The 68,346-nt window shown below is 46.3% G+C and overlaps 2 protein-coding genes and 1 non-coding gene across 7 annotated transcripts; 2 read left to right on the top strand and 1 right to left on the bottom strand.

Annotated features, from left to right (window-relative positions):
- Window positions 1–25,246: 25,246 nt before the first annotated feature.
- TRNAG-CCC lies at window positions 25,247–25,319 on the bottom strand. The gene has a single exon. It is a non-coding gene; the product is annotated as a tRNA-Gly (tRNA).
- A 12,267-nt stretch (window positions 25,320–37,586) lies between these two features.
- AMMECR1L (AMMECR1 like) lies at window positions 37,587–58,103 on the top strand. 5 transcript variants are annotated; one of them, XM_029225491.1, is made up of 8 exons: window positions 37,587–37,843; window positions 39,358–39,467; window positions 47,453–47,897; window positions 49,939–50,049; window positions 50,351–50,465; window positions 51,122–51,212; window positions 52,725–52,821; window positions 54,510–58,103. In XM_029225491.1, the coding sequence occupies exons 3-8, from the start codon at window positions 47,491–47,493 to the stop codon at window positions 54,619–54,621; spliced, it is 933 nt and encodes a 310-aa protein (XP_029081324.1). In that variant the 5' UTR covers window positions 37,587–37,843; window positions 39,358–39,467; window positions 47,453–47,490; the 3' UTR covers window positions 54,622–58,103. The 5 variants fall into 5 exon arrangements, 4 of the variants coding, with proteins under 4 accessions (XP_029081324.1, XP_029081325.1, XP_029081327.1 ...); XR_003793971.1 differs by lacking the exons at window positions 37,587–37,843; window positions 39,358–39,467 and adding exons at window positions 53,742–54,027; window positions 54,211–54,305 and having other exon boundaries at window positions 46,962–47,897; XM_029225492.1 differs by lacking the exon at window positions 39,358–39,467.
- A 3,541-nt stretch (window positions 58,104–61,644) lies between these two features.
- POLR2D (RNA polymerase II subunit D) lies at window positions 61,645–67,754 on the top strand. The gene is made up of 4 exons (XM_029226058.1): window positions 61,645–61,761; window positions 63,810–63,990; window positions 65,887–65,982; window positions 67,325–67,754. The coding sequence occupies exons 1-4, from the start codon at window positions 61,689–61,691 to the stop codon at window positions 67,401–67,403; spliced, it is 429 nt and encodes a 142-aa protein (XP_029081891.1). The 5' UTR covers window positions 61,645–61,688; the 3' UTR covers window positions 67,404–67,754.
- The last annotated feature ends 592 nt before the right edge of the window (window positions 67,755–68,346 follow it).

The following is a 68,346-nucleotide window of genomic DNA, read 5'->3' as shown; positions in this document are numbered from 1 at the left end:
CCTTCCTTCCTTCCTTCCTTCCTTCCTTCCTTCCTTCCTTCCTTCCTCCCTCCCTTCCTCCCTCCCTCCCTCCCTCCCTCCCTTCCTTCCCTCTTTCAGTAAATATTGAACATATGTGGTGAGAGAAAACATCCTTGTCTTGTTCCTGATCTTAGGGGAAAAGCATTTAGTCTTTCACCATTAAGTATGGTGTTAAATATGAGTTTTTCATAGATGCCCTTTACGAGATTAAGTTCCCTTCTATTCCTACTTTGTTGAGTGTTTTTTAATCATGAAACAGTGTTGCATTTTGTCAAATTCTTTTTCCACATCTATTGAGATGATCATGTGGTTTTTGTCCTTTATCCTATTGATGTGTAGTCTATTATATTAATTGATTTTCAGATATTAAATCAACTTTGTGTTTCTTTGGATATATCCCATTTGGTCATGATGTATAATCCTTTTTATTAATGGACTTGATTTGCTAATTTTTTAAAGGTTTTTAGTATATATTCATTAAAGATATTCTGTGCATTTCTTTTTGTGTGTGATGTCTTTGTCTGTTTTTCATTAGAGTTATATAGGCCTCAGAATGAGATGGGAAATGTTCCCTGCTGTCCTTTCTTTTGGAAGAATTTGTGAAGGGTTTGTATTAACTCTTCCTTAACGTTTTTTAGAATTCACCAGTGAAGTCACTTGGTCCTGGGATTTTCTTTGTGGGAAGTGTTTTGATTGCTAATTCAATTTGTTTATTTCTTATAGATGTATTTGGATTTTCTGTTTCTTCATGAGTCAGTTTTCGTAGTTTGTGTCTTTCTAAGAATTTGTTCATTTCATCTGAGTTATCTAATTGGTTGGCATACAGTTGTTTCTAGTATTCCCCTATGCTTCTTTTTGTTCCTGTAATGTCAATAGTAAAGTTCCCTCTTCAATGTCTGATAGTAGTAATTTGTGACTTCTGTTTTTCCTTGGTTAGTCTAGCTAGAGTTTCGTCAATATTTGTAAAGAACCAACTTTTGGTTTTTGTTGATTTTGTCTGTTGATTTCCTGTTTTCAGTTTCATTGATTTCTGTTGTGATTTTTATAACTTCTATGCTTGTTTTAGGTTTAAATAGCCATTCCTTCTCTGGTTCCCTAAAGTGGAAGCTTAGATTTTTTATTTATTTATTTATTTATTTTTTGCGGTACACAGGCCTCTCACCGTTGTGGCCTCTCCCGTTGCGGAGCACAGGCTCTGGACGCGCAGGCTCAGCGGCCATGGTTCACGGGCCCAGCCGATCCACGGCATGTGGGATCCTCCCGGACCGGGGCACGAACCCGTGTCCCCTGCATCGGCAGGCGGACTCTCAACCACTGCGCCACCAGGGAAGCCCGAAGCTTAGATTATTGATCTTCAATCTTTCTTCATTTTTTAATTTATGTATTTAGAGCCAGAAAGTTACTTCTAAACACTGTTTTCTTAGTTGCAGCATGCAGACTCCCAGTTGCAGCATGTGGGATCTAGTTCCCCAACCAATGAAGATCCTGTGTGCTGCAGCTAAGACCTGGCGCAGCCAAAAAAATATAAATATTATATATTTTTTTTTAATGGTCCACATCAAAACAAACAAACAAAAACACTGCTTTCACTTCATCCTACAAATTTTGAAAATTTGTATTTTCAATTTCATTTAGTTCAAAAAATATTTAATTTCTCTTGAAACTCCTTTGACCCATGTGTTATTTAGAAGTATGTTATTTAATTTCCAAATATTTTTTAATTTTCCAGTTATCTTCCTGTTACTGGTTTCTAGTTTAATTTCACTGTGGTCTGAAAACATTCATTGTATGATTTCTATTCTATTAAATTTTCTAACACATGTTTTATGGCCCAAAATGTGATTTATCTTAGTAAATCAACTCTGGCATTAATGGACTCCTCTATCTTGACATTTATTGTAATCATAGTTTTGCATTTCTCTATGATTTTAATAACCAATTATGTCTGTCTAAACATTACAGTTCATCTTGCCTGTTTTCTTATTGTCTTTGATATGCCTTTTATTTATTTTTAACACCTTTATTGGAGTATAATTGCTTTACAGTGTTGCGTTAGTCTCTGCTGTATAACAAAGTGAATCAGCTATATGTACACATATATCCCCATATCCCCTCCCTCTTGTGTCTCCCTCCCACCCTCCCTATCCCACCCCTCTAGGTGGTCACAGAGTACCAAGCTGCTCTCCCCATGCGATACAGCTGCTTCCCACTAGCTATCTATTTTACATTTGGAAGTGTATATATGTCCATGCTAGTCTCTCACTTCGTCCCAGCTTACCCTTTCCCCTCCCCCGTCCTCAAGTCCATTCTCTACATCTGCATCTTTATTCCTGCCCTGCCCCTAGGTTATCAGAACCTTTTTTTTTGTTTTGTTTTAGATTCCTTATATATGTGTTAGCATATGGTATTTATTTTCTCTTTCTGACTTACTTCACTCTATGACAGACTCTAGGTCCATCCACCTCACTACAAATAACTCCATATCTTTTTATGGCTGAGTAATATTCCATTGTTGAGATGCCTTTTAAATCTTTAATCAGAGGTGGCCTTCCTGTTCTTTTTCTCTTAGGATTTGTTTGTTAAGGAACTCAATCCTTTCCCCACAGTCTGACTTTTGCCGATTGTACTTAATAGTATAGTTAAACGTGATTCTCTGTCCTCTGGATCCAGAGTCTTGATCTGTTCATTTTTGATTTTTTATTTTGGTAGGACTGTGTGTGATGTTGTATTTTTCCAACAGGAGTTGCTTACTGCCTAATTATCTCTTTACAATGTTAGCAGCCAGTAGGAGCATCTCCAGGTTGACTCCTGATTCTTTTTGTTACGATCTTGCTCTCTGGTGTGGCAAGATGTTCTAAACACATCTTGTATATTTCCTGCTTCACAAATTGGTCATTTCTCTAAGAATCTCTGGTTTCAATTACTAGGAAGTGGTGTTTAAACATCACAGTCTAGGCAGCGGGGCATGATTATTGCTATTGGGTATGTAATTGTTTCTAGGACTTTTTTTGTGTTTTTTGTTTGTTTGTTTGTTTGTTTGTTTTTGTGTGTGTGTGTGCTTTTTGTTTTTGCGGTACGCAGGCCTCTCACTGTTGTGGCCGCTCCCGTTGCGGAGCACAGGCTCCGGACGCGCAGGCTCAGCGGCCATGGCTCACGGGCCTAGCCGCTCCGCAGCATGTGGGATCTTCCCGGACCGGGGCACGAACCCGAGCCCCCTGCATCGGCAGGCGGACCCCCAACCGCTGCGCCACCAGGGAAGCCCTCTAGGACTTTTTGATATACAAATGCATATTTAAGTGTAGTGATTAATTGTAAAGTTACCCCCCACCTCCTTTCCATAAACTACTCTTTGGAAGCAAGTCACTAAGTATAGCCCACGTTCAAGTGATGAAAAATTAAGCTCCACCTCCTTGAAGGCTCTCCCCTCATTATTTTCTTTTCTTTTATTTATTTATTTATTTTTGGCTGCATTGAGTCTTCATTGCTGAGCGCGGGGTTTCTCTAGTTGTGGCGAGAGGGGGCTACTCTTCATTGCCATACGCAGGCTTCTCACTGCCGTGGCTTCTCTTGTTGTGGAGCACGGGCTTGAGGCACGCAGGCTTCAGAAGTTGTGGCATGCGGGCTTCAGTAGTTGTGGCTCACGGGCTCGAGAGCACAGGCTCAAGAGCTGTGGCACACGGGCTTAGTTGCTCCGCGGCGTGGGGGATCTTCCTGGGCCAGGGCTCCAACCCGTGTCCCCTGCATTGGCAGGTGGATTCTTAACCACTGTGCCACCAGGGAAGCCCTCCCCTTATTTTTTTTTTTTTTTTCTTTTTTTGCGGTACGCAGGCCTCTCACTGTTGCAGCCTCTCCCGTTGCGGAGCACAGGCTCTGGACACACAGGCTCAGCGGCCATGGCTCACGGGCCCAGCCGCTCCGCGGCATGTGGGATCTTCCCGGACCGGGGCACGAACCCGTGTCCCCTGCAACAGCAGGCGGACTCTCAACCACTGCACCACCAGGGAAGCCCTATTTTTTATTTTTAAAATTTATTTTTTTGGCCATGTGGCATGTGGGATCTTAGTTCCCCAACCAGGGATCAAACCCGCACCCCCTGCGTTGGAAGCGCAGAGTCTTAACCACTGGACCATCAGGGAAGTCCCTCCCTCATTTTTTTAAATAGTTATACTATACCTGCAGTATCAGAGCACGTCGACAGTAGGGAGCATACTACTCTCCCTTGTAATCTTCAATTAGTATTAGTTCTAGAAATAACTATATATTTAGTGCTTACCACCAGTCCTTATGTCAAAGTCTCCATTTTGTTGTTTGAAACTTGTTCTCCAGTGAGTTCCTCAAGAAGGCCTCAGAGGTACAATATTCCTTCAGTTCTGGTGTATCAGTAATTGTTTGTCAACACCTTTTATAATTGAATGTCAGTTTGACTGACTTTAATAAAATTCTCTTAATAAAATTCTTGATTCACATATAGTTTGCCTTTTTGTTTTACAAAGAGGAAGTGGAAACTTAACAAAGAAAGTGTGTATAATCATTTCATTCAAACTAGCATACCAGTGTTTTAAAATGCTCACTTATGGGCTTCCCTGGTGGCACAGTGGTTGAGAGTCCGCCTGCCAATGCAGGGGACGCGGGTTCGTGCCCCGGTCCGGGAAGATCCCACATGCCGCGGAGCGGCTGGGCCCGTGAGCCATGGCCGCTGAGCCTGTGCGTCTGGAGCCTGTGCTTCACAACGGGAGAGGCCACAACAGTGAGAGGCCCGCGTACCACAAAAAAAAAATAAAATAAAGTGCTCAGTTATAAGTTAACTTCTACCATTTTAATAGCATGTGATTGGTGTTTTTATTTTATTTTGCTTTATTTACTTTTTTTTTTTTTTTTTTTTTTTTTTTTGGCCTTGAAGCTTGCGGGATCTTAGCTCCCCGACCAGGGTCTGAACCTGCATGCTCAGCAGTGAAAGTGCAGAGTCCTAACCACTGCACCGCCAGAGAATACCCATGATTGGTCTATTTAAAGCACTCTCAGGGATTTGTGGCTATCAGGTTGCTACAATTATTGCATTCAGGGTGTGAATCATCCCTGCTTTTTCTTCTCATTACATTTATCCATATTCTCATAGTTTTCCATGCTGTGTAATAAGTTACCACAAATACAAAACAACAATATTTATTACTTCAGTGTCCATGCTTCAGGAACCCAGCAAAGCATAGCTGCAGCCCTGGGCAGGGTTTCACAAGGCTGCAATCATGGTATCCCCCAGGGCTGGGATATCATCTGAGTCCTCTTCCAGTCTCACATGGTTTTTCAGCATAATTTCCTATTGAACACATGATGGCTTGCCTCTTCAAGGCCCAAAGGAGTGTTTTTCTGGCTTCATAGCACCAGAGGCCAGGCAGGCATAGTTACCGCAGTGGACAGCAGAGTCAAAGCAGCAATCTGAATATTTTGACTCGCCATAGGACTCAGACCTATGGTGTTGGCTAGTTAATCATGGGGTTACTAGACAAGAAATAGATAGGAAGCCTACTAGATTCTTCATCTGTATAAGCAGAAAAGTTCTTGGTCAAGTGAACAAAAGTCTAGCTCAAATTATAAAACTATAGAGAGTCACACCCCCTCAATTCCCAAACTTGAGCCAGTTGACAGATCCAGAACCTTTTGAATGAAGGGGAGTCTGGGTCCCCTTGAGGAAGGACCCCAGTACACTACCAAAACTGTATACTGTTAATCTTTCTCCCAGCCTTCCCCAAAGGGACCTACAGCCCTTTACCACTTTTACCAGAATATCTATGCACTGGGGAACAGGGAATAACCAGACCTTTCAGGGACACTGGCTGTGACTAGGCATTGATTTCAAGAGACCCAAAAATGTCAGGTGCCCTCCAGTCAGAGTAGGAGCTTATGGGGTTCTGGTCATCAATGGAGTTTTAGCTCAGGTCCATCTCACAGTGGGCCCAGTAGGTCCCCAAGCCCATCCAGTGGTTATTTCCCCAGTTCCAGAATGCAGAATTGGAATAGACATACTTAGCAGCTGGCAGAATCCCCACATTGGTTCCCTGACCTTCAGAGTGAGGGCTATTGTAGTGGGAAAGGCCAATGGAAGTCATTAAAACTACCTCTTCCTAGGAAAATATTAAGTCAAAGCAATACCCCATTCCTGCAGGGATTGCAGAGATTAGCAGCACTACCTACAAGGACTTGAAAGTTGAAGGGGCTGTGATTCCCATCACATCCCCATTCAACTCTCCTATGTGGCCTGTGCAGAAGACTGATGGATCTTGGAGAATGAGAATGGATTAACATGAACAACGAAGTGGTGACTCCAACTGAAGCTGCTGTAGTGGATATGGTTGCATGGCTTGAGCAAATTTACACATCCCCTGGTCCCTGGTATACAGCTATTGACTTGGCCTTTTCCTCCTCACCTGTCCATAAAGCTCCCCAGAGCAGCTTGCTTTCAGCCTTCACTGCCCTACCGGAGGGGTATATCAACTCTCCACGCTATGTTACAGTTTAGTCCGCAGCGATCTTGATCACCCTTCCCTTTCACAGGATGTCACATTGGTCCATCACGTTGGTGACACTATGCTGATTAGACCTTGTAAGCAGGAAGTAGGCACTACTTTAGACTTATCGGTAAGACACATGTCAGAGGATGAGAAGGAAAGCCAAGTAAAATTCAGGGGCCTCCTACCTCAGTGACATTGCACACAGGTGTGTGCAACATGTCAAGATAGGCCTTCTGTGTTGAAGGATAAGGCCTCTCCTATAACCGAGAAAGGGGCAATGCCTAGTGAGCCTCTGTATATCGGAGGCAACGTAGTCCTCATTTGAGTGAGTTACTTCAGCCCATTTGCTGCGTGACCCCAAAGCTGCTGGTTTCGATTGGGGCCCAGAACAAGAGGAGGTTCTACACCAGGTCCAGCTGCTGTGCAAGCTGCTCTGCTACTTGGGCCCTATGATCCATCACATCCAGTGGGGCTCGAGTGTCGGTGGTGGATAAGGATGCTGTCTGGAGCCTTTGGCAGGCTCCTGTGTGTGAATCGTGTCACAGGCCTTTAGGATTTTGGAGCAAGACCCTGCCATCTTCCATGGATAACTACTCTCCTTTTGAGAAACAGCTCTTGGCCTGCTACTGGGCTTTAGTAGAGACTGCATGCTTGACCGTGGGCTACCAAATTACCGTACGACCTGAGCTACGCATCGTGAACTGAGTGTTATCTGACCCACCGAGCCATAAAGTTGGGTGTGCACGGCAATGCTCCATTGTCACATGATGGTGGAATATATATGTGATTGGGTGTGGGCAGGCCCTGAGGGCACAGGTCAGTTACATGAGGAAGTGGCCCAAATGCCAATGGTCCCCATTCTTCTTACATTGCCTTCTCTCTCCCAGCCTGTACTCTTGGCCTCATGAGGAGTTCCCTACAATCAGTTGACAGAGGAAAAAAGACTCAGGTCTGGTTTACAAATGGTTCTACGTGATATGCAGGCACCACCCAAAAGTGGACAGCTGCACACTAGTCCCTTTCTGGGACATCCCTGAAGGACAGTGGTGATGGTCAATCTTCCCAGCGAGCAGAACTTCAGACAGTGCACCTGGCTGTTCACTTTCTTGGCAGGAGAAATGGCCAGATGTGATCATATACCCATTCATGGCTGTGGCCAATGATTTGGTTGGATGGTCAGGGACTTGGAAGGCATATGAATTTCTTTGGCGACAAACTTGGGGAAGATGTATGTGAATAGACCTCTCTGGATAAGACTATATTTGTGTCCTATGTGAATGTTCACCAAAAGATGACCTCAGCAGAGGAGGATTTTAATAATCAAGGGGATAGGATAACCTGTCCTATGGATACCAGTCAGCCTCTCTCCCCAGCCACCTCTATCATCTCCCAGCGAGCTCATGAACAAAGTGGCCGTGGTGGCAGGGACGGAGCTTACGCATGGGCTTCCACTCATCGAGGCCAGCCTCGCTCTGCTACCAGCAGCAGGGATCAACACTGAGCCCCCATGTGACACCATCCCCTGGGGTGATCTGCCAGCCACCTGGTGACAGGTTGATTACATTGGACTGCTTCCATCATGGGAGGGGCAACATTTTGTTCTTACTGTAATAGACACTCTGGCTATGGATTTGCCTTCCCTACATGCAGTGCTTCTGCCAAAACTACCATCCGCGGACTTACAGAATGCCTTATCCACTGTTATCGTATTCTACACAGCATTGCTTCAGACCGAGGAATGCACTTCACGGCAAAATAAGTGTGGCAATGGGCCCATGCTCACAGAAGTCACTGGTCTTACCATATCTTCCACTAGCCTGAAGCAGCGGACTTGATAGAATGGTGGAATGGCCTTTTTTTCTTTTCTTTTATTATTATTTTTTTTAATTGAAGTATAGTTGATTTATAATGTTGTGTTAATTACTGCTGTACAGCAAAATGATTCAGTTATACATATATATATACATCTATTTTTTAATATTCTTTTCCATTATGGTTTATCATAGGATATTGAATATAGTTCCCTGTGCTATACAATAGGGCCCTGTTTTTTATCCATTCTATATATAGAAGCTTACACCTGCTAACCCCAACCTCCCACTTTATTCCTCCCCCAAACCCCTCCACCTTGGCAACCACAAGTCTGTTCTCTATGTCTGTGATTCTGTTTCTGTTTCATAGATAGGTTCATTTGTGCCATATTTTAGATTCCACATATAAGTGATATCATGTGGTATTTGTCTTTCTCTGTCTGACATTTCGCTTAGTATGATAATCTCTACTTGTATCTGGAATGGCCTTTTGAAGACTCAGTTACAGCACCAGCTAGGTGGCAGTACCTTTCAGGGCTGGGTCAAGGTTCTCCAGAAGACTATATATTCTCTGAATCAGTGTGCATTATATGGTGCTGTTTCTCTGATAGCCAGGACTCACAGGTCTAGGAATCAAGGGGTAGAAATGGTAGTGGTACCACTCACTGTTACCCTTAGTGACCCCCTAACAAAATTTTTGCTTCCAGTTCCTGTGACTTTGTTCTGCTGGCTTAGAGGTCTTGCTTCCAACAGGAGGAATGCTTCCACCAGGAGACACAACAATGATTCCACTGAACTGAAAGTGAAGACTGCCACCAGGCCACTTTGCATTCCTCATGCCTCTGAATCAACAGGCAAGGGAGGGAGTTTCTCTGGTGATTGATTTAGATGACCATGGGGAAATTGGACTCCACGATGGAGGTAAAGAAGAGTGTATCTGGAATACAGAAGATACCTTAGGGCATCTCGTAGTATTTCCATGCCCTGTGATTAAGGTCAATGGAAAACCACAGCAGCTCAATCCAGGCAGGACTACTTATGGCCCAGACCCTTCGAGAATGAAGGTTTGAGTCACCCTACCAGGTAAAGAACCATGACCAGCTGAGGTGCTTGCTGAAGGCAAAGTGAATGCAGAATGGATAGTAGAAGAAGGCAGGTATAAATACCATCTACAACCACACAACCCCTTACAGAAATGAGGACTCTTAATTGTCATGAGTATATCCTCCTTATTATACCAACCTGAATTATACCACCAACTTTCTTGTTTCTCCAGTTTGCACACAGGAGATTGTGGGAAACAGCCTCCATAACCACGTGAGCAAATTGCTGTAATAAATTTCCTCTTATATATATATCTATATATCCTATTGGTTCTGTTCCTCTGGAGAACCCTGATACATATGGTTTCCATGATTCGGGAGCTCAGGACGCATAATCAGGAGCCTGATCAGGGCCTGAAAGGCAACAATTATGGTATCATCCAGGGCTGGGATCTCATCTGAGTCCTCTTCCAGGCTCACATGCTTTTTGGCAGAATTCATTCCTGTGGAACTCCTGGTGGCTTGCTACTTCAGGGCCCAAAGGAGTGTCTTAAGCCTCTCTTAAAGGGCTCCCTGATTAGGTCAGGACACCCAGGATGATCTCCCTTTTAATTAACCTAAAGTTGACTGATTAGAGACCTTAATCACATCAGCAAAATCCCTTCAGTTTTGCCATATGATGAAATCAAATTATGAACGTAAGATCCCATCATAGACACAAGTCCCACTCACACTCAAGGCAAGAAGAAGGTCGTGCACAACCAAGGGGAAGGGAACTTGGGGGCCATCCAAGACTTCTACCTAACACAAGTTGATTTTTTTTTAATTTTTTTAAGTGTGTAACAATTGCATTTTGGAAAACATGCTGCTCTCTTTTGTCTTGAGTTTCTAATGTGGACAAGGTCTAGCGTTAAGTCCGAGGACAGATAGAGCAAAGCATGTTTGTACTTTCTGGCTGTTTTATTGCAGACTGTTTACATCAAAAAGAAAAGCAGCAATAGCAGCATGTGCTAAGCGGTAAATCAGGTACACGAAATAAAAGTGCTTTCAGGGTTTAGAAAAGGAAATCATCACAGGTTAGGAGTGACAGAATGAGGTTAGCGATTGAACTAGATCTTGAAATTGAATTGAACAAATATTTATTAAGCCCTGAGTGACTCTATTGGGGCAGAAAGATGAATCAGACAGTCTCTGCCTTCCAGGAACATATAGTCTGGAGGGAGAGACAACATTGAACCAAATGAATGTGGGCAGGTTAAAAAGTTGGTAGATTAGACATAGAATACGTAGGGAAGAAATCCCATAAATCATAAAGGATAAATAGTCTTCAGAAAAAGGAAAAAGCAACAAATGGCAAAGCGGAAGGGCAGGATGCAAGGGGAAGTAATAACGAGAGAGAAAACCACAAATGTGCCAGAGCCCATGGCTCAGGGTCTTGTACGCCCCGCTACATGATTTTCACTTATCCGTAAGAGTCATGGGAATTCTGGATTTCCCTGGTGGCGCAGTGGTTAAGAATCCGCCTGGCAATGCGCGGAACACGGGTTTGATCCCCGGTCCGGGAAGATCCCACGTGCCACAAAGCAACTAAGCCCATGTGCCACAACTACTGAGCCTGCGCTGTAGAGCCCACGAGCCACAATAACTGAGCCCGCGAGCCACAACTACTGAAGCCCGTGCACCTAGAGCCCGTGCTGCGCAACAAGAGAAGCCACCGCAATGAGAAGCCCATGCACCGCAACAAAGAGTAGCCCCCGCTCGCCACAACTAGAGAAAGCCCGCACACAGCAACAGACCCAACACAGCCAAAAATAAATTAATTAATTAATTAATTATTTTTTAAAAGAGTCACGGGAATTCTTCAAGGGGCTTGGAGAGGGAAGTGGGGGGCAATAAAGGCACCAAGTAGGATTTTGTTTCCTGCATTTCTTCAATTACCCCTGGGAAAGCTAATTAACATCTCTAAGCCTCAATTGCCACATCAGTTAAACTGAGATAATAATAATTTCTATTTCCGAGGTGTTGATGAGACGATGAAATGGAATATTCTGTGCAGAGCCTTTAAGATAGTTCCGAAGGGCCAATATTCAGACAGTGATGAATATTTAGCTACTTTGGTCAGAGTTGAAGAATCTCTAGGTAAGAAATTAGTAAAGTGATGGGGGAGGGGGAATTGGGTGAAGGGGGTTAAAAGGTACAAACTTCCAGTTATAAGATAAATAAGTCATGGGGATGTAATGTACAGCATGGCGACTATAGTTAACAATACTCTTTAGTGTATCTGAAAGTTGCTAAGAGAGTAGATTTTTTAAATTCTCATCACAAGGAAAAAACATGTAACTATGTATGGTGATGCGTGTTAACTAGGCTTGTTGTGGTGACCACTTTGCACTATATACAATATATCAAATAATTATATTGTACACCTGAAACTAATACAATGTTATGTGTCAACTATATTTCAACAAAACTGGAGAAAATAAAAGAAATTAGTAAAGTGTAACGTTGCAGTGATGTTGTTGCAGGACAGGGGACCCCTTCCAGGGCCCGAGATGGGCTCTTGTCTAACACTCAGAAATGAACTGTCCGAGGAGACACACGTGCTGACAGAGCAAGAGACTTTATTGGAAAGGGTCCCCGGGCGGAGAGCAGGAGGGTAAGGGGACCCGGAAGAACTGCTCTGCCATGTGGCTCGAAGTCTCAGGTTTTATGGTGATGGGGTTAGTTTCCGGGTGGTCTCTGGCCAGTCGTCTTGCTTGGCCCACATTTGGTCTGACTCAGGGTCCTTCCTGGTGGCATGTGCATCTCTCAGCTGAGATGGATTCCAGCGAGAAGGGCTCTGGAGGCTGGTCGTCTCCTCCCTCTTGCGGCCCCTCCCGGATTCTCCCGGTTAGTTTTCAGTGGCAGCACCATGTTCGTTATCGGTACCACCTGTTGTGAGACAGCTCAGGCAAGCGGGCTTGGCCAAGGCGGGTGGTTTCAGTCAACTGTTCCCTTCCAATATTAAGGAATAAAATCACTTTGAAATGTGCCTAAAGGTATTTGAAAAACTGAAGGTGGTGACTTTTTAAAGTAATGATGACTTTAATATAAAATTATATATCCCCGTTATTTAAAAAATATTAATCTACTCAGAGAGGTACAAAGAAGAAATTAGTGAATCTCCTGAAGTTCTACCACTTAGACAAAAAAGCAGTGTTAACTTATGGTGATCATAGCTTTGGACATTACTCTGTGATGAGGGGTAGATAATTGAGATGAAGGGCAGAAATCATTTTATTGAATGTATTGTACCACACCACTTTTTAAAATATAAATAGCGTTAAATTTTATTCATTTAAAGACCAAAAATCTTACTGAATTTTAGTATGAGATGTTAATTCCTTTTTTAAATTTCCCTCTCCCAGTATACAATATAGTTTTCCCTGAAATGAACCTACATCTATTGCATATCAAAGAAACAGTCATGGGCTTCCTTGGTGGCACAGTGGTTGAGAGTCCGCCTGCCGATGCAGGGGACACGGGTTCGTGCCCCGGTCCGGGAAGATCCCACATGCTGCGGAGCGGCTGGGCCCGTGAGCCATGGCCGCTGAGCCTGTGCGTCCGGAGCCTGTGCTCCGCAACGGGAGAGGCCACAACAGTGAGAGGCCCGCGTACCGCAAAAAAAAAAAACCCACAAAGGAACAGGCATAAGGAAAAAGTGATACAGAGCAATTGCCATAAAAACCCTTCCTGGTTAAGTTTCTGAACTTTAAGGATAAATTCAGACATCCAGACATAAAGAGGAAGGCTGCACTGAAGACAATTCAATGGGGAAAGAATAGACTTGTCAACAAATGATACTAGGCCAACTGGATATCTACATGCAAGAAAATGATTTGGGATCCTCACCTCATACTATATGCAAAAATTGGATCAAAATGCTTCAGAAACCTATATGTACGAACTTAAGCTATAGAGCACGTGGCAGAGCAGTCCTCCTGGGGTCCCTTACCCTGCTGCTCTCTGCCCAGGCGCCCCTTCCCAATGAAGTCTCTTGCTTTGTCTGAGAAGAAAACATAGTACAGTTGTTAGGGGAACCACTAACCAAAACTGCCCATCCTGGCCAGGCCGGATAGTAACCACCTGCAAGAGTTCTCTTATAACAGGAGGTCCTGGTAAGGAACATGGAACTAACAATCTACCACCAACTGGAAGAATTCGGGAAATGTCAAAAGAGAGAGGAGACGCCAGTCCATACATCCTACCAACCTCCCAGAATCTTCTCACTGGAATCCACCTTGGCTGAGGGATGTGCGTGACACCAGGAAGGACCCTGAGTCAGACCAAATATGGACCAAGCAAGATGCTCAGCCAGAGACAACCCGGAAACTAACCCCACCACCATAAAACCTGAGACTGTGAGCCATGTGGCAGAGCAGCTCTCCTGGGTTCCCTTACCCTGCTGCTCTCCACCTGGGCCCTCCTTCCAAGTAAAGTCTCTTGCTTTGTCAGCACGTGTGTCTCCTCGGACAGTTCATTTCCGAGTATTAGACAAGAGCCCACTCTCAGGCCCTGGAGGGGTCCCCCTTCCTGCAACACACTGAGTTAGGCAATAACTTCTTAGAAACAATACCAAATGCACAAGTGATAAATGAAAAAAAAAATATTTGAACTTTATCAAAATTTAAAACTTTTGTGCTTCAAATAACACCATCAAGAAAGTGAAAAGGAAATCCTCAGAATGGGAGAATATGTTTGTAAATCTTGTCTCTGCTATGCGACTTGTATCTAGAGTATTTAAAGAACTCTTACAACTCAATAATAAATAATGCAAAATTTTAAATGGGCAAAGGATTTAAATAAACATTTATTCAAAGAAGATACATAAATGGCCAGTAAGCACATGAAAAAAATACCTAACATCATTAGTTTTGCAAATCAACACCAGATTAAGATACAAATGCACCCCCTTTAGGATTACTATAATAAATAAGATGACAGTAACAAGTTTTGTCCACAATGGGGAGAAATTGGAACCCTCATATATTGCAGGTTGGAATGTAAAGTGGTGCAGCCACTATGGAAAATGTTCCGGCAATTTATCAAAATGTTAAACATAGTATTATCATGTGATCCAGCAACTCCACTTCTAGGTACACACTCAAAAGAATTGAAACATATGTCCACACAAAAACTTGTATGTGAATGTTCATAACACCATTATTCATAATAGCCTAAAAGTAGAAACAACCCACATATCCATCAACAGATGAATGGATAAACAAAATGTGATATGTCCATCCATCATCCATACAGTGGAATATTATTTGACTGAAAACATTATGCTAAGTGAAAGAAGCCAGACACAAAAGACCAAATATTGCATGAGTCCATATACATATGAAATGTCCAGATTAGGCAAATCCATCACAGAGCAATGGTTGCCAGGGGCCGGAGAGAGGAGGGAATGGGTGACTGCTACGGGAGAGGAGGTTTCTCTCTGAGCAACGAGAATTTTCCAAAATTAGACTAGGGTGATTGTTGCAAAACTGTACATATACAAAAATCCATCAAATTGTACACTTTAAACAGATGAATTTTATGGTATGTATTTATATCTCAATAAAGCTGTTTTTTTTTTAAAAAAAGCAGGTTTCTTCAAGGGGTCAAACATTAGACTTCTCCATGCCAAATGCAATAACAGAAAACTATAGAGCAATGCCTACAAAATTCTAAGGGAAAGATTGACCTAAGAATTTTATACACCGTGAAGATATCTCTTTAAATACAAGAGGAGCAGATGGACTGCTGAAAAAGCTACCCAAAATGAAATCTAGCTAAATAAGAAAGATTCAAATGAAAGAATTCAACAGCAGAGGAGTCAAGGTAAAAGGACTGAAGGTGAAAATGGAATCAAGTTAAAATTAGAACCATGATTAAACAGTAGGGGAAATATAATTTGAAATAAAATGTAAATGTTACTGACCAGGGTTCTTGGCCTCCTTAATTAATCAATAGAAATTGATCAGAGGCCAGACAAGAAATTCAGGCAAGGCCTTGGGAGCGAGAACCAACAACAGGTTCCCTTGCTTGTTCACTCACTCAGCAGGGGCGAGCTTGTTCCTTATATGGGGTGAGGGTGGGGGGGGGGGGGTCCAGGGGTCGGTGGGAGGGGTAGCTTAGGTGGTTTGCCCACCCCTTTGGTGATGTTGTGTGCAGCGGGCATTTGCAGTGCCCTGCTTTTGCTCCCGACCCCCTGCTTTTGCTCCCGGATCCTCAGAAGTGGCAGTTGGGATTTCTGGTCTGTTTGTATCTTGTCCAGAATTTGCCCTAACTGCACTTGAATGCACGCGCTTACTTTTAGTCCCTTATAGTTCCTTTGTATTTTGTTGCTCCAGGAGACCTTCTGTTCAGGTGCAAGCACTGCAGCAAAGGGTCCCAGGTCCAAGCCTGTCTCATAAATATTATAAACAAAGGAGGATCATTGACTCCTGTCTTTTAGAGATGAGGAGAAAAATGTTAAACTTCCTTCTTGTTCCCTTCCTGCTGCCTTTCGACTTTGTTGTTTGTATGTATTTTTCAGGTGGTGAGCAGAGGTTAGACTGCTTTTTGTCCCCCAGGAACAAACAGCTGTGTCATCTCAGTGGCTCAGCGGTGCCGGTGTTCTGTGTCTACGTTCCACACCCAACGCTGGTTGTCCGGGGCTCCACTCCACGCTGTCACCTGGAGACCCGGATCAACATAGGGTCACTGTCCTATAGCTGCAAGGCTGGGAACACCTGGCCCTCACTGTCAACACCCCAGGGAATAACCTGCTGAGCGGGGTTCACACAGGCAATAAAATGCTTTAGCCCAGAAGTTGGGAATTCCCTGGCGGTCCAGTGATTAGGATGCTTTGCTTCCACTGCACGGGGTGCGGGTTCAATCCCTGGTCAGGGAGCTAAGATCCCCCATGCCATGCTGCACGGCCAAAAAAGAGAACAGAAAAACACAAACATGGCTTCCCTGGTGGCGCAGTGGTTGAGAGTCCGCCTGCCGATGCAGGGGACGCGGGTTCGTGCCCCGGTCCGGGAAGATCCCACGTGCCGCGGAGCGGCTGGGCCCGTGAGCCATGGCCGCTGAGCCTGCGCGTCCGGAGCCTGTGCTCTGCCACGGGAGAGGCCACAGCAGTGAGAGGCCCGCGTAACGCAAAAAAAAAAAAGAAAAGAAAAACACAAACAAACAAAAACAGAAGTGACACCTGTCACTTTGACTCCCAGCCCATTGCCCTGTCTTAACTGCAAGGGAATAGGAGAGCATAACTTCAGCTGTCCCTGGCAGAGAGGGAAAGACTGGATACGGGCAAGCTCTAGAAGTGTCATCCGTGGCCTGGAATACATCACTAAGATACAGAGGGCCAGGAGTAGCAGAGACTCCTCACCTCTAGTGGTTTTGAAAGTCTTCCCCTTTCCTGGGGCGCCAGTGCCCACAGCCCTGTCCCTGGGTGAGCTTTGGGATCTCGTACCGGTCAGCGGCAGCCTTACTGTCCTTGCAGGTCCTGTGGGAAGATAGTCTTGACTGTGGTTCTCCTTGCACGGCCTTGGAACCCAGTTGATTCTTTCCAAAAATGTCCATGTCTTTCCACAAATTCTTCGCCTTCTCAAAGCAGCCTGGGTGGATTTTTGTCATTTGAGATAGAGAACCCTTACTGGCAGGGTACTGTTATGTATATGGCAGTTAGATGGCTGGGAAAATGTCCATTTCTCATTAACTTGTTCTGTGCCGAATGAATAAGTCTCATGATAGAAAAGCCAAATTTGTGGGCTGGTCGTAAAAGATTTTACCCCCAGTCCCCAAACGGTGCTCCTACCAGGATTACCCTTGATAGTTTCACTTTTCCGAGACCTATATTCCCTTTAAGGACAAGAAGAAAAGAAATAATGCATTCTTTCAAATATGCAAGGGCGCTTCCACACATGCCCCATTTCTTTCTCAAAACTGAGGACTTTAGGCGTTTCTTCCATCAGTAACTGAACACTACCTGTAGCTCTGCCAGCACTTCAGGCTGAGAGGAATAATTTCTCAAGTACTAAACTGCAGCTAACTGCCAAATGATTTTGTGAAGGAAAGTGAGGTGCCATGCCTTTTCCAGCGACAAAAAGAGCATCTACAACCCACAGACTGGGAGAGAATATTTGCAAATCACTTATCTGACTTGTATCCAGAATATATAAAGAATACTTACAACTCAATAAAAAGACAACCCAATTAAAACATGGGCAAAGGATTTGTACAGATATTTCTCCAAAAAAAGATCTGCAAATCAAAAATATATACATTAAAAGATATTAGGGGAATGCAAATCAAAACCACAATGAGATACCACTTCATGCCCAGTAGGATGGCTCTCATTTAAAAAGACAGACAATAGGGACTTCCCTGGTGGTGCAGTGGTTAACAATCTGCCTGCCAGTGCAGGCAGCACGGGTTCGAGCCCCGGTCCGGGAAGACCCCACGTGCCATGGAGCAACTAAGCCCGTGCACCACAACTACTGAATCCACTCACTGCAACTACTAAAGCCCGTGCGCCTAGAGCCCATGCTCCGCAACAAGAGAAGCCACTGCAGCGGGAAGCCCACGCACCTTAACAAAGAGTAGCCCCCGCTCGCCGCAACTACAGAAAGCCTGCGCGCAGCAACAAAGACCCAACACAGACAAAAATTTTTTTTAATTTAAAAAAATCTGTTTAAAAAATAAATAAAAAGACGGACAGTAACAAGTATTGTTGAGGATATGGAGTAATTGAGGGCTCATACATTGTTGGTGAGAATGTAAAATGATGCAGTCATTCTGGAAAACAGTCTAGCAGTTCCTCAAAATGCTAAACCTAGAGTTACCATATGAAACAGCAATTCCACTCTAGGTGAAGTGGGATGAAAACACATGCCCACAAAGATACATGTACACAAATGTTCACAGCAGCATTATTCATAATAGCCCAAAAGGGGAAATTAGGGCTTCCCTGGTGGTGCAATGGTTAAGAATCCACCTGCCAATGCAGGGGACACGGGTTCGAGCCCTGGTCTGGGAAGATCCCACATGCCGCGGAGCAACAAAGCCCGTGCACCACAACTACTGAGCCTGTGCTCTAGAGCCCAAGAGCCACAACTACTGAGCCCGTGAGCCACAACTACTGAAGCCCGTGCACCTAGAGCCCGTGCTCCACAACAATAGAAGCCACCGCAATGAGAAGCCTGCGCACCGCAAGGAAGAGTAACCCCCCTCGCCGCAACTAGAGAAAGCGCATGCGCATCAACGAAGACCCAATGCAGCCAAAAATAAATATAATTAATTAATTTTTTTTTAATCTCTACCTTTAAAAAAAAGGGGGGGGGAGTGGAAATTATTCAAATGTCCATCAACTCATGAGTGGATAAACAGAATGCAGTATATCCATATAATGGATTATTATTCAACCATAGAAGGAATGAAGTACTGACACATGGAGAGACCTTGAAAACATTAGGTGAAGTGAAAGAAGACCACAGATTGTATAATTCCATTCATTTGAATGGTCCTGTCCAGAAGAGGCAAATCCATAGAGAAAGAAAGGCACTCAGTGGTTACCAGGGCCTGGGGAGAGGAAGGATGGGAAGTGGCTGTAAAGGGTGTGGGGTTTCATTCAGGTGATGAAAATATCCTAAAGTAAATTGTGATGGTTGTACAATTCTGAATATACTAATAAGCACAGAATTGTACCCTGTAAAAAAGTCAGTTTTGTGGTCTATGAATTAGATCTCTTTAAAACTGTCATTTTTAAAAAGTACACATAAAACAGCTATTTTGCTCAGATATTTTTTAAGGTTCAAACAAGTTTGTTATTCTCATTTTCAGCTTTTGAAAGTGATTGTGTAGGAAGAAAAGAGATCAGCCTCTTGCCATTAAGAGGTGGTTAAATTTTGCCTTGGGGAATAACAGATTAGGACCTAAATCCTATTAAATTTATTCAGTGCTTCACTCCCATCTCCCTAGGTCTCTCCTCCTCACAGAAGAATTTTCCAAAGGCCTAAGCATGTTGGCCTATGATCGTGTCCAGGATTTGGGGAGAGGAATGACCTCAAACGCCCTGTCCACTGGCGCCAGGGACCTAAAGGTTCCGGACACGGTGGGAGGGACGCACGCCCTCCAGGGCTCCTTCCTCCCCACCCTCTGGGCCTCTTGCTGGAGGGTCTAATCTCAACATGCAGCAAGGCCCCTGCAATGTAACAAATCACAGAAAGACAGCTACTCGTACCTTGGAATAGCGCTGGCCTGGTGGTTTGGAGACTTTGACGGTGCTCTGATGGGGCTGGCAACTCAGTTGTGGCAGGGGCATGTCACTCTACCCTTTGGGGCCTCAATTTCCTTATCTGTAAAATGACATACTTGGACTCGATCATTTCTAACCCTTGGGTTACATTTCCTTTCTATAACAGATACAGCTATGTGCGGTTACAGCTAACAAGACCGATATTCCAACTTTGCATTTCCTTCTCTCCTTTTAGAAATATTTCTATTTCCTTATTTTAATAAAAATTAACATCAATTCCAGACATTTTATTAAACTTTGACGTGTTAATTTATAGTAGTAATACTTCATCCTTGTTAAGGGGGTAAAAACTTTCAATGCAGCATTGGCTAGCAGGTCTGGTGAGAGTGGGCCCCCCCACCGCTCCCGCCACAGATGTGAGAAATCCACATTGGTTCGTTTGTCCCCTCTGCTTACGGGCAGAGTCACAGAAAGGAAAGAAAACAAGAGCCCGTTCACTTCTCCCCCTGCCCTTCCACATCTGCCTTTCCTCTCCAGGGGAACCACTGTTGACAGTTGTGTCTATACCTCCTGTCTTTTTTTCCATAGAGTCACATGCAGATAGATAAACATGTACAGAGACACATCACAGCGATTTGACAGTGATGAAATGGGACCAAGTAGGTCGCTGGCTTTTTCCCTTCACAGTTTCTTAGAGAGTAATCTTTGCTGGTGTGGAGTTCCACCAGGCTCTTTTTCCCAACCACGTGGTTTTCCTTATATGAATGCACCATAGTGCACTCTGGACTCAGTTTCTCTGGTGATGAAATCAGGTGGTAAAAAATTCTTTTTTTTGCGTCGTAAACAATGCTGCACCACCTTGTATTCACGTTTTTGTGCACATGTGCGTGACACCTAGAAATGGAGTGGTGACAAAACGTAGTTCTCCAGAGGAAACTGCTAACAGTTGCCATACACCCTTCTAGTCTTTTTTTTCCAATCTGTGGCATGCAAATATATATGCATACAGAGAAATACATGTATGTATAGAAATATATCACAGTGTCTGTAGCCTAATGAAAACAGGACTAAGGTTGGATTTTGGTAGGTGCTGCTGAGGTAGGAGATCGATGGGCCCCAGGCTGAGCAACTGCAACCAGTCTCCTGCTGACACTTCAAGATAAGATACTAGCAGGAACATTGGGCCCTGACTGAGTGGAAGACAAAGCAACCACATTTTCCTCATTCTCGTGGTCAAGGGGATTTCCCAGCCCAACACATGCACAGAGGATGTCCTCAAGTCTAGGGAGGGGCCAAAGGAGGGAGGAGCCACCAGCCCATAATATGTCCTGCCAACCCCTAGAAACCTTCGTGCTGGAATCCATTGTGGCTGAGAGATGCGTGCACCTGCCAGGAAGGACCCTGAGTCAGGCCAAATATGGGCACATGCAAGATGATTGGCCAGAGACAACCAGGAAAACTGCCCCCATGTAAGAGATCTAAGCACCCCTACTGGGTGCAACTCACTCTTGAGTTCGCTGTTGCGCTCTTCCACACGTACTCAGATTATGATCTGTTTCACAATCTCTGTCTCTCGACTGAATTCTTTCCTCAAAGAAGACAAGGACCGAAGCCTTCCTCCCACCCACTCCACCCTCTCGCCGAGATCACCGCCAAGTCACTTTCCCACGGGGCTACATCACCACTCCCCACTTGTCGACACTCCCTTACACTGGCAAGTGTCAGTAGTATTACATTGTACCAGTCGACGGTGGGAAAATATTCGAATTTACATTTTCCTAACTGCCAGGAGGATCAATCATTTTTACTTATGTTTATTAGCCATTTGCATTGTTTATGTTATTCATTGCCTATTCATATTATGGCCAGTTTTGGGGGGGAGGGTTGTGTGTGTGTGTATCTTTTTCTTATTAATTTGTGATTAGTCTATAATTGTGCCTTGATGTTACCATCTCATTTCAAGAAAACACAAAACAAACAAAAGCTAAGCTCCTCATTTGCCCTATTTTTTTTTTTTTTTTTTTTTTTTTTTTTTTTGCGGTACGCGGGCCTCTCATTACTGTGGCCTCTCCCGTTGTGGAGCACAGGCTCCGGACGCGCAGGCTCAGCGGCCATGGCTCACGGGCCCAGCCGCTCCGTGGCATCTTCCCGGACTGGGGCACGAGCCCGTGTCCCCCGCATCGGCAGGCAGACTCTCAACCACTACGCCACCAAGGAAGCCCTGCCCTCTTTTTTTAAACTAAGTTCTCTTATGCCTGGGTATGAAACATTCATGCAAGTTAACATGGGCCTTGAAGTTAACCAAACAAGTCTTTTCCCCCAGAACATTCAGGAACATTTTTTCTGAATTTCCCATTTGCACAGCAGCAAGATGACACGCCTTCTGAGAACCTTTCTTTCCCCCTTTCTGCTCAGGTCACCAGTCCACAGGCCCCACTCCTTTGAAAGAGCAGGTCTGCAAAGACAGAATGCAGGCGCCCATGGGCAGCACTCAGATGACATTCCCTCCGCAGCACAATTGTCTGGCTCTTGGCCTTAGACACATCTACTCATTCTTTTTTTTTTTTTAATAGATTTTTTAAAAATTTTTGGCTACGTTGAGTCTTTGTTGCTGCGCGCGGGCCTTCTCTAGTCATGGTGACTGGGGCCTACTCATTGCGGTGGCTTCTCTTGTTGCAAGCACGGGCTCTAGACACATGGGCTTCAGTAGTTACAGTACACGGGAGCTAGAGTGCGCGGGCTTCAGTAGTTGTGGTTCTTGGGCTCTAGAGTACAGGGTCAGTAGTTGTGGTGCATGGGCTTAGTTGCTCCTTGGTTTCTGGGATCTTCCTGGGCCAGGGATCAAACCCGTGTCCCCTGCATTGGCAGGTGGATTCTTAACCACTGCGTCACCAGGGAAGCCCCATCTACTCATTCTTTTTTTTTTTTTTTTAATAAATTTATTTATTTATTTACTTACTTATGGCTGCATTGGGTCTTCGTTGCTGCACGTGGGCTTCCTCTAGTTGTGGCGAGCCGGGGCTACTCTTCGTTGAGGTGCACAGGCTTCTTATTGCACTGGCTTCTCTTGTTGCAGAGCATGGGCTCTAGGCACACGGGCTTCAGTAGTTGCAGCACGTAGGCTCAGTAGTCGTGGCTCGTGAGCTCTAGAGCACAATGTTCAGTAGTTGTGGCACACGGGCTTAGTTGCTCTGCGGCATGTGGGATCTTCCCGGACCGGGGCTCGAACCCGTGTCCCCTGCATTGGCAGGTGGATTCTCAACCACTGCGCCACCAGAGAAGCCCATCCCATCTACTCTTTCTTGATCTTTGATGTACAGATACTATGAGAATATAATGTGGACCTCGTATACCTAGAACACGATGATGTATGGCCTTTTAGTCATTGTAGGGCCAAAGTGACATGGGAGAGCATAGGGGCTGTAGGAGATGAGACTACTCCTCACCTTGGTGGTTAAGTAAATCCTGGAAATTGCTGTTACGGGAGTGATGTGTGGACGTGTCTACCATCATGTGTCGCATAGCGGGGCCTGAGTAAGTGGTGGCAGTTAACACTGTGCATGTTTTTCTTTTTTCCAAATGTTTATTTATTTTTTGGCCACAGCCTGTGGCATGTGGGATCTTAGTTCCCTGACCAGGGATTGAACCCGCGCCCCTGCAGTGGAAGCACGGAGTCCTAACCACTGGACCACCAGGGAAGTCCTTGTGCGTGTTAATACATATCATATTTCCACAGGCTTTAGTTGGATGACTTTACTCCTAAGTTTCACAGGATATCCAAGAGCCATTTTAATCTGCCCTGATGTAATTTCCTGCTGAGTTTCCTAAAATGTCCAGGCTGAGATGCAGGCCAGAGAGGCCAGGATTGGCTCTTGTTGGCAGTGAATAGACAGGAAAAGCTGCCATAAAACATAAAACTGCCATTAGCTTACATTTTCTAAGGTCACTGTGTCTGGCACGATGGTCTTGTCACAGCCATTACCAGCCATGAGCTTAATGCGTGGACAGAGCAGCTGCACCTGCAGATTATTTCCTTGAAGGTAGATTGTGAACAGTGTTTCCTGGAAAGCTTCGCTGTCTAGAGCAACGTTGAAAGCTTCAGCCAATAAAGGCTTAGGGGTTCATGGCCACTGGAGAATCTGTATCTCAAGCTGCCTGCACATCCATGGTGCAGACTGCAGTAGTGTGAGGGCTTTGCATGCAAGGTTTCCCAGTCATCATGTAATAGGGAAGAATCGGGGGCTTCCCTGGAGGCACAGTGGTTAAAAATCCGCTTGCCAGTGCAGGGGACATGAGTCCAAGCCCTGGTCCTGGAAGATCCCACATGCCGCGGAGCAACTAAGCCCATGCGCCACAACTACTGAGCCTGCGCTCTAGAGCCCGCGAGCTGCAACTACTGAGCCTGTGTGCCACAACTACTGAAGCCCACACGCCTAGAGCCCATGTTCCGCAACAAGAGAAGCCACAGCAAGGAGAAGCACGTGCACCGCAACAAAGAGTAACCCCCGCTCGCTGCAACTAGAGAAAGCCCACGTGCAGAAACAAAGACCCAGCACAGCCAAATATTAAATAGATAAATTAATTTATTATTTTTTTTAAAAAAGGAAGCATTGTATTCTATCACAATTTAATCACTAAAGGGGTGTGGCCTATAAGCTTAAATTACACATAATGGCCCATCTCTGGGAAACTTGCCTCCCAGGTAATGAGTGTTAATCTAAAATATCTTTATTTTGCTCACAGGAAACATCCCAACCAGGTCCACCTGTGAATGACTGCAGGAAAGAAGAAACACATCCCCTCTGGAGACTGACCAGAACCAGGAAATGTTTGACTTTACTCCCTCCCCTCTTAGTATAAAACAAGTCTGAATTCTAACTTAGTCAGGATGGTTGTTTGGGACACGAGTCCATCATCTTCTTGGTCTGCTGGCTTTCCAAATAAATTCACCATTCCTTGCCCCAATGACTTGAATCTTGATTTATTTTCCTGTTGTAGGGCAAGCAGTATAAGCATGGACTTGATAACAATCACCATCATGCTTACTGCTTACTGAGCACAACTGTGTGTGTACAGGTAGAGTGCCATGACAGGGCCTTTATGTATGTCATTTAACCGTGGCAACTCACCTGTTGGGCAGTTATTAATCAGATGAGAAAGCTAAGGCTCAGAGAGGTAAAGTGACCTGCTTGGTAGGTGGAGGAACTAAATGCAAACCACAAATCTGTGCACTTTGCTCTGTGAACATCTTACTCTTTGTCATGGACTGGTGATCCATTCCTTACCCACTTTGGTCATTTGCATATTCACCTGGCCTTTCATCTCTAAGGAGCAGAGCTGGCACATAAACTCTAACGAGTATGTCCTGTGTGCTAAAAACTGTCAGGTGCCTTACATATGTGATCTCTTAATCCTCACAGTTCTGAGAGGATTTGAACTTTTTATTTGAATAGTGTCGATTTTTAAAATTTATTTATTTATTTATTTTGGCTGCGCCAGGTCTTAGTTGTGGCACATGGGACCTTTGTTGCAGCATGGGGGATCTTTAGTTGGGGCATGTGGACATCTTAGTTGTGGCATGCGTGCAGGATTTAGTTCCCCGACCAGGGCTCGAACCTGGGCCCCCTGCATTGGGAGTGCAGAGTCTTACCCACTGGACCACCAGGGAAGACCCTGTCATTTGTTTTTAAAGTGTATTTTTAAAATAAATTTATTTATTTTATTTATTTATTTTTGGCTGCATTGGGTCTTCATTGCTGCCTGTGGTCTCTCTCTAGTTGTGGCGAGAGGGGGCTACTCTTCGTTGCAGTGCGTGGGCTTCTCATTGCGGTGGCTTCTCGTGTTGTGGAGCATGGGCTGTAGGCGCGTGGGCTTCAGTAGTTGCGGCACGTGGGCTCAGTAGTTGCGGCACGCGGGCTCTAGAGCGCAGGCTCAGTAGTTGTGGCGCACCGGCCTAGTTGCTCCGCGGCTTGTGGGATCTTCCCGGACCAGGGCTTGAACCCTTGTCCCCTGCCTGGGCAGGCGGATTCTTAACCACTGTGCCACCAGTGAAGTCCCTCATTTATTTTTTAAGTAACAAGTCCATACAGAAAAGTACATAAATCCTAAGTAAACAGCTCAGTGGACTTTCACAAAATGAACACACCTGTGTGATCACAGCTGATCAAGAAACAGAACAGTGTGTCTTCCCTTCCTCCCTCCTGCCCATCCACCCTCTCTCTGGTTAACACATGTATCTTTATGCAGCTCACATGAGGATTTTTTTTTAATAAATTTATTTATTTATTCATTTTTCACTGCATTGGATCTTCGTTGCTGCACGTGGGTTTCCTCTAGTTGTGGCGAGCGGGGGCTACTCTTCGTGTGCTGCACGGGCTTCTCATTGTGGTGGTTTCTCTTGTTGCAGAGCGCGGACTCTAGGCATGCGGGCCCCAGCAGCTGTGGCACGCAGGCTCGGTAGTTGTGGCTCGTGGGCTCTAGAGCGCAGGCTCAGTAGTTGTGACACGCGGGCTTAGTTGCTTCACGGCATGTGGGTTCTTCCCAGACCAGGGCTCGAACCCGTGTCCCCTGCATTGGCAGGTGGATTCTTAACCACTGCGCCACCAGGGAAACCTGATGACTTTTTGTTTTCTCTGGCCGCGCTGTGCGGCTTGCGGGATCTTAGTTCCCAACCAGGGACTGAACCCGGGCGCCCAGCAGTGGAAGCTCAGAGCCCTAACCACAGGACCTCCAGGGAATCCCCTCACATGAAGACTTTTGTGTCTGATTTGGAGAAGGTTGCAAATAATTAATGAAAAAGCATTTTTTTAAAATACAGGTTTTATATTCTATAAACTCAGAATGAAATTGATAAGCCAGGCCTCGCCTGTCACATGGGACTAAGTTCAAAGTGAAAGGCACAGATCATAATTTCAAATCAGAACCTTTGGTAAATGTCCTACACCTTTTTTTTAAATAAATTAATTAACGTATTTGGCTGCGTGGGGTCTTAGTTGAGGCACACAGGATCTTTCGTTGTGACACGTGGGCTCCCTAGTTGTGGCGCATGGGCTCTGGAGTGCGCAGGCTCAGTAGCTGTGGCGCTCAGGCCTAGTTGTCCTGCGGCACGTGGGATCCCAGTTCCCTGACCAGGGACCAAACCCGCATCTCCCGCATTAGCAGGCAGATTCTCAACCACTGGACCGCCAGGGAAGTCCCCTACAACGTTTACTAGAATACCCCGAATGTTCCACATTGCAAGGCATTTCAGCAATACTTATTTTAAATCAACATTTCTTCTACAGGTACCAAGCAGCTGATATGCACTAGATAACACGAGTAGGCCTGCCCGCCCAGGCTCCTTCCCCACAGATGTCTCCTTTTGGAGCCAGAGAAAAGGCCACGTGTACCTGTGGTTCTGAAACCAACCGTCAGACACTCTCTGACACCAACTCGATGTCCAACAATTCAAGTCAATCCAGTTCCGACCCTAACTACCCGGTTAGCGGCAGACCCCGCTGGTTTACGAAGTCAGTTCCACAAGACCTAACCCAGCCCCCGCTTCAGACGCCAACTGCAGGTCCTGGGGAGCCACCCCTGCTTCTGGCAGACCAGCTACAGATCAGGGGTTCCCCCAGCCCCTCCTCGGTTTCAGTACTCACTAGAATGACTCACAGAACTCAGGAAAACACTTTACTCATGGTTACTGGCTTATTAAAAAGGATACATCTCAGGAACCGCCAAATGGAAGAGTTGCAGAGGGCAAGGCGTGGGAGAAGGTATGCGGAGCTTCCCACGAACAGATTTTGGAGGGACGCAAACATTCAGTCTATGGCACCTCTTCTACTGTAATTTATTTTTAAACGTCACTTCCTTCACAATTATTTGCAAAGGTGTTTAGTTCAGATATCTTGAGGTAGTTCCTGCTTCCTGCCAAGGTTCCTGAAATATCTCACAAAAAGTGTCACTTTGTGATGAGAATTTGGGAGTAATTTTCTGTCCAAATTGTTGAAGTCTCTGGGTCCTAATGATAAAGTTGGCTAGTACAGCTTGTTATAATACCGTAGTGTGAAATTTGGGACCAGTACGAGGTTTCCTGTGGGGCAGGTGGATTGATTTTGAGATCAGAGGATTGGTGGGTTACTTGTGCCTTACCTGGGCCCCATCTCCTCAATGCCTTACTCTTCTTGCTAAAAATCAGGATCAGCTCAAGAATTCCCTGGCGGTCCAGAGGTTAGGACTCTGCGTTTTCACTGCCGAGGGCGCGGGTTCGATCCCTGGTCTGGGAATTAACATCCCGCAAGCCTCGCAGCGCGTCCAAAAAATAAACAAATAAAATTGAAAATTAAAAAAAAAAAAATCAGGGGCTTCCCTGGTGGCGCAGTGGTTGGGAGTCCGCCTGCCGATGCGGGAGACGCGGGTTCGTGCCCCGGTCCGGGAGGATCCCGTACGCTGCAGAGCGGCTGGGCCCGTGAGCCATGGCTGCAGAGCCTGTGCTCCGCAACGGGAGAGGCCACGGCGGTGAGAGTCCCGCGTACCGAAAAAAACAAAAATCAGGGGGACATTGCACCCTCCCGTGGACCTGTCCCAGGGAGGGTGCAATGGCCAGACCCTCGGATAGACAGGAATAACCAGGCCCCTGGAGCCTGCTGTTTCCTCGGCACCAGCTGAGAGAAGTGAAGGCTAACAAAGAAGGACCAGTTTCCGTGAAGCTGCTAAAACCACATTCATGTCACTTCTCTGGTGAAGTCTGGAGTGTGAGAAACTGTGGCCTCTCCTGGGTCAGCAGCACCCCACATACACACCCCAGTCCTGGCTCTTGGGGACGGAGGAGGCATTACACCTTGCATATTTGTTACCCGTCTTTTGAGTCTTTACTCTTTAGAGCCAACCCTGGCTCCACTGATGGAACTGGAAATTTATTCCTTAATGAGACTGATACAAAACAGAGTCAGAAAACTGGGTGAGAGCTCCTGCAAAAATCTTCTGATTTCTTTAGGATCTTCCGTTTTTGTGAGGATGGAAGATGGAGCTCAGGGGATGCACAATAATTCTTCCCTAACATACTCCTCTTTCCTGTAGACTACTCTGTAGTAGCAACTCCTGTAGCTACTCTCGCATTCAGGCAGAGGCATTTTTGCTGTCCTATGCCATGTGACCTGTTCCAGGGTCACTTTATGTTTTGCCTATTCTTTTAATAGAAGACATCATTTATTGGTGCACAGAAGTGACGAGCCTGGGGGCAGCTTTACCTCCAGGCATGGACTGTTTCCGAGGCTCAGATGGTACAATCAGCCTGGTTTCTTCCCAGCTCCTCCAGGTCATAAGCGACAAGGCGGCAAGACCCCAGCCGGCAGTGCCAGGAGAAAGGCAAGCCGCCAATCTTGCTCGGCAACTGTCTTTGGCCTGAATTAGATCATGGGGTCAGGCCTGACCACTCCCTGGGACAAGGAGGATGAGATGCCAGGCCTGGTTGCATCCTGACCTTGCCATGAAGCTGAAAGCTGAGCCGATCTGAAGGCTGGGCTGAAGCATGGTAAAGGTGTGCTCCTTGAGGTCTCAGAGCCCACGGCCCCCAGGTCCTGAGCCTCAAGCTCCCTCTGGGCAGGGCTGGTCAGCCAGAGTTTGTTCATTTTTACGACTGAGCAGTATTCGAGATTTAGGCTAGTACAAATAAAGCTGCTATGACAATAGAATAAGGGTTTTTGTGAGGACATAACTTTTTTTTTTTTTTTTTCAATACGCGGGCCTCTCACTGTTGTGGCCTCTCCCGTTGTGGAGCAACAGGCTCCGGACGCGCAGGCTCAGCGGCCATGGCTCACGGGTCCAGCCGCTCCGCGGCATGTGGGATCTTCCCGGACCGGGGCACGAACCCGCGTCCCCTGCATCGGCAGGCGGACTTTCAACCACTGCACCACCAGGGAAGCCCAGGACATAACTTTTTACATCTCTAGGATAAATGTCTACTGCTGCAATTGTCAGATCATATGGTAAGTATATGTTTAGCTTTTAAGAAGCTGCTGAACTATTTCCAAAGTGGTCGTACCATTTTACATTGCCATCAACACTGTATGAGGAACTGAGTGTCTCTGTATCCTCACCGGCATTTCGTATAAGCACTACTTTTTATTTCAGCTCTTCTGATAGGTGTGTAAGAACATCCCAGTGTGGGGACTTTGCTGGCGGTCCAGTGGTTAAGATGCTTCCACCGCAGGGGGCAAGGGTGAGATCCCTGTCTGGGGACTGAGATCCCACATGCTGTGGCCAGTGTGGTCTTAATTTGCCCAGTGGCCGGTGATACTGAACATCTTTTCACGTGCTTATTTTCCTTCCATATATCCTCTTCAGTGAAAAGTTTATTCATACATTTTGCCCATTTCCTAATTGGAGTGTATGTTTTTTACAGTGAAGTTTTGGGAATTCTTTATATATTCTAGGTATGAGTCCTTTATTGGATATATGATCTGCAAATATTTTCTCCCATTCTGTAGCTTGTCTTTTTATCCTCTTAGAGGGGGTTTTTCACGGAGACAATGTTTCTATGAAACCAACTTATCATTTTTTTCTTTTACGGATGATGTTTCTGGATTTCATGTCTGAGAACTGTTCACCAAGCCTTAGATCTTGAAGATTTTCTGCTGTGTGCTTCTTCTAAGAGTTTTAGCGTTTTACACTTTAAAGCCTTTGATCCATTTTGAGTTAATATCAGGTACAAGTTGTGACATTAAGCCAAGATTCTTTTTTCTTTTTCTTTTCGTATTTTTTTGTTTTGTTTTGTTTGCCTAAGGATATCTAATTACTCCGGCATCATTTGTTGAAAAGACTCTGTTTTCCTCCACTGAACTGCTTTCTCACTTTTTTGTCAGAAGCCAGTTGGCCATACTGGGTAGCCAGTAGCCTATCTCTGTCTTCTCTGTTCTGTAATCTATGTGTTGGTCCCTCAGCCAATACCACAGTCTCTCTCTTTTTTTTTTCTTCCAGTTTTATTGACAAATAATGGACATACATCTCTGTATTCGTTTAAGGTGTACTGCATGATGGTTGGATTTACATATATTGTGAATTGACTACCACGATAGGTTCAGCTAACATTCATCATCTCATATAGATACAATAAAAGAAAAGAAAAAAGAAAAGAAATTTTCTTTGTGATGAGAACTCTTAGGACTTACTCTTAATGATGTTCCTTTATATCATACATACATATAGTGTTAACTATAGTCATCATGTTGTATATTATATCCCCAATACTATGTATCTTATAGCTGGAAGTTTGTGATTTTTTTTTTTTTTTTTTTTTGTGGTACGCAGTCCTCTCACTGCTGTGGCCTCTCCCATTGCGGAGCACAGGCTCCGGACGCGCAGGCTCAGCGGCCATGGCTCACGGGCCCAGCCACTCCACGGCATGTGGGATCCTCCTGGATCGGGGCACGAACCCGTGTCCCCTGCATCGGCAGGTGGACTCTCAACCACTGCGCCACCAGGGAAGCCCAGTTTGTGCTTTTTGACCACATTCCTCCAATTCTCCCTCCTCCCACACTCCTGCCTCTGGTAATCACAAGTCTGATCTATTTTTCTATGAGCTTTTTTGTTTGTGTTTAGAGTCCACATGTAGGGGAAAACTCAGTTCTGATGGGGGGCTTTGAAGCCCTCTCTCTGAGTAGGCAAGAGATAGGAATATGTAGAGGAGATTTTGTATCTAAATCGGGTTGCTGGCAGAAGCTGCGCTATTGTTGTCCTGTCAAGGTGCGGAGTCAAAAATACGTCTGTGTTTAGAGGTTGGAAATACCATATTCAATCCCAACCAACACAGGGAGTAGGTGGGTCCGGGGTGTGCCCACTTGTGGACACGTCTGTCCCTGAGCTCACTTGTGCACACATCTCCCTGAGCAGAGATGCTCCGTTCCCTCCCCATCCTTGGCCTCCTTTGCTGTTCTCCCTGCATCCTCCTTCCTACAGCTTTGTGTAATTTGGAAGAAAAATAATCACTCATTGAGATGTCTGGGCTCTCTCTTTCTCTGGAGAAACGTGTGCCAGGGTCCTGAGGCTCTAAAGCTTAGGAGCCGTTTCTTCATCAGTTAAGATCCGTGCCCTGAGAAGTAAGAAAATATTTATGACCTTTGAAATTCACTCACGTATCCACTCTTTTGGACGGACACATTTGTGCCCAGCGCTGTAGCGATGTGGTACTTCATGCTTTGACATGTTCAACACACCAGCTGCATGAATTCTGCTGGGCAGCGAGGGACGAGGGTCAGTGAGCTGGAATTCATGATGCTTTCAGGCATACTGAGCTGCTTTTACTCTGCCGTGGTGTGCACCCTCAGTGACTGAATGTTTTCTATCCCTCTGTGTCTGTTCAGTGATTTCCGTTCAACGTGGTTACTTCTGTTTTCCCTGAGCAAACCCCAAGCTTATTGCAGTCTTCCTGAGCACGAATCAGTCTCTGGGCTTGTGGCTTCTCACCAGCTCCTTCCTTCTGGGTCCCCGTCTCCTACCTTTACTTTTGTATTGGTTAGATGTTAACTGTTTATTCAGTCTCATTTTCCCCCATCACGTCTGCACGTAAAGATCTCCCAACAGAACAGTGAAGGAAAAAAAGGTGGTAGTCTTCAATTGCTCTCATTTGTTTCCACCTCTGAGAAACACGAAGTAATTATATTAAGAGACTCCTTGTAACATTTGTAAGGCATTGACTTTTGGAATGTGTCCCACTGACCTCAGGGAGCAGAAGGGAAAGTATATCTGACCTCTGGCCCTTTCCTTCCCCTCCTGTGTACCTAAGCACTGCAGCTTTAGGAGCTAGAAGTTCAGGAAAGTCAGAAAGCCCTAAGGTGCTAGACAGTTCAGGACGGTGCCAGCTTTCAGCATTATTGGGATAAGGCCCCAAACGTCTAAGGTTTCAACACAAACCTGAAGGAACTGCTACTGGCATATTCTCAGAAAACCCAGAGGGCAGTCTTATTTTGGTGAAAATTTGAAGCGATGGCTGTACCATTATTTACCTATTATTGCTCAGGCCAAGCCTGCCTTTCTCTATTCTGTTCTGCGATAACAGGACTGGAGTCTATAAACTACACTTCCCAGACGCCCTTGCCATCTGATTTCCTTTCAGGTTCTGTCAATGGGAGGCGCTGGTGGGAGACCGGAAGGTGGCCGGGGAGGTGAGCGTCCCTTCTCATCTTAAGCTACTGTCAAAGGCCCGAGCACCAGCTGCAACAGCCTCTCAATCCAGCACCGGCTGGTGGTGGCCCATCCCTTTGGTTTGAAACGCCTATAGCATTTCAAAGGAAAGTTTCTAGTTCCTGGATCTTAATTGATAGGATACTGATTACCGGGATTAAGGGTTACTTCCTACCTCCTGGAGCACATGTGAGTTTCTAATGCATCTGAGGTACTTGCCACTTCCTGCTCCTCAGTCTGTGCAGCAAGATGTCATGAATGTAATGGATCTGTGTGATGTTCTGTGGAATGTCAGGAAGATTAAATTCTCTGCTGGCATGATGACGACAGTGAGGAGAGGTGACATAACCCCAAGGCTAGACAAGTGAAGATGTATTGCTGACTTACCTCCTTCCCGACTGGGTCCTGACGGATACAATAGCCATTTTTAGGATTTGCCATTTGAGGATGAACTACACTGAGGTTGCCAAAAAAAAAAAAAAAAAAAAAAACCAGGAGATTTTGTAAAAAATCTTAAATCGCTAGACTTGGAGAAGGGGACAAGATTGTTTTAAAATAATGCTGGAGAGGCAAATTGTGGTATATTCATTCAATATGGTCTATGCAGCAAAGAAAAATAGTGAACTATAGCTGCACAGAACCAAAGGGATGAATTCCTAGCACATAATGTTGAGCAAAAGAAACTAGACACAAAAGAATCCATTCTGTACGAGGCCATTTCTCTGACATTCATGAGCAAGCAAAACTATTCCATGATGGTAGCAGTCAGAATAATGGTTATCTTTTGAAGAGAGGTTAATACCTGGGCGGAGGCTCATGGAAGCATTCTGGGCTGCTGGAAATTTCTACGTCTTAAGTTTATGGCGGTTACACACATGTACACTAATGGAGGAATTCGCCGAGCTGTACACTTAAGAGTCGCGCATTCTACATGCGTATCTCTCAGTAAAAACCAGTACAAAATTCTCAGTACAGACTAGACATTAAAAGTACTTATAAGACAAATGGATGTGTGACTTGAGCTTTCCAACTTGGTTTCATTTATTCCACCAATAATGCTAGTAGAAGCTTAGAAACTTTTTGATGAATTGTGTACCCAAGTGACATACAAAGTCTAAAAACACATCTTCTCAGAGTAATATGGTTTAACTCTACCACAAACAAAATACTGTGAGTCTAATCAGTTTATTTAAACTACACATTTCTGAAATACTCACGTAGACATTTGTATATACAGATAAAGATTTATTTTAATCAGGTAAGTATTCATCATCTCTTTTAAGTGTCCAAACGGATTTATCCTGCGGAGGATACACAGGAGACAGGCACTTTTGTGGAGGCCAGAGCACAGAGGCAGACTTTGTATCTCCTACCAAGACCAGACTCACGTCAGTCTGGAAAATGGGACAAATGAAATCTATAACACCTATCAACATATCCTGTGAAATCTTATTTCATTGCCACACGCTGGTAAATGCCTTTGGTGCATGAATGCATTGCCAATCCAAGGTGCACATCCAAGAGAATGTATATGTTTGGTGTGCAGGCTAATTTCATGCTTATTCAACACCCTCCTAATGAGGCTCACAGTTACGCAGCATTTTTTGACGTGATAACCTTATCATAGCTTTATATGTATAAACTTATTTAAATCTCATAACAACTCTGAGTTAGGGACTGCTACAATCCCCATTTTACTGACATACGAACTTGCCCTCGGGTCACAGGTATTCATGGCAGGGCTGGAATTTGAAACCATGCAGTCTGATTCCATTTTCTCTCGTTTTTTAAAAGTAAGTTTATTTATTTATGGCTGCATTGGGTCTTCGTTGTTGGGTCTTCGTTGCTGCACGTGGGCTTTCTGTAGTTGCGACGAGCGGGGGCTACTCTTCGTTGTGGTGCAGTGGCTTCTCTTGTTGCAGAGCTCGGACTCTAGGCACGCAGGCTTCAGTAGTTTTGGCACGCAGGCTCAGTGGTTGTGGCGCACGGGCTTAGTTGCTCCGCGGCATGTGGGCTTTTCCTGGACCAGGGCTCCAACCCTTGTCCCCTGCATTGGCAAGCAGATTCTTAACCACTGCGCCACCAGGGAAGCCCTCCCATTACCATATATTCTTAAGCATTCAAGGTAAGAAATGATGGAAAGCTATGCTTCAGGGAGGCAGATGATTTGTTTTGGGGTATCTTGATGGAGTGGTACAGCTGTATCACAGCGGATTGGGGTGACATTTCAGGACCATGCAGAGCGCTTGAGTCACTTAGCTCTCCTGCAGTTCCCCTTTCCCAATTGTATTAGTTTCCCACTGCTTGCTGTCTTTCTTCTTCACTTAATCATTCAGGCTACACATAATTATTGTATGCCTACTACGTACCAGGCTTCTGTATTATGCACAGAAAATGAGAAAGTAAGACCCAGCCCCTTCCATATTTATGGCATAAATTGCCTTCATTTCTTTCTCTTGTTCCTAAGTTCACTCTGTTTTTTGTTTTTGTTGTTGTTTTTTTGTTTGTTTTGTTTTTTTGCGATATGCGGGCGTCTCACTGTTGTGGCCTCTCCCGTTGCGGAGCACAGGTTCTGGACGTGCAGGCTCAGCGGCCATGGCTCACGGGCCCAGCCGCTCCGCGGCACGTGGGATCCTCCCGGACCGGGTCACGAACCCGGGTTCCCTGCATCGGCAGGCGGACTCTCAACCACTGCGCCACCAGGGAAGCCCCCACTCTGTTTATTTTTTGCACCAGTTCACTGTTGCCTGCTGATGTGAGGTGACCCCAAAATGACTTTTTGAAGTCCTGACCCTTTGCCTTTTGGCGTCAGTAAACAACACCAGCAGTGTCTGGGTCCTACTTCTCAGTAAAATGCCATTGACAGCTCAAGGCAAGGTTTGTTTTTGTTTTGAGAGTGTTTCAAATCCAACTTGGTTCCATCATTTACCTCCTGGCAGCCTGATAACCAGGGAGCAGTAACTCCCTTATCTGTGGGCTGTTTAATGACAACACAGTACCACCCTGGGAGCAATAGCCTAAGGCCCTTTTCCAGATGCCATGTTTTAAGACTTTGAGCTGGAAAGACCTTCACTACGTGAAATTTATTCTGATTATTTAAAGTCAGGATTTGGTCTTCTAATTCAGAAACAAACAAATGAACTCTGGCTTGCTGCCTCCTGCATTTCTGGCTCTAGGCCATGTGATCATCTAATTTGTAGTTTTTCAGGCCGACAGAGGCTAGAAACTGGCCAATGTGGGCCTCAACAGCAGATAAGCTCATCAAGACTGTGACAGGAATTATGAAGACTGCTATAGATGGCTTTAAAAAAAAATCGACCTCCCGTTCTGCAAAAGGCATCATTGTCTCTTTCTTCCACTGCTGTGCTTTGCCAGGTTCTCTGTGAGTCCCAGGTCCAAGAGGCACCAATCACTCTCGGTGTTTGCTGCCTACAGGTAATTATGCTAAAAGTCTTGTAGTAGTAGATCTTATTATGCTTTAGTACATTATGCATTCCAGAGCAGAAGGTTTTTGCTGGAAAGCTTCACTGTTAGATATGATTTGCATTTTTTACTAGGTACTTTTCTTTGCTCCTTGAAGACAAACACGTTAAGGATTCCTTTGTGCATAAACAGAACTGTGGGGTTGAGTGTGTGTTCTTAACGTTAGACTGGCAATACTTTAAAATAGGGCATGCCTTTACTGCAGGGCCTAAACGGTTTGTTTGGAGTGGTTAGGGTGAGGGAGAAGGGCAGAAATAAAAGACTTTCAGGGCAAATCCATCTGTAATTAAAATAAAAACGTTAAGTCGTCAAATCAAATAGCAAGGATTTGAAAGTAAAATGATTTACTCCTAATTTTTAAAAACTGAGTTTTTTTGTAGTGCTCTGTTTGAGGCTCTTGCCCTGCTATAGTGCTGAGGGATGTGTTTAGTCGACCTATTGAATTAAGCCTGTACTGTGGGTAATTCCACCTGAGTCGTCTCCAGGCTGGGGACGCACAGGGTCAAGTCAGAGAGGTGGGCTCCTGGCACCACCCGGGTGTAGTTTGCCCCTTCCCGTCCACGAGGAGGCTGGCCTGGAGGCCGAGCCTGGAACACCTCCCCGCAGGCCTGGCCGGAGCCAGTGGGTCAGCTGCATTTAAAGCTGGTCTGAGCTGCGCCTTCCTGGCTGCTTTCGAAGGCTGCGGCCCGGTCGGGGGAAGCGGCGCGAGCGTGAGCGCTCGGGAAGAAAAGCCGTGGGCAGGTGAGTGTTGGGTCCTAACGCGGGAGAGGGCGGAGCAGCGAGGCCGGGACACCCCGGCTGGCGTCCCGAGCCGGCACCTGGGCCGCGTCGCGGACAATGCCGCCCTGCCGGCCACACTACAATTCCCGGCGCGCTCTGCGCTCGCTCGCAGAAGCCAAGGCGGCCCGGCGTGCACTGCGCCGGCCGGCCTGACAGCCGGGCGCTCCGCTCGGCCCGCTCAGTGACCTGGGTCGGGGGAGAAACCAGCTGGCCAGCCTCCTCTCGGTGCCTCACTGCCTGGCATTCTTTATTCCAACTGCCGGGGACTCGGCCCGCAGACTGGGAAGCAGCCTCCTAAATACAGTCCCGTAGAGTCGGCGCCAGCCAATAAAGTGCGCGGAGTCAGGCCACGTGACAATAGCGGGGTGGTGCTCCGGTGGCTCCCTAATCTCTATGGTTTTGGCGACTCGCTAGAGGGCGTGTGGACCACTGGAGGACTCCCTACATTCTTCCTCCATTACCTCACTGCCTCCGGTGGCTGCTGGGATACCGGAAGACTCGGGTCCCGGCTCGGCTCAATCCTCCAGCTGCCCCGGGGAATACCTTTAGCAATTCTTTCCTACCGCTACCGCCGCCCCGCCGCTTCCTCCTCCGCCCGCCCCCCGCCGGCCTTCTTGGCCCCGCCCCGTCCGCGCCGCGCGTCTGGCCCGCCCGCGGCCCGCTTCTCTCGGGAGCCCCCACCCAGGTGCATGGCTCCATGAAGCAGGAGGAGGAGGCAGAGCGCGAGAGGTTCCGTCTGCCCCGGCTGCGTCTGGGCCAGGAGGAAAGGTGGGAAACTCGGTCCGCGTCGCTCCCTCCTCCCCCGTGCCCGCCGGGCCGGCCTCCCTCCAGCTGCCGCCGTGCGCGCCGGGCCTCCTCACCCCGGGGCGACCGGAGGGGCCGGGGAGCGGGTCCCCCCGGGCTCGGGAAGAGGGTCCCGGGACAGCGTTGGGGGGAGCTCCCGGGCGGCGGTGAAAGGAGGGGGCAGGCGGGGCCTGCGGGCCGCGTGTGTCCGCCGGGAGCAGGGGGGTCAGGAGGCGTGCTGGGGAGGGGGGTGGGCGGACGCCCCTGCCCCCGGGCCGCGAGGCGAGGCCGGGCGAGGCTCCAGCTCCTTTCTGCACTCCCTCCAGGAAGCAGTCTCGGGTCGTGTAAAGTTTGGTGGTCTCCGGCGCCGCCTGGCGGCCCTCGCCCCCAGTCCCACCGCCCCCTCCCCCGCCCGACGTCTGGATTCCACCCCCGCGGGTCGGCCCTCGCTGCCCTACCAGTCGCTGGGTCGTCCCACCACTACTCCCGGCGCCGCACGCTCTCCTTCCACCCCCTTTTCCTTACCATTCACCTTTCTTTCTGCCTGTTTGGTCCCTCCCCACTCTGGCCTCTCCTCTCCCCACTGTTATCTCGCCCTTTCCTTGCTGAACTCTCTTTCACACGCACGCTTTCGCCTCTTCTTCTTCTCTTTCTTCCCAACTCCTCCCTCATTCTGTTCTTCCTTATCCACCCAGAGTCCCCGTTTCCACCATCCCTCCACCTGACACTCTTGTGGGTTTTATGCCTCCCTGCTTCCCAGGCTGTGAGCTTTGCCCTTCATTCCTCGCCCTCCTCCATCCGCTGTCCTGATCTGAACTCCTCACTTTGCCACACTCCCTCACCCTTATCCCTCTGGGCCTATCCTCTTTCACTGTCCTCTCCTAGGATAGAGTGGGTGGGGCCTGGAGTCTCCTGTTTACATCTTTGGGAATAACTCACATCTCTACTTCTGGGGGGGTGGGGAGAGTTGGTGAAGAGATTACGAAGAGATTTATGCCAGCCGAAGAGTATGATGGGTGACTCTTACCTACAGTTATCATCTCCACCTGGGATAACAAGATGGCCTGGCCTCAGGACCCTGGCATGCTGTCCAGTAATCTTTCAGCACCATCTTTGCAGAGGATTTGGGAATCTGTTTGTATTCTGAAGCCAGTGGAGAACCTTAAATGGTGTATCTTGGCCTGAGAACAAGTTTTGATCTAAATTAGTGGTGGAGGAAGTTTTAATGTGTGTTTTATGTTCAGGTTCAATAAAACCTTTGATCCCCCCGTCCTCCCTTCTTGGTGATGGCACCAGGGATGAGATGATTTTGTGCGTGGGGTTGCCCTTGCTGCCTTATATTTAGATTTTGAAATGTTTTGAATTAAAGAAAGCCTTTTCCTTAGCTTTTTTTTTCTTTCTAGAAATTGCTCTGTTGAGTTGTAGTTTTTCAGAAACCATCTCTTACCCCGGCACTGCCTTGATTTTGTTCATTCACTGCACCTGCATTTCCATCTTAGGTACAGGAAGAAGGAATGGAATCGGAAGGAAGAAAATTCATTTCAGAGACAAAATAGCTCCCCTCCTCTGTTATAGCTGTTCCCCTGGCAATACAAACTTTCTGCTTTCAGTGAGTATTACCTTGGACATACTTAGACTAGAATTTTGTTGCTTTTGCTCTCTTTTTTCGTTTTAGGCCTGTGCTAGGACTTTAGGATGTAGGTTTACTTCGCTTCTGTTATTCTGCTTCCATGAGGGTGTCCTAAAGCTGATGAATCCTTCCACTTGATCTCTTTATATGTAAAGATAAGTTTATTTTCCATAATCCCATTAGAGTGACCTAGATGGTGGTGTAGTATTACACTTACCCTTCGCGTACATAAGGTCCGCATCCCACCGCTTCCCAAATTATGCATTTTTTAAAGACAAAGATCATAACTTGTAGGTTAATGCAGTTCCTGTCAAGGTCAGTTATTGGGTGTCTTCCACATGGGTATAATCTTCAGAGATTTATGGAACATTTTGCCCTGAATCTGCTAGGGTGATACTGTTTTCTTAAAAATAATTAAAAGTCTACACGTAAACCAAGTTCTGGAAAAATTTTTATTACTGCTGCGTTCCCCTCAAATGTGTTAATAACGGTATGCAAACACTTGTAAGAGAGTTTTCCAGATTGCTTCGCATCTTACTGGAGGCTCACAGCCACTCTGTGAGGAAGGCAGAGGACAAATATTTTCATTTTACAAATGAAAGAACCAAGGCCTAGAAGGATCTGGCACCCTGCCATAGCTCACAGAGTAAAGAGAGGGGATCTAAAAAGAAAACAGAGCATCTGACTCCTTGTGGTCATGTTTATCCTTAAGCTAAGTTGACATGAAAGTGTATAGTACTGTGTATTTTTCTAAATCTGTAAATTTTAAAAGCAATTGTATAGGTAGATCTCTTTTTCGCAGGGAAAATTTTCACACAGCAAATGTTTTGGATGTTTATGTGTGTATGATGGGCTTTCGTGTAGAAATGATTATTTGAAATGATGACCAGAATGTTTGTGGGTCTTTCATCTGTTTCTTGGAATTGTTCCATAATAAGTAGGCCAGAATTATAGCTCAGGTGCCGTTTCACTGCTCAAATAATGATTAAATTGAATTTCAGTTCAACTCTGTGTCACAAAGGAAACAGCAGCCTGTTCCCTTCTGCGTAAAGCTTGGTTTGAATAGACATCCGGACAGTAAATAATAACAGAAGAAAATACAGAGACCCCTTTTTTCTTTGCTTTTTGCCTACCTTCCAAATCCATTTTCTATGTTATAAGGTCATGCCCCCGCATAGGCTGTTTTGAGGCTTCAAAAGATGACTCTCTCTCTATTTTTTTTCCACCTCCAGGCTTTTCTAGATGTTTTAATCTGGTTATTGTTGGAAATCTAACTACTTTGACTCAGTAGTTCTGTTAGTACTCAATATATATCAAGATATCTGTAATAACAACAACAAATTTAGTTTCTTTTTAGTGTATGGCTGCAAGCTTAAAAGAGGACCCTTGTAGAACAGAACTGTGCACAACTCTCAACCCAATATTCCTTATATTTTCTGGCGTCGCACAATGAAAAAAACAGTGGATGACTTATTAGAAGCATGTCTCTCCAAAGAGGAAAAGCATCAAGGTCATTAGAGTAATAACCCCATGTTAATAATATGATCTTTTAATGTATTTACGAAACAGAAGTAGAGTCACGGTTGTAGAACACAAACTTATGGTTACCAGGGGAGAAGCGGGGGAGGGATAACTTGGGAGATTGGGATGGGCATGTACCCACTACTATATGTAAAACAGATAACTAGTAAGAACCTACTGTCTAGCACAGGGAAGTCTACTCAATACTCTGTAATGACCTATATGGGAAAAGAATCTAAAAAAAAAAAAGTGGATATATGTCTATGTATAACTGATTCACTTTGCTCTACATCTGAAACTAACATGACATTGTAAATCAACTATACTCCAATAAAAATTTTTTAAAAATAATATCTTTGAGCCTACATGGTAGTTCTTAATAGAATTTTATTATGAGGACATTTATCCCTCTAGAAATTGTAAGAACTCAGAGCTATGTTATTTATATAACAAACCCTACTTCTATCGGTAAAGGCAGTCCTAGTATTAGTAATAGCAGATGCTTTAATGAGTAGTAGTTCTGTGCCAGAGAAGTGCTAGATGCTTTTCATGTCTTAGTGAATTGCTCACAGCTAAGCCCTTTGTGGTAGCAGGAGCCCAGGTCCACAGAGATGTGACAGCCTGCCTGAGTTTGTACCTGGTAAGTCAGATTGGGGATTTGAGCCTAGACAGTGACCCCAAAGCCTGGGCTGTGTCCTCCGAAGATGGGAGCTGCTCTGGGAAGGCACCAGCTTGTTGTTTTCAGTGGACTTAGGAGCCTTGGAAGGGACCCCTAGCAAGGGAGGAAGGCCCTCCTGCCCAGCCAGCCACGTCTGTCAGGGTGTCCTCACATCCTCCCCTCAGTACTGGTCTCCACACCTTGTTTATGTTTATAACATCAGCAATTTATGAGACATCATTTGTATTAACTCCTTTTTTTAAAATTTTTATTGGAGTATAGTTGTGTATTAACCCCTGAAATCGTAAATTGCCCTCCAGACAAATAATGCTCCCTTGGGTAGCTCTTAAAGCGCCCCATCTTTGATAAAGAAAAGAAAATTCTTTTCAAGTGCAGTTTAGAAATTAGGTGTGTCCTTTGGAAGGAAAGCCTTGAGCAACCTACAGTTAAACAGCACCCGCGGCCAAGTCTAGGACTGACCAGTTACTGTGTTTTAGCCAAGAAGCCAGCTACCACCATAAACCAAACCAAGAAGTTAATGTAGGGGATATTTGACATGTTTTTTAGAATGAATTGTCCACGTTGGCTCTCCACCTTGCTATGAATTAAACCATTCCTTGGTTTGGGCTGAGTAGAGCTGATGTTGTGTTTTGGTTTGGTTTTGTTTCTGGTTTTTTTGGCCACACCCCGAGGCTTGCGGGATCTTAGGTCCCCAGCCAGGGATCGAACCCAGGCCTCAGCAGTGATAGTGCCGGGTCCTAACCACTGGACTGCCAGGGAATTCCCTGAGTTGACATTGTTGATAATAATAGGTACTTGTATTTTGGTCACTTTCAGCTTCTGACACACTCAACAGTCAGCACCTCACAGTGAAACAAGAGTATCTAAAAGTCAGGTTGCGCCATAAATATTCTTTTTATTAGAAAGGCTAACTTAAATGGAACTGCTGGGAGATCTGTAGATAAGATTGTTGGTGTGTGTACCATGTGCAAGGCACTGTGTTAGGTGTTGCGAAAGAAAAAACACAAATGCGGCTCGGCCTCTGAGACTAAAGGTGTTGGTGAGTTCATTGCTGGCTGGAATTTAAGTGGCTTTGTAGGCCACTGGGCCCAGATCAACAACACACTGCTCAGCTTTCCCACAGAGGGGGCCGGAGAGGTGCCTTTGTTGTGCACCCTCGTGAAGGCCAGGACCCCTTGAATACTGCATGTCAGGTAAAGGGTGTGGTGACTTTTTCAACACTGAGAGCAACTTTACTTCATTTGACACTTGCTAGGTTAGGCGGTCTTAAGAGGTAAAACAGTGATTCCTGTTATTTCCTCCAGCTTTTTGTGGAAGTGTGGGTATTGTCTCCATCTGGTGGAAATCCAGTTTTAACTAGTTCTTTTTCATTGTTCGTTCTAAAGTGGACAGACAGTAGGAAAATGACATCACTGCCATTGGCCCTTAAAGTGGCCCTTGAGTTTAGCTTTGAAAGAGTAACCAACTGAAGGCTCCGAAGGGTCTTAGTGATATATGTGTTTACAAAGCAAGGGTTTTTGCCTGATTCCAATTACTTCAGATGAACCAGCTTGACAGGAGTAACATTTATTTACTCCTACTATGATCAGTATACCATTGCTGGTAGTTTCTATGAGGTTTGGGGGAAGAGTGAGAACAAATGCACACAGTCCTAAAAGAGGTAGACTATGCCGTTGGGGTATTTGTTTTTAGCTGGTCAGACAGCAGGTTAGTCTGTTGTATTGAAATGCTATTACTCTGAGGGATCTCACACTGTGCCCTCAGAAGCCGAGCGGTTGGAGAAATGAATGTGTCTTTGGTCGTTGTAGGACAGTCCTGGGAGCCGAGTCTGGGACACTTAGCTGTGGTGAGATGCCCACTTTGTTGGAGTGGGGTTAGAAGAGTCTCACTTTAAAGAGAAACTTGATAGGTTGAGGTTGATATGGTAAGTGCAAGTACTCACTGCCAGCACCTTCAGTCTTTCCTGTCGTTCACTTAACATTTGCTTGACGCTGACAGATAGGTAAAATACTGGTCCCTTTAAAAACAAACCTTAAAAATTCAGTAGGAGGTGGGGAGATGGAGTAAGTAGGCTGCATATGTTTGAAATTTTCTATAGATTTAAATTTATGGAAATTTTTTTTTTTTTTTTTTTTTTTTTGCGGTACGCGGGCCTCTCACTGCTGTGGCCTCTCCCACTGCGGAGCACAGGCTCTGGACGCGCAGGCTCAGCGGCCACGGCTCACGGGCCCAGCCGCTCCGCGGCATGCAGGATCCTCCCGGAGCGGGGCACGAACCCGCGTCCACTGCATCAGCAGGTGGACTCTCAACCACTGCGCCACCAGGGAAGCCCTATGGAACAAATTTTTAAAGAAATGCCTTCTAATATATTTTTGAGGCAGAAGGTCTCTAACTCTGCCTTTGGTCACTAACTGAGAATATCTATTGAATTGTTTGCTTAGTGGCCTCCAGAGAAAGCTCGGGCCTAAGGAACCACAAGATTTGGGTGTGCTCTACTGATTGCAAATCGTAGTTGGGGAGGGGGAATTGTTAAATGTATTCTCTTGGTGTCAGTTGTGATCATGCCTCACTGCAGATCGGTGATTGTACGTGATGTGTAGGCAGAACCTTCCTAGGCTTGAGCTCACCTGCCTTGGCATGGTTTGAAAATCCCTTCTATTGCTCTGTTGTAGGATGTTTCACAGTCAGGTAGCTGATAGCACCTGCAGAGAAACACCTGAGTTGCCACTATCTCATGACATTTCGCCCTTCGTTCAGGTGTGCTTTGGTGTAAGGCGAATGAGGAAAGATTTCTTTTTTTAACCTATTTTATCCCTCCTCTTTGCCTCTTTGAATTTTGGGACTCTCTAGAGGCAGAGCCTCAGGGCCCTGTTGGTGCTGTTAAAACTCTAGCTCTCGAGAGATGGTCCCTCTGCTTCATTCAACACGTGTCCTAAACCCCCTGCACACAGTTATGCGCAAGGTGGAAAGTCAGGTAAGAGCTCAGAGGGCAGTGCCATCCCTTGTGGAGTCAAGGGACAGTGGCAGGGGTACTGATGACTGTCAGCGGGATGGCGGAGATACTGGCTTTGGGCTTAGGTTTTTTTTTTTCCCTCCTCCATTTTTGTTGGCAAGATTTTGCAAACTATTCTTTTAGTTTTTAGTATACCCTTGATTTTTTTTCTTTTTTTTAAATCATGCCCTTAGGAAAGGGACTGAATCCAATGGATATTATTGGCAGGCCTCATTCTTCTTTGTGGTTTGGTGGGAAGACCCAGGCTTTGGAGTCTTACAGATGGATTGTGGTCCAAATCCTGACTCTGCCACTTAGCGGCAGTCTGGCTTTGGGCAGTTTATCTTGCTCATTAAACCTAAGTTTCCTCTTTTGTAAAATGATGGTAACGTTGTCCTCCTTGCTGAGTGGTTTTGAGGATTCAGTGAAGTCCTGTTTAAAGAGCACCTGTTCGGTGCTCTAAGCCCTGAGTGCCCAGGGAAGTCCTGGCCTTCCGGAAGTTTCCATCCTGGTGGGAGCAGACGATAAGCCCAGATGATAAGAGCAGCTGACTCTATGCCAGACGCTGTATGGAAGCAGCTGACACATATTAAACTCAGTTCTCCTAACAGCCCCATGAGGCACGTGCTCCTGTTATTCCCAGTTTGAGGGAACTGAGGCATAGAGAGGTTAATCCCGGAGGAATCAGGATTTGAACGCAGGCCATTTGACTCTGGAGGCAGCATTTTTTTTTTTTTCTTTTCGTACGCGGGCCTCTCACTGTTGTGGCCTCTCCCGCTGCAGAGCACAGGCTCGGGAAGCGCAGGCTCAGCGGCTCAGCGGCCATGGCTCCCAGCAGCATGTGGGATTCTCCTAGACCGGGGCACGAACCCATGTCCCCTGCATCGGCAGGCGGACTCTCAACCACTGCGTGGAGGCAGCATTTTTAACTGAGATCTTCTGCTCCCTCTCTCAACAGTCCGAACAAGGCAGTGATATCCGTGCTCAGAAACAATCTAGTCATTGGAGGTTTTACTGCATCACGTGCGTGAGGCTTTCTCAAAAAGAAGCCCCTGTTTCAGGCCAGACATTGAAGCACGCAAGCTGTTATTCCTCTGCTAGAGACAACTTTCATCTTCCGAAGAACTGTCTTAGATACAAAAATGTGTGTTTGTTAGGGGTCAGCATACATCAAGAACATAAGCAATATTTGTGAAATTTTTGTATCTCATTCAACCTAAAGTGGCAGGTGGTTTTTGTAGAAATTACGGCATTGCAAACGGGTACTTGCATATCTAATTTGATGTAGAAGGTTGTAGAATTTACAATCAAAATACTATACAGTAGAGCAGTGCCTAAAAGGCAATTGTGTGCTACGTGTTGAAACCACAGGGAAAATTTTAGGTAGGGATTATATATATTTTTTTGAGTGGGAGGGCTACAACTAACAGGTAATGACTTGAGGAAAAACAAAGTGTACTTTTCTCAAGTCAGCAGAATTTTACAAACTTTGGTATTATCAACATTGAAATAACTAGGATCGCTTTTCCTGAGCCTGCTGTTTACAGACACAGACAACAGAAAGGATCTTGATCATGTTGTAACTATATATCTTCACCTTAGGCTTTTTCAGAAAAAGAATTTAGTGGAAAAAGATTCCTTCCTCCCCTGACTCAGTTGGGGCTCTCTGGTTTCCTGGGCCATCTGATGCCACATTTGGTTAAGCTGATGGCTTTGCATCTGTCTGCCTTGCTATGACAGGGCAGAAATGGCTACCTCACAAAAGGGCTGTGAAGCTTGGGTCATTTGTGTGAATAAAGGTTTCTGCTAGGTTGTAGCTTTTTTTTGAATGGGGTCTTGAAAGGACAAAAGTGTAGAACTTGGAGTGAGTTCAGAGGAGAACCAAAGAAAGTGAGTAAGACTGCGCGGGACAGCTGTGAGGACGGAAAGGTGGGAGGGGAGCCCGGTGTTAGAAAGCGTGCTCTCGTCAGAACAGCTGCTGCCTTTCATCTTCACAGAGGTCCGGGGCTAAAATTACACAGAGAAATTGAGGTTAGTGATGAGGAAAATGCGGAAAGGATGTGGTTAACGAGGAAAAGCCGGGCTTCCCTGGTGGCGCAGTGGTTGAGCGTCCGCCTGCCGATGCAGGGGACGCGGGTTCGTGCCCCGGTCCGGGAAGATCCCACATGACGCGGAGCGGCTGGGCCCGTGAGCCACGGCCGCTGAGCCTGCGCGTCCGGAGCCTGTGCTCCGCAACGGGAGAGGCCACAGCAGTGAGAGGCCCGCGTACCGCCAAAAAAAAAAAAAAAAAAAACAAGGAAAAGCATGAAAGTTCCTCTGGGGTTCTTTAAAAATAGGGTGGTTCAGTTTGGAGCCTCTAAAAAGGTAGAGAAAGCGTCCTTATGAGGCACCTGACAGGTCAAGTGCAGTCTTCCAGTCGGTCTTGAAGCGTCCCCGTTCAGCTGCACGCTGGCTGCCACCCCACCCTTCTTTCTGCCCAGGGAGTCCTGGGCAAGAGGGAGCTGCTTGTGGCCTGCCTCCGTCCGTGGCGATGATAACCTTTATGGAAAATGGAAAACAGCTCCCCCTGAGGAAGAGGTTAGGCGCCTTCGGTCTGGAACTCAGGGTCTCTTCTAGCCCACTGGTCTGCCACCCTTTGCAACCAATGTGACCTGGGCAAGAAAGAATTTGATGGCTCCTACCCTCTGCATGGAGGCCCTTCCTCTTCGAATTTTGTGTTCTCCTTGCGGCTAACCATTTGAGTTAATGCTTGCATGTTCTCTTCTGGGTTAGGGTTCCGCAGCATTCCAGACCTCAAGCACTGGTTCAGGATGGGAAAAAGACGCTGCGTGCCCCCACTGGAGCCCAAGCTGGCAGCAGGCTGTTGTGGGGTTAAGAAGCCTAAGCTGTCTGCAGGTGGGACGCACGGTCACGGGAGCCAGTCCACAGCCGTCCCCGGCTCCAGCGCGGGGCCTCTTCAGAACCACCAGCATGTGGACGGCGGCGGTGGTCGCGAGAACGTGTCGGACTTAACTCTGGGACCTGGAAACCCTCCCATCACACGGATGAACCCCGCATCGGGAGCGCTGAGCCCTCTCCCCAGGCCCAATGGAACTGCCAGCACCACCAAGAATCTGGTGGTGACCGCAGAGATGTGCTGCTACTGCTTCGACGTCCTCTACTGTCACCTCTACGGCTTCCCACAGCCACGCCTTCCTAGATTCACCAATGACCCCTAGTGAGTAAAGCGGTCGCGTGTCGGGGATGGTGAGAAAGGCATGACGCCTCTGTCGGGGGCATTCTCTTGAGAGAGTCTGCTACTTACAAAAAGCTTAACATGATTTGGGCAAAGGTTGTTGGGAATAGGATGATGAGAAATGTGCAGCCAATGTCTAGAACACTCATTGGGCTCAGTAATGGAAGGGTACTAGGCTGTGTTTGCAGGAGTGGTTGGCTTGTCAAAGTAATGTTCCGGGAATCAGGAGGGTTTCGTTCTTGGTCTTCTGTTGGTTCAAATGGCAGTGGGTAGGTCATTTAACCTCTCACGTGGAGAAGTCACACCATTGTGGACCCGAGCACCGTTGAAGCCCAAGTGACCTGCCAGTGTCTGGGTGCCAGGTGGGAGACTAGGAGCTCATTTAGTGGGAGCTGAGATGCTCTTAACAAGGGTCCCCTCACTTGGTTCATTGTCAGTCCCATGGGGCTGCCGGCACCCCACCAGGAATGTCAGAATTTGCTTTACTGTTTTTAGTTCAAGACTCTGTTATTTGTCCCAAGTCCCCTCGAGGTGTCAATGACTTTAATAAGGAATATGTGTAAAGGGTAAAGTCAAGTGAAGATGCTCATGCCAATGCTTTCTTTCTCAATTGGAAGCAGCTTTGAGGTGGCTTTAAAGAGCACTGCTGCTTTTTTATTTTTATTTTTTTAGGAGATGCTTTTAGAGCATTCACTGACTGATCATCATTCCTCGACTGTTAATGCCATACTGAGGCGGTGCATAGCCCCACTGGGCAGGGAATGGAGGAGTATGAAGAAACAGTCCTTGCTCTCGGAAGACTTGAGTTGGCAGATCACACACAGAAGCTAAATAGTGTTCACACACCGTCTGGGCAGAGGTGGAGAGGAAGTTACTCCTGTGATTGTGTCAGAGGAGAAGAAATGCAGAGAAAAATGTGCTCACTCTTTAGGGAAGTATTGCCGTGCGATACCGTGAACAGAAAAATCCTGACTGAGTCGGTGGAGAGGCTAAGCCTTGATCTGAGTGGGATCAGGTGTGTCCCTTGCAGGAGAGGGACATGGGTTTGGAAGAGTAGGTGGTGGCCGCAGCAGTGTAGGGTGTGGAGACAGTGGAATTCTCGAAGGGTTTTTGAGCAGGTTTTGGAACATTAACTTTGGCTGGTGGTGTTCAGGTGTTTTCCTGGAAGGAAAAGATGGGTAGGTGGGAGATCCTGCTTTGTAATAATGATCAAAGTTAGATAACTTAAAAAATTTAAGTTGCTTTTGAGAAGTGTTAACTCAAGAATCAAAGAGGTAAGGGCATAGGACTATGGAGGAATTTCAGGAAGAGGGGACAGCCCTGTAACCTCTGCCTAAAACATCTGTCAGCGTCAATCGGATGTAGCCTAATGCAGCATGACTTGGGCCTAGAAAGTGGTTAACTTCTGCTAAGAATAAGCTTTTTATTTTATCTTAGCGGCGCCACTTGGCTTGCAGGATCCTCGTTTCCCCACCAGGGATTGGACCCGAGCCCTCGGCAGTGAAAGCGCAGAGTCCTAACCCCTGGACTGCCGCGGAATTCCCCAAGAACAAGCTTTCTTGAGGAGACTTTTTCTTTTTTTCTGGAATTTATGAGCAGGAGAGGCAGAAATAATGATGGGCACGATGTGGGGTTGAGCGGAGAAGGTGTGCAGGCCCCGTGTGTCTTCATGAAGGTGGAACTGGGAGCATAGACACCTGAAAAGAGAGTAAACAAGAGGAGAAAGACATGGAGAACTAGAAGAAGAAAGAAAGAGTTGAGTCCTGGGCAGAGGAAGAAGAAAACGGCACGTCCACGTGGTGGTAGAGTGGAGTGAGGCTGTGAGCAGGGGCCTTTCTTCTCGTGCCTCGTGGCGATTTCCTCTCCATTTACACCCTGGGGCTGCGCGGCTCGGAGAGGGCAGAGAGGGCAGAGCCTTTCAGACAGCCCGCGTCAGGAAACCATCCTTGAGGGGAAGAACAGATGAACGGGGATAGAGCCGAGGTTTTCTTCTTCCCTGATTGATGTGTGCTTGCTCTTTCAGTCCGCTCTTTGTGACGTGGAAGACGGGGCGGGACAAGCGGCTTCGTGGCTGCATTGGGACCTTCTCAGCCATGAATCTTCATTCAGGACTCAGGGAATACACGCTAACCAGGTAATGGCAACCGCACGTAAGACTGGTAGATGATTGGCAAGAAGGGAAAAAAAACTGCCTGTCTCTTCTGAGTGGTGAAGTCCGAGTGTTCTCTTTTGGATAATCAGGAAATGTAGGAATTAATCCGGTGAGTCACTTCCAGTCCAAGTGTAGGCAGTTAGTGGCGTCAGGTTGTTTGCAGCATGCTCGGGCTGATGCATAGTGGATGTTTTCTGCAGAGCTCAAGAGCCATAAGCGTTCGGCACATGATGTTGGCTCCCAACCCTGGAGCAGCCTCACTTGTGTTTTCTGTCCCCTCCAGTGCACTTAAGGACAGCCGATTCCCCCCCCTGACCCGAGAGGAGCTGCCTAAGCTTTTCTGCTCTGTCTCCCTCCTTACTAACTTTGAGGATGCCGGTGATTACCTGGACTGGGAGGTGAGAGCAGCCGCATTTGGAACTCTGCGTCTCTCGTTGCATTTGGGTTCGGGTTAGTACATGGTAACGTGTCTCCTTCATTGAGCGAGGGTCTGAGGATGTGAAAGCTGAGCTTGGGAGGAATTGCAGGCAACTTGGGTGACAGAAAAGGTGCTGCGGTATCAGAAGTAGGAAGAAATGGGAAGGCTTTCTTCTCCCATTCTTCCCAGTCTACTCTGTTGCACATCCTTTTCCCATGTGTAATAAGAAATAGGAATGGGGATAAAGGAGAACATTCCTGATTCTTTGTGGTAAGCCCTTATCAGGAGCCATGTGTGCAGAGTCAGGAGCCCAGATCAAAACCCTGTGGCATGTTCTCTTAATGGAGTAGATTAAAGGTGGAATATTCAAGATCTTTGGATGAACTGCTGAGAGAATTTATTTCTATAGCCTCCGTACTCTCAGAGAGGTGGCTGCACGTAGACTCTCACTTTCCCTAAAGCAGCAGTTTCTTTGGCTTCCATGCCTGAGAGAGAGAGTAAGTCATGAAAGGCAAGAGCCTCCCCTTTTCTCAGCCCTGGGTCAAGCTGGTCAGGGGGCAGTGTCGATTTATATGAGGATAATTGAAGTTCCATTAGAGTGAGTAAATGTCATATACCGGTTGTGTGTTTTTGTAGGTTGGGGTCCATGGGATTCGAATTGAATTCGTCAATGAAAAAGGCGTCAAACGTACAGCCACATATTTACCTGAGGTCGCAAAGGAACAAGGTGAGTTGGACACATGGAATTTCCGTGAATGATACAGTTCACAGTGCTGCCAAGTAAAGGGCAGGAGAGTGGAGTGTGTTGCCTTTCAGCCTAACTGTAACTAAGGATGAGTGCCTTTCTTCCTCTCCCCATATCTATCAAGTTCTTAAAGAACGAGAAACCCCCCCAAAGATGCAGGAGCTGGGAAGAGAATAGGGGTAAAGACTTCCCGCGCCCAGCTGCTCGTTTCACGTACTTTCAGTGAGTAGTGGTATTTCTTGGGCCCCCAAAACTGCAGTGGTTAACTGTAGGGAAATTCCAGCAGTCAACTTGGTCATATTCTGGAGTTCATTGTAAAGGGAGGTTGCCCGTATTAGTGGGTTTTGACCTTCTGGTCGTGAGCTACTACACAGTGTGATAATTGGAAGAATGCAGAACATAATCTCTCCTGTGTTTTGAAAGACCTCAGTAGGTACTTAGTTCTTACAGTGGGACATGAAAGGTAGGAAATGGGTCAGGCAGGTTTTCTCTTTCAAAGCATAGTTAGAAGCATACCTTAAAATGCTGCTCGTGCAGTCTGGTGTATGACCCAGTTTTCTTTCTTTCTTGGAACTGGTCTGTGTTTTGAAAATAATATGTATCTGTTAGGTGTGAACCTGGCATAGAGAAAAATATCCGGTTCAGTGTATCAGTGAACTGATTATGTGGAGAGGGCTTGCCTTGTTGGTTCCCATCGTCGTTGTGTTTAAACTTTTTCAAAAGCGGTGAGGATATGGCATAAAAAGGAGGAAGCCTTTTAACCGCTTCATTGAGATCATAAATCTGGCATTTCTGTCCAAGGAGGCACACCAGGAGTTACTTCCTAAGAGTGAGATGTGATGATAATGTAGGTAAATAATCAAGCACTTTTGCCATTTGAAAACTGGTTGGGAAAATTTAAAAATCAAGGCACCTACTGCAGTAATTTAGGGGGTTCTCTTTGGTTTTCAATTCGATATATTTGGTTATATCTGTTGAAAATGTTTCAAGAACAACACAGCAGTAGACGTGTGAACACCTTCCCAGCCTTCCTAAAGGAATAGTTTCCTTCCTGCTGTCAAGTCTCTGTAGTAGAAAACGACTCCTAGAAATCATCGAAACGAAGGAAGGCCACACGAAGGAATACAAGCGCAGAGTATGAATTCTCTCTTCTCCCAGAACAGCCCTGGTTACAGCACTAGGCCTACAGGCTGGTCTACGCTGGGACCACGTTTGCTCCTAGATAGTTATACTGGGATCGTATCTGACAGGAAAGACTCAGAAGCAGGGCGTCTGGGGACAGCCGTTAGTGACGTGTGTCGGGCGTCATCTCACATCTCGGATTCTCCTTGGACTGCCAGTGAGGCAGACGGGGCTCCAGGGACGTGGGGCAGTGCCCAGGCTTGCTCCGCCCGCAGCAGACCGGGCTGCTTCTGTTCTGTCACTGTGGTGTCAGAGCACGGCCCGTTCTTGTGTCGCTGTGCGCTGACCTCAGTGTGCCTGCCTTCTCCTCAGACTGGGATCAGATCCAGACGATAGATTCCTTGCTCAGGAAAGGTGGCTTTAAGGCTCCAATTACCAGTGAATTCAGAAAAACCATCAAACTCACCAGGTAAGCCACTGTCTTATTTTCCTTGTCGTTTTAATTCACTTGGGGTTGGATGGAGGATACTTTTGACAGACAGGGGAAGAGAAAAATTTTCTCTGTTAATGTCTCTAAACCGAAGAAGTATGGGTGAGGTTGAAGCTCTGAGGAAGCAGTGGCAGCAAAGGCAGAGACTCCCCAGCATCCTGGGCGTGTCCACGGCTAAGCTGCTAGCACAGTGGGAGCAGAGTAGCCGCTGAGCAGGTCGTGGGTGTCTTTGTCAGACCCACTTGCTGGGAGGCTGAGCGGGAAGGCTGAAGGCAGGAGAAAAGGCTCTCAGTACAGAAGTCTAGGGTCAGTTGAAGTCATCACATGTAGTCAGGTGGCCTGTTGATGGAATAGTTCTAAGGAAACGCCTCTGCCTGTTTGCGGCTAATACTTCTACGGGGAGGCTGCCTAGTGTAGGAAAATATGCATGGACTGGACTCTGAATCCCAGCTCCACCACTTCCTAGCTGTGTGACCTGGGCCAGTTTTTCCACCTCTCAGAGCAGAAAAAAAAAAATTGCCTGTCTGTAAGAGGTGAATGATAATGCCTTGGGGTCGTTTCAGGGTGTGGTAAGGTAATGTATGAAGAAGTTCTAGTTCAGGGCCAGGCAACATTGTAGTAGGTGGTCAGTAGATGTCAGTCCTCTTCCCATCCCTACTGAACTCGGAAACACTGAAAGATTTAGCTTCTGTGGGGTTTCTGTGGACCTCCGTTGGCCCGTTCATCTGTGAAATGCTGAATAATCAATATCGTAACCTCACAGGTCTATTTGGAAGATAACCCCGTGTTTTTGAAATGCTTTGGATTCCAAAAAAGAGAAAAATCTTCAAATACAAAGCATTATTATTATCATTATTATTATAATTTATTTGAACAGCCATTTCCCTGTCAAAATTCAGGAATAATCACCTTGCAGTGGAGGAGTGATTACAGTGGGAAAGAGATGGCTCTGGGTAAGGATTGTCACACCCAGCTCCTGTGGTCTGTAGTAGGCTCCATAGGTTTGTAACACCCCATGCTTCGCATCCTGACTCATGGCTCTTTCCAGAGCAAGGCCAAAGTGCTATGAATTCTGTTCTGATGACCCTGTGATATGATATGGCATATTCATCTGGAAAGTGAGACCCATCCTCTATAGCCCCAGGATCTTTTAACCTGCTTCGTCAGAATTTGACCCAGAATTAGGTATCTGTGCCCCTTTTAGTTTATAAATAACTTGTTTGTTGCTTTTCTGCAAGTTGAGGTTGCATTTCTGTCAAATTTATCACATTTTAACCTGAAAGTAGATATGCGTTTTACACTGGGCATTGGTGCAGCCATCTTCCAGTCTGCTACCCATGTAATTTGACCTTGAAATTCTTCCTCCAGACCCTAGTAGCAGATTGCTTAAGCGCAGCCTGGTGATAAGCATATGAAGTGTTTAAAGGTGGGATGTGCAGAAAACAGATTCTCAGGGGTGAATTGTGAGTGTGCTTTTCCATCTCGTTCATTTGTAATAACAACATGTTCTCTTGTGCTGTCGTCTTTCATTCTCTGTAAGTAAGATTGCTCTTGGTCTTCCATTTTATTCTTTCAAAATGTGGGATAAGCTTTTGGTTTTCTCTGCCGCGTGACTACCAAATGAAGTGTCTGGGGTTCCTAATACCCTTTCCTGTTTCCTTACACAGGTACCGAAGTGAGAAGGTGACAATCAGTTATGCAGAATATATTGCTTCTCGACAGCACTGTTTCCAGAATGGCGCTCTTCATGCCCCGCCCCTCTACAATCATTACTCCTGACACACGGCTGCATGACCAGTCCCACCCCCCCGTGGCCACCAATGGCTATGACATCATTGGAGCAGATGCCTCCTCTTCCTGGTCCAGTTACTTTTATTACTGCACCATTTTATGATGCTAGCTTCCGTTGCCAAGTCTGCCTCCAGCTGACTGAGGGGGGCGGGGTTACATCGAATGAAACAGAACTTGAGGGGCCCAAGCCTTATCTCAGCCTTTCCTCAGTATGGGGTTCCGTTGGATTGGGGCTCCTCCATGACTAGTGAGAATTCCGTGTGGGTTCAGAAGACCTTGGCTGCAGGTGCCGCTGGTGATTTGCTGCCTGTGTGTTGGCCACTCAGTGGAAGCTGGAATTGATGGTCCATGAAGGCTTAGCCCACACACACCCCTGCAGCCTCCCCAGATCGAGTAGGTGTATTCCCCCTGGCAGTCTGGGCAACGGAGACCAACAAGAAACGTTTTTAGGTTGTTTTAAATTCCTTTTTTTAAACTTCCAGTGTATAGCGTACCACGAGTTGATCTCAACCTCCATGCTTCGTAAGTGGACGCCATGTTAGGGTCGAACGTGGGCACCACGAGTCGTTTGCGGCTCCTGGACAGAGACCCACCTCAAGATCGGAAGCCCTTTGGATGGCGTTGCAGATCTCATTGCTCAGTTAGCCTCAAAGGTTTTAATTCTCATCCCACTATCAGTTGGATTTTCTGGCACTCTTCCTGCATTGAGTCTCCTGGTATTGAACAGAGCGCTGTGGTGTAGCCTGCAGAGGAATGGACTGGGATGCCCGCGGGAGGTCCTGACGGCATCGCTGCGTGCAGTGTCGAGGGAGAGACCTCTTCCTTACCACCCGGCTACCTCACTCCTCTACTGGTGGCAGTGCCTATAGCTGGATCTAGGTTCTCAGAGGGCAGAGGTGTTCAGACAAGCACTTGGGTCGGGCTCTAGAAGGGCACGTCGGCACAGGAGAGAATCCAGGGTCTCTAAGCTGTTTTTCTGTTCAGGCAAACATCCTGAGAGACCTTTAAGCAGAGGAGTTCCTTTTTCTAGTTTGCCTGTAGAAGTGGGAAAACTGTTGCTGTTACAGTCCTTACAGGACTTTAGAACAAAGCTGTGTCATTAAACAAGGTGAATCTTTATCTTGCCTAACATGCCGGGAATCTTCACCCCACCATGGCAGAGTTCCAAATAGCTCATTTTATTCTAGGTCATTCATACTCTCATGTGGCATATTTCCCTTTCTCGTTGTTGCTGATTCCAAATACCTGTCAGCAAGTTTCTCCTCCCTCTTGCCTATTCTTCACTCATATGGTGGCAAAGTTCATAGAAGCTGGGGACTTGGAAGACGCTTTGAAAACATGGTCACAGAGGCACTGCTGAAATGATTCACAGGAAGAGGTGGCCACTTGGAAGAAAGGACCCTACGGGTGATACACTGGTTTTCAGCAACGTGTTTAGAGAACTCTTGACGCGGATTGGGTGTCAACCCAGTGAACACAATGTCTTGATTTAATTTATTTTTAATGTTTATGTGGTAGCGGTGTGGCTTTCCGAAAATGGGCAGATGTTCAAGTCAAAGGGTCTTTGGGGTTTGCTTCTGCCAGGAACGGGGGAGGGGGAGCAGAGGCACAATCTGAGGAACGACACACGTGCCATTCTAGGCATAGTTGTCTCGTTTCTTGAAGAGATGGGTAAGGGTGAGCAGGTGAGCTCGGCACCGTCCTCTGCTGTTGGCGAGGGTGTGGAACGGGCAAGGGAAGCGCCGGCTGACGTCTGGATGCGCGGGCTGGGCTCCTGCACGCCGCCGCCTTTCCCTCGCGGTGTTCGTGAAAACAGGCTCCCAAAGAGGAAGGGATTGTTTCGTGATTTCCTGCTGCTGAGAATAATAAATGTCTTGTTGCAAATAAATGTGACGGCAGTTACTCTTAGGTGCCATGGATCGATGTCAGGGTGGTCAGCAGCTCTGGACTAAACCGCCCACCTCCAATTTGTACAACAGTATTGATACATAGGGCTACACTCATTCCTGTTCAAGTCTTCTATGTTGAAAGTTGTGTTTAATTTCTAAAGTTTAAAAAAAGCAAAAAAAATGGTGCTAAACTTTCACCCCTGAGCACGCTCAGTGAGACTGGTCATGCAAGCATTTTCAGTGCCATGCTCTTTCAAGCCTATTTTTTCTCGTAGAAATGTTGCCCTATTTGTCTTCCCCAACGTATAGTATGTTTTTTATTTTATTGAGGGTGGGGTAGGATACCTGCCATTTAAGAAAATGAACAGAAGATTTTAAAACCCAGGAAATGGGGGGGGGGCGGAAATCAGTGCACAAGAATTGGGCTCCTGAAGCCCAGCACCACACTGACGAGGGCTCCGTGGGCTCTCTTCACTTTCTGGAGTGAAGAAGCCTGACTCCCTGCACATTCCCTCACGCCCCCATCCAAGCCCAGCAGTGGAGATGCTCGAGGTCCTCTTGCCTTGGCGAGGGGACTCAGGAGTCGACCGAGGAAAACTGTTTGGCCCCGTGAGGAATGGCACTGTCAGTGTCTGTCCCGAATGGAGCCTAGTCAGGAAGTGGTCTGGAAGTATACGGTCAAGGTCACCTCCTGAAGATGTATGGCAGGTGGCTCTCAGGAAAAATACTAAGTCTGGATCATCCACGTGGCAGCTTTGCGTAGGGAGATGACAGCTCCGAACTGGAACTGACCTGCCTTCCACGTGCTTGACCACAGCAGTGATGAGGGCGGCCAGTCCGCGTAGTGGGAGTGGTGGGTTTGAAGAGAAGGGAAGGTTTTTCTGCTCGGTGTTTCCTTTGTCCTTGGGCTGCTCAAGCTGAACAGTAACCACTGTTTTCAAGGAACCAGCTCCACCTTGGCTGGTTTGGTTCGGAGTTCGTTTCATCCCTAGCTGTGAGTGCCTTTTGGTCTGGAAGGTTGGCTTGTCTCATAATACCCACAGCTAGGACATTCTCTGTAATTTCGAATTGTCCTTGTTCTCCATTAACTAAAAGAGAATGTCTGATCACTAGAGTTCGTCGGTGTTGGATTGTTTCCACTGTGAGGTTCTTAAACTTTTTCGCTTCATGATACTAAAAAGCAACTCATGTTAGAGACCCTTTCAACATGAAAGGTTTGTAGTTGAGACATTACATATATTTTATTGTTTATAATAAATATCATCTGTACAAAAGTCCTGGGTGTTAATTTTAATATTTGCACAAGATGTTTTCCATGATATGTTAACACCTAAAATTTCACTAACTGTTGATGTTATTTTCTATTGAGATTCTGGAGCCTAGGGAGCTATTTGTTCTTTTTGTTTATTTTCATTCTTATTTCCCTGAAGCAAGAGACTTTGTATGGCCTTCAGTGCAAAGACTTTAGACCAATTCTTTGTATTACACTTGGTTGCCTCTTGGCTATATAACTTCTGAGTGCAAATCATTGAACTCTTTAACAAAGTATTGTAGAGAATAAATCATAATGGGTAAAAATTGTTCTTTGTCTTGCCTCTTTTTTTTTGAATAGTAGTAATAGTCATTTAAAAAATTTTTTTAAAATTTTATTTATTTTTGGCTTCATTGGGTCTTCATTGCTGCGCGAGGGCTTTTCTCTAGTTGCAGCACGCGGGCTTCTCATTGCGGTGGCTTCTCCCGTTGCGGAGCACAGGCTCCAGGAGCGTGGGCCTCAGCACTTGTGGACGCGGGCTTCAGAGCGCAGGCTCAGTAGTTGTGGCGCCCAGGCTTAGTTGCTCCGCGGCACGTGGGATCCCCCCGGACCAGGGCTGGAACCCGTGTCCCCTGCACTGGCAGGCAGAGTCCCAACCACTGTGCCACCAGGGAAGCCCCTAGTCATTTTAATTTTAAAGACAGCCAACCAGATCATATTTATTCAGCCTGCATGTTTTTGTGTGGTGTTCATGATACCCAATAACCTTGCACTTTTATTTATTATTTTTTATGTAATGCCATTATATAAAAATGCCATTGGTTTTTTTGAGCCAACTTTTCTGAACTAAGGTTTGTGAACCCTTTAAAATTTGGATTTTTCTAGAAAGAAGGTTCATAGTTCTCATTAGGTTCTCCAGTGAAACTGACCTTGCCCAGAAAGCTACAAGCTGAACTCGGGGGTGGAGGGGATGCTCAAATTTAAGATGTCATTTGGTGAGGTTAACCCAAACAAAGACCCTGGGACGTTGGTGTGGTCTGACCTAAAGGAAAATGTTTCTTGCTTTTGGATGGCCCAGAAAGGATGAGGTGCGTTTGGAGAAAATGGCAAGGAATAATTTTTCAAACCTTACAAACATCCATATGCTGATATTGTCAGTCTTGGTTTAAATTTTTATTTGCAAGGATGTAAATTTTTTTTTTTTTTTTTTGCGGTACGCGGGCCTCTCACCGTTGTGGCCTCTCCCGTTGCGGAGCACAGGCTCCGGACGCGCAGGCTCAGCGGCCATGGCTCACGGGCCCAGCCGCTCCGCGGCATGTGGGATCTTCCCAGACCAGGGCACGAACCCGCGTCCCCTGCATCGGCAGGCGGACTCTCAACCACTGCGCCACCAGGGAAGCCCGTAAAATTTTTTTTTTAACATACCCAGTTCTGAAGCCCTTACAACTTGGCCACAGGTATACGCTGTCAGGGTTAGATGATAATTTTGGAAATAGATCACAACAACTTGTTAAACACAGACTTTGGTAATAACTCTGGGGTGTGTGAGAGGAATTCTGTTCCTTCAAGAGAAATTATAGTTCTAGAGATTAGTATTCCATATTTGCAGTTAAACAGCATGGAATTCCATTTTTTTTTGTTTGTTTTTGGTGGTGGTAAAATATATATAACACAAAATTTGCCATTTTAAACTCATTCTGTTGTCTGAAACGTGAACTAAGCCATGTGGTCAGAGATCGGTGGTTCTTGTGAGACTGAGGGTGGAGGAAGTGCTGTAAAGCTGCTTCCAGATCAATCTAGGGTCTGTGACCTTGGCTTGAATATCTGCCTTTGAAAGGCACTCGCTGGGCTGGTTGAAGAACTTGACCCTGAGCCAATACAGTATAAAGAACCATAGTCGCTCTTGAGGAGCATAATGGCCTCTTTCTCTGTATCCTTCCATATCTCTCATACCCCTTGCCACTTTCTGTCTTTTATGATGGAAGATAAGTCCAGATCTTGCATCAACTGCTCTTAGCTCCTTTTGGGGACAGCTCTAGGACTGATTCATCTTTTTAACCTCAGGGCTTTGCACTTAAGTATTTATGATGGTTTTCCTGAATGAAAATGTAGACAAACCAACCTATGAAACATCACTATGTGTTATTTGTTATTCTCCTTTCCTCTCTCTTCACCTGTTGACTTCTCTCCTGCTGTGTGTGTTGGGTATCCGGCTAGCCCTGGGGGCAGCCCATGGTAAGTCCAGTAAGTAGTAGTTGCTCTGTGAAGCCCTGTTGGATGGATAGATGAGAGAAAGGGGCCTACGCTGAGTTCAGGACCATTTCCCACACCCAGCTGCTGCACGTCCCCAGACTCCTCGGGACATCGGTCCACAGCTGTAATGAACTGTGTAGGAAAGCCCTTCAAGGCGGTAATAAGCTCTAACAATACTATATAACCTGCCATTAATTCACCGGATACATTTCTTCTGGAAATACAGATACAAGGCAAATTAACTTTGTGAAAATTATATTTTAAATCAAAGGAATACAGGTACATATTCTCGTCTGGTAATATCCTCATTCATTTTCTGTTAACAGAGTTCACATGATACCTAAACGTGGTTCACTCCGGAGCCAAGTAGTGCACTGTGATTATTTCCTTCATTGTACAGCCATCTGTTTTCTCTCAAGTTGGAAACTTTTTCATTTGCTTACTTATCTTTTTTTTTTTGCGGTTCGCGGGCCTCTCACTGTTGTGGCCTCTCCTGTTGCGGAGCACAGGCTCTGGACGCACAGGCTCAGCGGCCATGGCCCACGGGCCCAGCCGCTCCGCGGCATGTGGGATCCTCCCAGACCGGGGCACGAACCCGTGTCCCCTGCATCGGCAGGCGGACTCTCAACCACTGCGCCACCAGGGAAGCCCCTCTTTTTAAAAAAATTAATTAATTAATTAATTTATTTTTGGCTGCATTCGGTCTTCGTTGCTGCCGGCGGACTTTCTCTAGTTGCAGCGAGCAGGGTCTACTCTTCGTTGCGGGTGTGCGGGGCTTCTCGCTGGGGTGGCTTCTCTTCTTGCGGAGCATGGGCTCTAGGCACGCGGGCTTCAGTAGTTGTGGCACGTGGGCTCAGTAGTTGTGGCTCATGGCCTCTAGAGCGCAGGCTCAGTAGTTGTGGCGCACGGGCTTAGTTGCTCCGCGGCATGTGGGATCTTCCCGGACCAGGGATCCCAGGGATTGAACCCGTGTCCCCTGCATTGTCAGGCGGATTCTTAACCACTGCGCCACCAGGAAAGCCCCTGCTTACTTTTCTAAGTATCATCCAAATGTTCCAACAGGCCTCTCAATATCACTAGCCACATGTTGAGAGGTATTGGAAAAGTCCCACTACAAATCAAACATTTTAAATGCTTAAGGCATTGTAAGAAATTACACTGTATGTTTTCGGAGTCACCTACCCAGCTTCCCATCAACGACAGTTCCTTGGGTCGGTCAGCGCGTTACTGCATCTCATCTAATCCTTCCCTACGCCCTGCGAAGCAGGTATCCTCATCCACACTTCACCGGTGAGTTAGCTGAGGCTCAGAAAGGCCAAGTGACCAGTCTCCACGACGCGCGGCGAAGGGCGTACTGGAGAAGAGAAGGACGGTTTCTCCGGAAGCGACCAGCGAAAGATGCCCCTCGGCCCTCCGGGAACCCCCGCGACCTCGCGGCTCTGGCCTGTCTCCGCTTCCTTAAGGGAAGCTCAAGGACGCTGCAAGGCCCCTCGGCCCCGCCCGCCCCGTCGGGGTCCCGCCCACCCACCGAGGCCCCGCCCACCACTGTGACGCGCCCATCCCCAGTGGAGCCCCGCCCCGTCTCCAAGACCACGCCCCTTCCTGGCCGCGGCTCGGCGCTTCCGCTTCCGGCGGTGTGGGCTGCGGTGCGCGGCGAGACGATGGCGGCCGGTGGCAGTGATCCGCGGGCTGGCGACGTAGAGGAGGACGCCTCACAGCTCATCTTTCCCAAAGGTGCGGCCTGGGGCTGCCGGAGTGTCCCCGTGGTCCTGCGTGGTTGTCGCAGGCCTGGGCAGGCGCGGCGAAGGGCAGGGAGGAGGGGGATGTGGGCCGGCAGGGCAAGGTGCCGCGGGAGCGGGCCAGCCGGAGTCCACGCCTGCAGCCCTGGAGCCGTCGGCGCCCAACTCCACACTGACGCTGCGCGGCCTCTTGCTCCTGTTTAAGTAGTTTGTTTTATCCGATAAGCTGTGAAGTGCTGGAGGGATGTGTCAAAGATAAAGCTGGCACTAAAGGGGAAAGGACAGATTTTAATCAGTAATATACTATTGCAGTGGGACAGAGTCAAGCGTGGACTCATCTAAACTTCGATCTGTAGAGGTGACTGGGCATATTAAAGGGAGAATGAAGGAATAAGGAGCGGAGTGAGCGGGGCCTCAGTAGGGTCGGGGAAGTGAAAAATTACGAAAAGCGGGAAGCGGGGGGTTGGTCCATTTGAAACCCCTTTGGATTTGTTAACTGGCGTTTAACTCCTACCCTCCCACACCCCTCGCTCTGGGCTGGGAGACAGGGGCCCTGTCTTCAAGTGTTGGCTGGAACAAACAGTAAGTTATTTTGGCAGCCTTCAGTTTTCATAAATAGCCACTGTAAAGAGCTAGAGTCATCCCAGGGTTGCGGCCTGGAGCTATTAGAAATCTTGTTAGTGCTTTAAGTGCATTTATTTTATTTTTATTTATTTTTGGCTGCATTGGGTCTTCGTTGCTGCATGTGGGCTTTCTCTAGCTGTGGCGAGCGGGGGCTGCTCTTCGTTGCGGAGCACGGGCTCTAGGCGCGCGGGCTTCAGTAGTTGTGGCACGTGGGCTCAAGAGCTGTGGCACACGGGCTTAGTTACTCCGCGGCATGTGGGATCTTCCCAGACCAGGGATCGAACCCGTGTCCCCTGCATTGGCAGTCGGATTCTTAACCACTGAGCCACCAGGGAAGCCCTCGTCAAGTTTCTGTGGACCAAAGTTGAGTCCTTGGGGAGAAGAGGACGACAGGAAAGAGCCTGGAGTTTGGTCAGGGAGAGAATCTTTGTCAGATGGCTGGGAGTAAAGCACGTTTTGCTATCAGAGAACTTCCTCTTTGCAATGTGATGTGCTTAATTTGTAATTTAAAAACCCAGAATAAGTAGAAAGCTTAAGATTTTAAAGTATCATATCTTACAGGTACTGGAAAACACAAAATAAGTGGGGGAAGCCTTAACAGTACCCTCCTTTTAAAAAAAATTACTATATCCACAGTAAAACATGAAATTCCACACCTTTTCACCCAGAGGAGACGACCGTAAATAGTTTAGTGCTTATGCTCCCAAACTGTGCTCATTTATAAATATATACTTATACACTTTATTCTTTGCAAAAATAGAATTATGCTATAGAAATCATACAGCTTTTTAAAAATTTGATGATATATTGTGTAGAACTGTTCTATTCTTTCAAAGGGCTAGGTAGTACTTAATGGTTGTACCATAATACTATTTATCTGTTGATAGACATATAGGTTGCTTCTAGTATTGTATTTTATAGACTCAAGGTGTAATACTCCCTTCCATAGGATAGCTTCATGGAAGTTTTGGGCATAATGGAAATATATGTTTGTTTTCTTTTTTATGGTGTAATAACTAAGAGGGAGATGGTTTTCTTAATTTCATGATAAATTAAACCAGTTTTTCGTATTTAGGTTTTGTCTAGGTACTTTTTATTCAGGTTTTTGTTTGTTTATTTGTTTTTTAAATGCTGTACAGTTACAAATTCCCTGGTAGTCCAGTGGCTAGGACTCGGCGCTCTCACTGCCGGGGACCCCGAGTTCAATCCCTGGTCGGGGAACTAAGATCCCACAAGCCACGCAGCATGGCAAAAAAAAAAAAAAAAAACCTGAAAAATACTGTACCGTTGTGGGATATTGAAGCCTCTGGATTTCTGCAGGGACAGAGACTTGCTGATAGTCTCAAAGGCAAAAGGAACGTTTAGAAGCTGACTTTTGGAGGAATATTTTCAGCTGACATTTATGCTTCTCACAAATAGAGTTTGAAACAGCTGAGACACTTCTAAATTCAGAAGTTCATATGCTTCTGGAGCATCGAAAGCAACAAAATGAGAGTGCAGAGGATGAACAGGAACTTTCTGAGGTCTTCATGAAAACTTTAAACTACACAGCCCGTTTCAGTCGTTTCAAAAACAGAGAGACCATTGCCAGTGTACGTAGGTGAGTGCTAAAAGTTTTATTAATCCAGGATATTAGACATCTGCACGTAGAATGCTGTCGCCGCCTCCCCTGCTCCTCCCCGCCACCCCTTGGGCATCATCTGTACGATTAATGTAAGTAAAATAATGTCTTCGTCAAATTTTTGAAATAGCTTATATGGTCAAAACCCTCCTTGGCCACCTTTTGCTGTACCCCAAATCCCAGTTACCTCCCTGCAGAGTGACTGCTGTCAGAAGTTTGTTGTTAGCCCTGCAGAGCGTGTTCCATACATTGGCATACACACCATAAACACACAGCATTGTTTTATTTTCCTTTTTTTCTTTTTTTAATAAAGTGGGCTTATTTATTTATTATTTCCCTGATGTGTCCTAGAGATCTTGCTATGTTAATAAATATAAATCAGGAGCATTCTTTCTGGATCTTTGCTTGACCATTCAAAAGGTGACTGGCTTTTAGCATTTTTTCCTAAGGCATTGCTTCTCAAATTGGTTGGATGTGCTCTGGGAAACAGTGAGGTGCTGGGGTATATAGGAGGCCCCAGGGAAAACAAGAGCTGTTTTAGCATTTCTTTGATTTCTTCGAAGATGAACATTATCTCATGTGAACTAGATAATCATTTGATGTTCTGATATAATTTGAGCCACTAGAGAAGTCCATTTTTATAAACTGGGTGTCATCAGTGTTACTTGGTGGTATGGTTTAAAACATTTCTGCATTAAAGCAAACAGATACCAGTATATTGTGAAGTAAAACAAATGATATATATGATCTCTTTTTTCTAATACTTCAGTTGTATTTATTTATTTTTATTATTATTTATTTTGGCTGCGCCACACGGCATGCGAGATGTTAGTTTCCCGACCAGGGATCGATCGAACCCGTGCCCTCTGCACTGGGAGCTCGGAGTCTTAACCATTGGACCACCAGGGAAGTCCCTGAATTATTGAAATAAATCATGAGACTTAAATCCTTGCAGTTGCAGAAAGTCATTTGTGCCTATGCCCCCGAGTTGGTTGTGGGTACTTGTTTGCTCTACTCTGGTGAAATGTTTGAGAAGTACTGTCCTAAGGAAAAGCAAGTGGACAAAAAGATGTATATATGCAAATATTCTTCAGAGAGCTATTAATAATAGTCACAGTTTTAAAAAAAGCTAAATATTCAACAGTATTTAAATAAATTGTGGTAAATCCATTTGATAGACTACTATATATTTTTTGTTTGTTTGTTTGTTTGTTCTTTTCGGTACGCGGGCCTCTCACTGTTGTGGCCTCTCCCATTGTGGAGCACAGCCTCCAGACGCGCAGGCTCAGTGGCCATGGCTCATGGGCCCAGCCGCTCCGCGGCATGTGGGATCTTCCCGGACCGGGGCACGAACCCGTGTCCCCTGCATCGGCAGGCGGACTCTCAACCACTGCGCCACCAGGGAAGCCCTTAGATACATTTAAAAGAGAATTTTCTTCAAGTCAAAAATAAATCTTCTTCAAGCCTGGTAGATGGGGGACATCTGACATCATGTGTTTGACATAAAATTAATAACAAAGGAAGCAAAGAACAGTGGTAGGAAGAGCAAAGAGCAACGGAATAAATTCTTGGGGGAAAGCTTGTATAGTCCTCGAGGTACATAGCAGTTTCTCAGAAGTTATCATCGCAAGCATTCTCCGCCTTGGTGTGCTCGCCTCGCTTTCACTGTCTCTGCCTGATTTCGTTGTAGCTTCCTGTTCTCCAGGAAGAGGAACAGGAAGTGATTTGAAAGTGGGATTTTGCAGCAAACCTAACCATAATGGGAAGATTGCAAGTGCTTTATTTTTCCTCTTCCTTGCTAGCTACATTTGATGCCCTTTTTCCCATTCATCATTGTTTGATTTTGTTTGTCTTGATTTTCTTCCCTGTGATCAGCTTGCTGCTCCAGAAGAAGCTTCATAAGTTTGAGCTGGCCTGCTTAGCCAACCTTTGTCCAGAGACTGCTGAGGAGTCCAAGGCTCTGATCCCAAGGTTAGGACTGGTTGTGAAAAGCTCTGTGTGTATTGGATAAATTCTTACAAGTAGAATTACTGTGTCTAAAAGCTGTGTGCATTTAAAATCTAGATAGATATCACCAACGTTGGATGAGTGCCTTTGTAATGAGATTGATGGTTTTATAGCACACCGATTGTTGGCAAAAATGTGAAACAGCTGAAACTCTTGGTACACTGATGATAGGAGTGCAAATTAGTACGGTCACTTTGGAGAGCAGTTTGGCTACATCCAGTAAAGCTAAAGATGAATATACCCCATGACCCCAAAATTCATTCCTGGGTACGTGTCCTAAAAGCAACGCATACGTAGTTTAAAAGAAGACATGTATTCCAGTGTTTATTGCTGCATTGTTAGTGATAGCAAAAACTGGACAAGTCAAGACCGGAGAAATAAGTCATTGTATGATCATATAATGTTTATTATATAGCAGTGAAAAAACTAGTGAACTAGGACAACGTGGAATAATGTCAACAAATGCCAAATTGAATTTTGAGTGAAAAAATTGCAGAAGGATACATACAGTACGATGCCATTTCTTTTTTTTTTTTTCGGTACGCGGGCCTCTCGCTGTTGAGGCCTCTCCCGTTGCGGAGCACAGGCTTCGGACGCGCAGGCTCAGCGGCCGTGGCTCACGGGCCCAGCTGCTCCGCGGCATGTGGGATCTTCCCAGACCGGGGCACAAACCCGTGTCCCCTGCATCGGCAGGCGGACTCTCAACCACTGCGCCACCAGGGAAGCCCTACGATGCCATTTCTTATAGTTTAAAACCAGTACTGCATATTGCTTGTAGATACATTTACATATACTATAGTAAATATTAATATAAAAGTAACATGTAGGGATGATGAATACCAAATTTAGGATAATGGTTACTTCTGGGGAAGGAAGAAAAGGAATTGGAATAGGGGAGCACACACAGAGCCATCGATTTGTGTCTGTCATATTTATTAAGAGTCAAGGGGAGAGGGAATTCCCTGGCGGTCCAGTGGTTAGGACTCCGAGCTTCCACTGCAGGGGGTCTGGGTTCAGTCCCTGGTCGGGGAACTAAGATCTTGCAGGCCACACAGTGTGGCAAAAAAAAAGGGAATCAGGTGGGGATAACTTTTAAAATGAGCTTATTTTCTATACCTTTTATATGTTTGAAATACTTCATAATGTTTTTTAAAGGAAAGAAGTAAGAGTTGAAATGTAAAGGTGTCAGCGTTTAGGGGTAAGCGGAGAGGTGGGCCAGTGGTGCTCGAAGATTAGCACGCACGAAAGAAGAGGGCGGGGAACGCTGTCGCTGCGACACTCACTTTTTTTGTTTTCCTTCTTGTAGCCTGGAGGGGCGGTTTGAAGACGAGGAGCTACAGCAGATTCTTGATGACATCCAGACCAAGCGCAGCTTTCAGTATTGATCTCCAGATACCACTGCTGCTGGGGGAGCCACATCACATCCCCAGCACAGCGCCGCTGGCCCAGGATCCAGGGCTGACTTGCACAGAAAATCTATTGCAGAAGACACTTGGGCTTCCTTTGGATAGAACAACCCAGTGCTTGGTCTTGGTTTAGGTTGCTGTTTCAGGCTCGACCGTTGGACGCTGATGGCCAGCATAACCTTGGAGAGGCCTTGCAGTGGCTGCCTGAGCTTGCCTCTGGGAAGGGTGAGGTGGGGTGATGTGCATCTAAGCCACACTGCTGACGCCTCACATCATGGTCTTTGGCGCTTGTGTTATTTTTGATTCCTACTATTTCATGTTTTAATTTCAGTGTGTTCATAGTTTTTGAAGCTATACTAGAACATGTAACACTGGTATGGGAAACAGTCTCACCTAAATGCAAAAAGAGCAATTAAACGAGACCTGTATCGTTCTTTGAAATTCTTAAAGAGAGGATGATAGCGCCTTGGCGTCATTGTGCTTAACCGGGAGACAGGGAAGAGGCTGCCGTGAAGAGCAGTTACTCCTGAGGGTAACTGCTGAGTGCTGTGGGGCACACAGCCTCGAGATGGACAAGTACTGTGCCTTTCTTCTTGGATTGCTGCACAGCATAGATTTGGAGTAAGTGGTCTTTAAGCACTTACTTTGTCACTGCCACATTCAGATTTTTCCTTCCTGGGCCAGATGTTGAAGGAGTGAGCACTTCATAGTGTCCTCATATGGGGCATCGGGTCCAAACCTCTGGCCTCCTGCTTAGCAGCAGGTGTTCTGGGATGGAGGAGACGTAGGAGGAGGGCGCCTGCCACTTCCCGAGCCACTACAGTGGCCTCACTCCATCTGAGGCTAGTTGCGGAGAAAACACTTGAATTACTAAACACTGTGGCTCTGAATTTTCTGAAGGGAAGTATGCCTGTTTTCTTCA

The sequence above is a fragment of the Monodon monoceros genome, unplaced genomic scaffold, assembly GCF_005190385.1.
Source record: "Monodon monoceros isolate NGI ecotype Baffin Bay Population unplaced genomic scaffold, NGI_Narwhal_1 Super_Scaffold_16, whole genome shotgun sequence".
Classification (NCBI taxonomy): Eukaryota; Metazoa; Chordata; class Mammalia; order Artiodactyla; family Monodontidae; genus Monodon; species Monodon monoceros.
This window is presented reverse-complemented; position numbering and strand designations above follow the sequence as displayed.

Coding starts and splice junctions, on each gene's coding strand:
- POLR2D (XM_029226058.1), top strand. CDS start 61,689: ATGGCGGCCGGTGGCAGTGATCCGCGGGCTGGCGACGTAGAGGAGGAC. Junction 63,991..65,886: donor ACCATTGCCAGTGTACGTAG/GTGAGTGCTAAA, acceptor CCCTGTGATCAG/CTTGCTGCTCCAGAAGAAGC. Junction 65,983..67,324: donor TCCAAGGCTCTGATCCCAAG/GTTAGGACTGGT, acceptor TCCTTCTTGTAG/CCTGGAGGGGCGGTTTGAAG.
- AMMECR1L (XM_029225490.1), top strand. CDS start 47,434: ATGTTCTCTTCTGGGTTAGGGTTCCGCAGCATTCCAGACCTCAAGCAC. Junction 47,898..49,938: donor AGATTCACCAATGACCCCTA/GTGAGTAAAGCG, acceptor TTGCTCTTTCAG/TCCGCTCTTTGTGACGTGGA. Junction 52,822..54,509: donor AAAACCATCAAACTCACCAG/GTAAGCCACTGT, acceptor TTCCTTACACAG/GTACCGAAGTGAGAAGGTGA.